Source organism: Hyaena hyaena, unplaced genomic scaffold (assembly GCF_003009895.1).
Source record: "Hyaena hyaena isolate Hyena2069 unplaced genomic scaffold, ASM300989v1 scaffold_14, whole genome shotgun sequence".
NCBI classification, from domain to species: domain Eukaryota; kingdom Metazoa; phylum Chordata; class Mammalia; order Carnivora; family Hyaenidae; genus Hyaena; species Hyaena hyaena.
In genome coordinates this window covers 5,172,796-5,244,884 of record NW_024080646.1, presented here as the reverse complement: position 1 = coordinate 5,244,884, position 72,089 = coordinate 5,172,796, and the positions used below count along the sequence as shown (strand labels likewise).

At 38.2% G+C, this 72,089-nt stretch overlaps 1 protein-coding gene and 1 non-coding gene across 2 annotated transcripts; one reads left to right on the top strand and one right to left on the bottom strand.

The window, feature by feature from the left end:
• Positions 1 to 16,562: 16,562 nt before the first annotated feature.
• ABHD3 (abhydrolase domain containing 3, phospholipase) lies at positions 16,563 to 58,250 on the bottom strand. Its single transcript, XM_039218482.1, has 9 exons — positions 57,961 to 58,250; positions 57,250 to 57,413; positions 56,060 to 56,242; positions 43,803 to 43,848; positions 27,754 to 27,866; positions 23,092 to 23,265; positions 21,538 to 21,586; positions 21,293 to 21,458; positions 16,563 to 17,384 (listed from the first exon to the last, which is right to left on the bottom strand). The coding sequence occupies exons 1-9, from the start codon at positions 58,120 to 58,122 to the stop codon at positions 17,206 to 17,208; spliced, it is 1,236 nt and encodes a 411-aa protein (XP_039074413.1). The 5' UTR covers positions 58,123 to 58,250; the 3' UTR covers positions 16,563 to 17,205.
• On the top strand, positions 35,148 to 35,301 carry LOC120221224. Its single transcript, XR_005525762.1, has one exon. It is a non-coding gene; the product is annotated as a small nucleolar RNA SNORA62/SNORA6 family (small nucleolar RNA).
• Positions 58,251 to 72,089: the final 13,839 nt, after the last annotated feature.

Here is a 72,089-nt window from a genome sequence, read left to right as displayed (position 1 = left end):
GTGAGAGAGAGCATGAGCAGGGGAGGGGCAGAGGGAAAGGGAGAGTGGGAATTTCAAGCAGACTCCATGCCCAGTGCAGAACTCCACACAGCGCTCAATCTCACAACCATGAGATCATGACCTGAGCTGAAATCAAGAGTCAGACTCCTAACTGAATGAGCCACCCAGGCACCCCAGGAATTTTTTTCAACACTATCATACTGCTTTCAGGAAAATAATATGCTATTCCAATGGATTGATTGCAGTAACTAATTGATGGATCCTTTTTGTTGCGTATTCGACCATGATGGAGACTTTTTAGGAACTGTGGAATCATAAGACCCTTCTCCAAAATACCTCACCTTCCTAACATGGCTGGTGAATACGATAGTGGTCCAGCCGGCTCTCACTTTTGAGTGAGCTATTTTTTTTTCTGATTTTCCTCTATTCTTTTTTTTTCTTTTTTTTACACAAATAGTTTATGGTCGGGTTGGTTTCCATATAGCACCCAGTGCTCATCCCCACAAGTGCCCCCCTCCATGCCCATCCCTCCCTCCCCCCCACATCCATCAGTCCTCAGTTTTTGTCAGCATTCAAGAGTCTCTCATGGTTTGCCTCTCTCCCTTTCCTCCACCATTTCCCCCCTTCTTCTCCCCCTTTTTCCTCCGTTAAGTTCCTCCTAATCCTCCTATACGTGCAAACATATGATATCTGTCCTTCTCTGCCTGACTTATTTCTGAATGAGCTATTTTGAATTCTGAACAGTTGCTTCTAAGCTTTTTCCTCTTGGAGTTGGTTGCAGGTTAGCTATTCTGACTTTCTTTGGAGGACTTTGGGATGGAGGCAGGAACATTAAAACCACAACAGTTCACCTCCCACTGCTTTCGACCCCACTCCCAAAGAGTCAAGTAAGCTGAAAACATGGGGAAATATCTCCAATTAGGGATGTATACAAGAGGTAGGCATTGCTTTTGTCTATGTCGGATTCTCTTACAAGAGCATGTCTTAATTATAGTAAAGGAGAAACGGAGTGGAAAGTCTATGGAACTAGGGCTGCCTGGGTGGCTCAGTCGGTTAAACATCCTACTCATTAAGGCTCAAGTTATGATCTTGCAGTTTGTAGGTTCGAGCCCCCATCGGGCTCAGAATTCAAAATCGTGCTGACAGTGCAGAGCCTGCTTGGGGTTGTTCCCTCTCCCTCTTTCTTTCTGCCCTTCCCCCACTCTCACTCGCATACTCTTTCTCTCAAAATAAATAAACTTAAAAAAAAGAAAGTCTATAGAACTAAATATGAATAGAAATTACAAATTATTTAACATCAACTTCAAAATGGTTTCAGCTTAAGGTTTAGGGATGGGGAGGGACCTTTCTAAAAGCCAGGTTTTCCAACTCCATTTGCCAAATTCCTTGTAAGTGGCTCCAAATTCATAATTGCAAAATATTCTAACACATCAGTCGAAACCCAATTCCCTTCACTCCCGTAGTTTGTCTTTTGTTCAAGCAAATGCATGGGTTCCAAATAATCTTCAATTTGGGCAAAAAATATAATTTACAATGTAATTAACCTAAAAATCATATTAATGGGTTTATGAGTCAGGGAACCATTTTGTCCCGCCCTCACTTCCTGGTGATTGTTTTCCTCTAGGAACAGTGTTGATGTAAACCATGATTACAGATAACCAACGGATCAGTGAACTATGGCTACTTTAAACATAGCTATAATATTAACTCATGGCCGTCAGCTAGTTTTTGTCTTCTTTCTGCTGACATGGCTTGAAATTGGAGGTAGGAGAAGATACACAGTAATTTTGAAATGCTGTTTAAAATTTGCCCTGGTTATGTTTTATGACTGGTATCAACCACGTCCACCTTTCAATTTAAGTTGCTAATTTTTTTAAATTCTATTTTTAGTAGTAGAATAAGAGGAAGGACAAATGGGAACTAATGAGAAACTACAACAAATGAATTTCTGTCTCCAGAGAGATTCACTAAATCTTGTGCTCAGGGTTCTCCAAAGGTATGCATCCTTCCCCATTACTCCAAGGAACTAGAATTTCATTTATATTGCCCTCCTTCTTTGTACCAAAGCTGCAGAAAGTCACCCAGAGGTCACTGAGACATGAGGTTGATACTGAAACATCCCCTCTCCAAAACTCAAGTTGGATGAATAATTAACTTATGTGAGTTGGAAGAATACAATTGTTATGGGAGAAAAATGATTTAAATGGATTTATCTTTAATTTGCTTTCTCCCTCTTTTCTGTAACTTAGTTCACACATTCCTTTTGGAATCCCTTTGCTTCCATCTGTACCCCTCAGAAAATAGTATCTTTAGTATCTTTCCTCTGAGGTCTCATTTAATTATTACCTTCTCTGTGAAGCCCCTCCCCCCCACTTTGTGGGGGTGAGAGGGTTGGGGAGGGACAGAGAGAGAGAATCCCAAGCAGACTCCATGCTATCAGTGAGCCCAAAGTGGGGCTCGACCCCAGGAACATGAGATCCTGACTTGAGCTGAAATCAAGAGTCAGAGGCTTAACTGACTAGGCCACCCAGGCACCACTGTAAAGCCCATTTTGATTCTTGCTCTCATCATAATTATATTTCCTCCCTTTTATATACCCAAAGCACTTTGTACATCTGCTATAATAATTATCAAAACTTGCCTTGAGGAGAACCTGGGTGGCTCAGTCAGTTAAGTGTCCAACTTTGGCTCAGGTCACGACCTCATGGTTCATGAGTTTGAACCCTGCATTGGGCTCTTCGTGGACAGTACAAAGCCTGCTTGGCATTCTCTCTCTCTCCCTGCCCCTCCCCCACTTGTGCTCTCTTTCTCTCTCTCTCTCTCTCAAAAAAGAAAATCTTAAAGAAGAAAACTACCCTGATTTCACAATTTATAAATTAATGCATATATATGTGTCCAACTTCACTATTATCATGGTTCTTAGTATCCCTCACAGCCTGATGCTATATTCTGCACACACATGAAACTTGGTAAATGCATATAAAGTAGAATGATTCCTAGTTGTGTCTTTTTGGATAGTATGAGACTGGACATGTCAATAAAAAGCTTTGGAAGCCTGGAAGATTTAGAGAACTGGGAATTTCAGAAAGGGAAGAGAAAGGAAGACCCCTGGTTGGTTACAGGGAAGCACAAAAGGTTTGCGAAGAGAAGAAAAAAATAAGCTCTATTACTTGCTCTGCATTTGGTTCTTCTCTTTTTCTTTAAAATGTAAAGGGTGTCTGCTTCTTTCTTCAGCTGAATCCTGCATCTTTGCTCTAGATCATCTTCTCTTCTACAACTTAGATGTTCTCTTCTACAACTTCAGGGACTTAAAATTCATCAGTCATCCCGAACCTGCTTCTTTGACATCTTCTTCCTTTCTAATAAACCACCTCATTTGAGTACACAAGAGTGTTTCTAATTTAAGGCTGCATTTTATCCCATTGTGAAAATGAATCTTAATCTAACCTTTCTCCTAATGGTGTTTATAGTTTCCAATCTTTTGCTATTACAAACAATCTTTTATTAAATATCTTTATCCCTTTAAATTTTGTTAGTTTACATATGCCAGTATTTCTAGAGGATAAATTCTTAGAGGTGTTTTTCTGAATCAGAATGTGGGAGGATTTCCACCAGTTTACACATTTCTCAGCAGTGTATGAGAATGTCTGGTTCCTTCCACTGTTGCCAATGCATGGTATTAATTGAACTTTTCAAAATATTTGCCAATCTGATAGATCAAAAATATTTCATAGTTTTAGTTACCATTTACAAGTGTGGTTAAACATCGTTACTGTAAGAGCTATTTGTATTATTGTATATGCATATGCATATGTATATGTGTATGTATATGTGTATATATATATGTGGGGAGGGTGAACTGTTTATCCATGGCTTTTGACCACTTTCTTCACTGTGCTTTTGGTTACTTAAATTTTAATACACATCAAGGTCTCTTTCTAGTCTTCTGTTTTAGTGATCTGAAAAACTTTGCACCAATAACTATTTAAACTATAACCTAATTCATCTTTCAATTCTGATGGTACATCTTTCTTTGAAAAATATTTTTGACTGTTCTGTTTCTTTTTGTAGATAACTTTTAGAATTGCTTTATTTACTTCTAAAGAAATTCTACTTTGATTTTAACTGGGATTTCATTAAAACTATAAATTAATTTGGAAACAATGTACAACATTCATTTTTTTGTTATGCTGAGACATGTTTCTTGGTTTATTCAAGTCTTTTTTTTTCCAAAAAAGGCAACAAATGTTTTATTTCTTTAATGAAAATTACTGTATTCACCACAAGCTAAAGAATATGTACATACATATACAAATATATATACATATATGTATGTACATATACATGTATATGTATATATGTATATATTTATATGTACATGTATATATATTTATATGTACATGTATATATATGTACATGTATATATATGTATATATACATATATATATATATATGTATATATATATTTGAACTACGGAAGTCAAGTCTTTTTTCTATTTCCTTAGGAAGTTTTACAATTTTCTTCACAAAATCATTACACTTAATAATTATTTTCTCAGTGTACCTGAAGACTTATACAGTAGATCCTTGAACAAGGGGGGTCAGGGGTTAAGGGGCCCAACCCCCAAGCAGTAAAATATATGAATATAGCTTCTGACTCTTAAAAACTTAACTACTAATGGGATACTGTTGAGTAGAAGCCTTATCAATAACAATGTTGATTAATAGGTATTTTGTATGTTATATGTATTGTTTACTGTATTCTTACAATAAAATAAGCTAGAGAAAAGAAAATGTTTTTAAGAAAATAATAAGGAAGGGGCACCTGGGTGGCTCAGTCAATTAAGCATCCAACTTTGGCTCAGGTCATGATCTCATAGCTCATGAGTTCGAGCCCCGCATCAGGCTCTGTGCTGACATCTCAGAGACCCGAGAGCCTGCTTTGGATTCTGTGTCCCTGTCTCTCTCGGCAACCCCCGCCACCTGCTCATGCTCTGTCTCCTTCAAAAATAAATAAACATAAAAACAATTTTTTAAAAGAAAATAATTAAGAAGAGAAAATATATTTACATACTGTTCTGTAAAAACATCTGCATATAAGTGGACCAACACAGTTCAAACCTGTGTTGTTCAAAGATCAACTATAAATAATTTCTTTTTAAAAAATTTTTAATGTTTTATTTATTTCTGAGAGAGAGACAGTATGAGTAGGGGAAGGTCAGAGAGAGAGAGGGAGATACAGAATCTGAAGCAGGCTCCAGGCTCTGAGCTAGCTGTCACCACAGAGCCCGATTCGGGGCTCGAACCCATGAACCATGAGATCATGACCTGAGCCAAAGTCGGATGCTTAATTGACTGAGCCCCTATATTTACAGGCACCCCTATAAATAATTTCTTAAAACATAAGATAATTTTATTTTCCTCTTAATTTAATTCCTGATTGAAACCAAAAATGAAATAGAAGACAAGGACAAGGTGCAAAGTAAGATCAGGCCCTTGGCAATATTTTTTTTCTCAGCCCACCATTGTTAAGTGTCAGGAATTTATAATTTTCTGTAAATATACATACAGAAAAGTACACAAACCATATGTAAGCTGTATGTAATCAAGAGATCATTAACAGCAACCCAGCAATCTGTGCTTCCTCCCAGTCACTATTCTCTCTCAAAGGGTAACAATTGCTATCCTAATTTCCATTAGTATAGGTTATGGTTGCCTGTGTTTTTTTTTTTTTAAGTTTATTTATTTTGAGACAGAGAGAGAGAAAGAGAGACAGAAAGAGAGAACATGAGTGAAGCAGAGGCAGAGGGAGAGAGAGAATCTCAAGCAGGATCTGTGCCATCAGCTTGAACTGCCATCCCACAAACTGTGAGTTTATGACCTGAGCCAAAATCCAAATTTGGACACTCAACTGACTGAGTCATCCAGGCGCCCCTGTTTGCCTGTTTTTGAGAGTGGTGTACCACTTTTGTTTTTAACACTTTGGGCATTTCTACTTTTATCTGATAATAAGGGAATGTATCTCTGGAGGGCCTCTGCTCCTAGGAAGTGTCACTTCTGTAGGCAAAAATGCCCAGTATTGGTGTCAGGAGAAATCAGGGAAAATTGAAATGAGCTTGAATCTAGCTTTCCTGCTGTTGCTGAATATATCAGACATTTGAACTATTAGCTCAATTTTCTTATCTTTTTATGCAGAGTGACTTTTCCTATCATTTCATTACAAGATACCATCTATCTTTCCAGCAGCTTGAAAATAAGAAATGAAATAAAAAGAAGAGTATAAAAAACTGCCTTAAATGAACTATTCCCGTGCTTTTCTCTGCCTCTTAGTTGCTGATATTTCTTCTTCTTTTTTTAATGTTTATTTTTGAGAGAGAGAGAAAGAGAGCACACACGTGCATGCACACACATGAATGAGGGAGGGGCAGAGGGAAAGGGAGACACAGAATCCCAAGCAAGCTCCAGTCTCTGAGCTGTCAGCGGAGCCCGACGTGGGTCTTAAACTCCCAGACTGCGAGATCATGATCTGAGCCGAAGTGGGATACTCAACCGATTGAGCCATCCAGGAGCCCCAGTTACTGATATTTCTTAATATTTTCACATATTCTTTGATACATTTTTGAGATAATGGCAAAATTCACACATTTACATTGTTTGAATATCTTCATCTGATTTGTTTATTTTTGTTATTTTTATTCTTTAAGTTTATTTATATATTTTGAGAGAGAAGGAGCACAAGTGGGGGAGGAACGAAGAGAGAGAGAATCCCAAGTAGGCTTCCCATCGTCAGTGCAGAGCCCAATACAGGATTTGAACTCATGAACTATGACTATACACACAAACACACACACACACACAAAGTGTATACTTAATATAAATTTTTAAAATCTACCAAAATGTAGAAAGGAGGTTGGAATGTACATGGTGACAAATTTAACTGTATTACAAATGAGTCACATAACCACACTGAAAGGAGTTAAGTAACTGAAAAACTGCGGGGTTGTTTTGTTTTGTTTTTTAATTTTAGTTAACATACAGTGCAATATTGGTTTCAGGAGTAGAATTTGAAAAATGTACTCTAGTTAGAAAATTTGTTTGCCATGGGGTACAGTTTAGGAATTCTGAAACAACTTTATTTATAATCTACTTTATTTGTATTCAACAAATAAGTAAATATGTTACAAATATTCAGAGACATGTTTCTCACTGGGAGAAAAGAGCTACAGATAAGGAAAGAGTGGGAAGCTAGAATTAATTCTGTGTTGCTAAATTGGAGTCATAGGTATCAATATGGACTCTTGTTTATTTACAGATGATAGATGCACTTAGAAGTATATGTGTCTGTATTATATATGAATTTTTTCCTAACTCCATTGATAGGGACTACAAGCAGTGGGGCCCCAGTAGCAATGAGCGTATCATTTGGTTTTAGCTTTTTTTTTTTTTTTAATGTTTGCTTTTGAGAGAGAGAGAGAGACAGAGTACAAGCAGAGGAGGGGCAGAGAGAGGGAGACACAGAATCCGAAGCAGGCTCCCAGCTCTGAGCACAGAGACTGACACTGAGCTCGAACTCGAGAACCTTGAGATCATGACCTGAGACGAAGTCGGCCGCTTAACCAATGGAGCCACCCAGCCACTCCTAAGTTTTAGCTTTTAAATGCTATTCTTCAAGGAACGAGAGCTCCCTGGAGAACTAACTGATTTTAGGGCTGGAGCAGTGAAAATACAAGAGGAGCCTGGAGTATCATATGCTACCAAAGTGCTTAAAAACAAACAAAAACAGCATATCAATGACACATAGAAATCAACCAAAAAAACCCACACTGAAACAACTAAAATAATGATAGTACTGAATTCTAACCCAAAGAATTATAACACCATCAATTCTTGGTGACTATAAATAAAGCTACTGTAAACATATAAATAGACAAAGCAGTTTTAGGTTTTGGCATGGACATGTTTTCATTTCTTTTAGGAAAATTGCCTAGCAGTGGTAAACAAATATGCATGAATCTATACTGATATCTGTAAGTGAATTAAGAAATGGGATTGTAGGAGAGAGAAGTGATAGCTCTTCTTTTCCAGAGAATTCCAATTTTAAACAATAGAAGGAAAATGGGGAATAGAAAATCATCATCAGAACACCACAGTGGGGGCACCTGGGTGGCTCAGGCAGTTGAGCGTCCAACTTCAGCTCAGGTCATGATCTCAAGGTTCACAAGTTCAAGTCCCATGTCTGGCTTTCTGCTATCAGCACAGAGCCCACTTCAGATCCTCTGTCCCTCTCTCTGTCCCTCCCCTGCTTGCACTCTCTCAAAAATAAATAATTTACATTAAAAAAAAGAACTCCACAGTAATTGCTTCAGGCAAGATCCACCAAAGAGTGGGTAGAGAAATTAAAACAGAAACATAATATTTGTATAGTCCCAGTACCTTAGCCAAGGAATCCAAGTTAATGTGACCATACAGATCAATATGTACTTTTTTTTTACCCCGAACCCAATGTGTTGGTGGGACTCAAACTCCTGACCTTGAAATCAAGAGTCACGCCTCACCAATCTGTTTTTGATAGAGAAAGCTACGTTAGTACTAACATGTCATTAGGTTTCACTTGGTTTATAATAATAAACATCTTTTCATAGCCGCTTCTTACATTTCTATAGCACTTTATTAGCTCACAAAGCACTTTCACATACATATTACCTCTTTAATACTCGTACTAACTCTGAACATTGACATTACCTTCTGAATTTATAGATGAAGAAACTAAAGCCTAAAAAGTATAAATGATTTTCTTCAGGTCAAATGGTGGATTAGTAGCAGAGCCAAGAATCCAGCACAAATGCTGAAGTCCAAATATCTTTTCCAAGAAATGATTTTAAAATCAGTAGGAACTGGGGTACCTGGGTGGTTCAGCCCGTGAAGTATCTGACTCTTGATTTTGGCTCAGATCTTGATCTCACAGTTATTGGGATGGAGCCTCTCAGCAAGCTTCACACTGAAAGCATGGAGCCTGCTTGAGATTCTTTCTCCCTGTCTTCCTGCCTATCTCCCACTAGAGAGTGCAAGTGTGCGCAGAAGCGCTCTCTCTCTCTCAAAATAAGTAAATAAACATTTAAAAAAATACTAGGGGGGCTCCCGGGGTGGCTCAGTCGGTTAAGCGTCCAACTTCGGCTCAGGTCATGATCTCACCGTTCCTGGGTTCGAGCCTAATGGCAGGCTCTGTGCTGACAGCTAGCTCAGAGCCTGGAGCCTATCTTCAGATTCTGTGACTCCCTCTCTCTCTGACCCTCCCCTGCTTGTGCTCTCTCTGACTCTCAAAAATAAATAAAAGACATAAAAAAAATTAATAAAAAATAAAATAAAATAAAATAAATACTAGAAACCATAATTAATGATTATAAATGGCTTAAAGCAAATAGAGTTTAACAGGCATTTAAAATGTTTATATATATTCAAGAATACATATCATGAAAGAATATATATAGTTAAAATAATAGATATATTATATCTACATCATGTTTCTTTTTTTTTTTTTTAAGTTTATTTATTTACTTCGAGAAAGAAAGAGAGAGCATAAGTAGGGGAGGGGCAGAGAGGAGAGACTTAATCCCAAGCAGGCTCCATGCCATCAGTGCAAAGCCCAAGGTGGGGCTCAAACTTACAAACTGTGAGTTCATGACCTGACTAGAGATCAAGGGTTGGATGCCTAACCCACTGAGCCATCCAGGCACCCTTCAACCTCATGTTTCTCAGTGTCCCCTTAACTCTGATAAGATAACCTAGAGGTTTCAAAGGCCATAATGATTTACTACTGTATAGCATTAGGAAAAATAAACTGTAGTCAGAGTCTAGAAGTTAAGAACTTTGCATTCATTTTGATTTGGAAAAAATAGAGAAAATATTCTAAAATGCTTATGTCTGCTAACAGGTAAAGTAAAGCAGACAATGTGGATATTTAAAATTTACAGGTACCAGGGACCCCTGACTGGCTGTCAGAAGAGCATGTGACTCTTGATCTCAGGGTCATGAGTTCAAGCCCCACGTTGGGTGCAGAGATTACTTAAAAATAAGTAAATAATGGGGTGCCTGGGTGGCTCAGTTGGTTGAGCATTCAACTCTTGGTTTTGGCTCAGGTCATGATCTCACGGTTTATGGGGTTGGGTTCTGTGCTGCTGGTGCAGGGCCTGCATAGGATTCTCTCTCTCCCTCTCTCTCTCTCCTTTTCTGCCCTAACCCCACTCATGCTCTTTTGCTTTCTTAAAATGGATAAATTTTTTAAAAATGCATAGGGGCACCTGGGTGGCTCAGTTGTTTGGTGTCTAACCTCGGCTCACAGTCATGATCTCAGGGTTCATGAGTTCAAGTCCTGCATCAGGCTCTCTGCTATCAGCAGAAAGCCTGATCTAGATCCTACATACCTTTCTCTTTCTGCTCCTCCCCTGCTCATTCTCTCTGACTCTCTCGCTCTCGGTCTCTCTCTCAAAAATAAACGTTAAAAAATGAAATAAACTTGGGGTGCCTGGGTGGCTTAGTCGGTTAAGCGTACGACTTTCGCTTAGGTCATGATCTCGCGGTTCGTGGGTTCGAGCCCCGCGTCGGGCTCTGTGCTGACTGCCAGCTCAGAGCCTGGAGCCTGTTTCAGAGTCTGTCACTCCCTCTCTCTCTGACCCTCCCCTGCTCACGCTGTCTCTCTCTCTCTCTCCTAGAAATAAATAAAACATTAAAAAAAAAAATTAAAAAAAAAGCACAAAATATCTTTATAAAAAAAAAAAAAAAAAATGAAATAAACTTAAAACAAAGACCTGGCTATAAAATTTGCAGGTACCAATTAATAGGTTGACAGTTTAAAACAGAATAATGTTCTTCTGTGATCATTCTTATCTGTAAACACACTGCTAGCCTATCTATTAATATCCAGCTGGTATTGACTCCTTAGTAATGATGAACAATAAACCTGAAGTATGAATAAGGTAGATATGATTATTGTACTGTTTATATAAAATTTGGGCACAAGTATCTAATTCATTGTAGGGAAGAAGATAGCCCTTTCTAGAAAGCACAAATGAACAATTATAAATTAATACTGAGTCATGGTCTTAACTGAAAGTGAAATGTTTGTTACTTGATCCAAGTAATTACCTTTATTTAAAAGAGATACCTGAAGGGATCCTTGGGTGGCTCAGTTGGTTAAGCCAGTCAGTCCGACTTCAGCTCAGGTCATCAGCTTGCGGTTGGAGGGTTCGAGCCCCGAGCCCCACATCAGGCTCTGTGCTGACAGCTCAGAGCCTGGAGCCTGCTTCAGATTCTGTGTCTCCCTCTCTGACCCTCCTCTGCTCATGCTGTCTCTCTCTCTCTTTCTCTCTCTCTCTCTCAGAAATAAATAAAACATTAAAAAAAAAACAGAGAGGTAATTATTCTTGTCAAATTCTTGCCTTTCACTATTTTCAAAATAATTCCCACATTTAGGTGGTTGAAAGATTGAGCCAGAAAAAGTATCTCATAGTTACAGTATTGAAAGTAGAGGTAAATAGCACAGTTGAATAATTCACAGCTTTAAAATGCATATAATAAAAGGAGAAAGCATCATTTTTATCATCATAAAGCCCATGAATATATAAACATCAGCCTCTTTGTTTAGAGATAAAATTTTAAAGCAAAACAATAAAATCAATGATATACAACAATTTTTACTGCATTGGGTATCATTGCTGGTGTCAATTTTGTACTGTAGGAGAAGGAACGCCAGTTTCTATTCTGTCTTAGCTTGTTTTCAGAAAAGGTTAGGTCCAAAATAGTGTCTTTTAAGTGAGACCTGGAGTTAAAATGTCCTATTTCCTAAGTATTCTTTATCACCTGACCTTGCAAATTGTCCTCATTGATTCCAAATTAAATTCTAAAAAGTTGTGTGCTTACCTTGTGATCAGCACTTTGTTAGGTTCAGAGCAACTGTGAGATTTTAAAAATTACCATTTTGACTGTAATGGCAGTAGGGGAAACAAGCTGCTTTAACAGACGTTCTGGTGTGGAAAGTGGTTGCAATAATCTCTCCTCTCCCTACTTTTGATTTGTATGTAAAATCTCCCATTCCATCAGAGTCAAGGCCTGGTTCAAGTATTAAGTATTATTAATAATAAACCTAATAGGGCACCTGGGTGGCTCAGCTGGTTAAGTGTCCGACTTCAGCTCAGGTCATGATATCACAGTTTGTGGGCTTGAACCTCGCATCGGGCTCTGTGCTGACAGCTCAGAGCCTGGAGCCTGCTTTGGATTCTGTGTGTGTCTCTCTCTGTCCTTCTCCTGCTAGTGCTCCATCTCTCTCCCTCAAAAATGAATAAACATAATAAAAAAAAACTAATAATGGGGTACCTGGGTGGCTCAGTCTGTTCAGCATCTGACTCTTAATTTCGGTGCGGGTCATGATTTCATGGTTTGTGAGTTCAAGCCCCGTGTAGGACTCTGTGCTGACATCAGGGAACCTGCTTGGGATTCTCTCTTTCCCTCTCTCTGCCCTTCCCCTGCTCATTGTCTACCCCCCCTTTAAAAGTAAATAAATTAAAAAAAAATTAACCTAATATGAGGCAGACACTGTGCTGCCCCAGGGAATAAAATGGAAAGCAGACAAGATATGTTTCCTGTCTTTACTGTATTTACAGACTGCTGGGGAAAGCCGATAAGTAAAGAAGCTGTTAAAACTAAGTGTGACAACATACATATACACTAGTGACTTCCTTCTTTAACTTCTAGTAACTCCTAGAATTCCAGTTGTTTCCAAACTATAGGTAATAACCCATTAGTGGCTCTTAAAAGTGCATTTTTAGAGTAATTTTTTAAAAGTAATAAAAAAAACATGCACAAAAGTAGAGATAATACACTTATCCCCCATATTTAAGAATTAATAAGATTTTCATTTTCTTACTTTTATTTTTAAAAAGAAAATGGGAGGGGTGCCTGGCTGGTTCAGTTTGTAATACATGTGACTTATGATCTCAGGGTCAAGAGTTCAAGCCCCATGTTGGGCGTGAAGCCCACTTAAAAAAAAAAAGAAAAAAAAGAAAATGAGATAGTTAAAAGAATAAAATAGACCAGACTAGAATTGGATGGGCCACAATAAGTGAGTGTATTAAAGTATGAATATTGCACATAGTAAGAGAAACTATTGTTCCATAAAACTTGTGTTTCATAAAACGTCAGTAAAAATTCTTACTGAATTTAAGATATAAAAAAACAGGAGCACCTGGGTGGCTCAGTTGGTTAAGCATCCAAATCTTGATTTTGGCTCAGGTCATGATCTCATAGTTTGTGGATTCGAGCCCCACATTGGGTTCTGTGCTGACAGCACAGAGCCTGCTTGGGATTCCCTCTCTCCTTCTCTCTCTTCTCTCTCTTCTCTCTTCTCTCACAATACAAAATCACATTGTATTGTGAATACAATGCTGTGTAAGAAGGCTCTGGATAAATGTGTGGTGATGACAATAAACAACAGAAATATGAAGAGCTAGCTAGAAGAAAATTATATATGTATCAAGTTAACTGGTTTCCCCCCCACACACAAAGTTAACTTTTAAAAACAGGGAGCTGGCTTATAAGGTAGTATTTTCATGCTTATACAACTATTATCAATTATCTTGACTAAGAACTCACTGTTTCAGGCAATATACTAAGGGCTTGGGGTGCAGAAATAAATAAAACACAGCACTTCTTTCTCAGAGCTGAGGAGAATATTCTATCCTCCAGGTAAAAGAATCAACACTTGAGGGGCATCTGGGTGGCTCAGTCGGTTAAGCATCCGACTTCTGCTCAGGTCATGATCTCACGATTCGTGGGTTCAAGCCCCACGGCGGGCTCTGTGCTGACAGCTAGCTCAGAGCCTGGAGTCTGTTTCGAATTCTGTGTCTCCCTCTCTCTCTCTGACCCTCCCCTGCTCACGCTGTCTCTCTCTCTCAAAAATAAATAAAACATTAACAAAATTAAAAAATGAAAAGAATCAACACTTGAAAATGCTCATCTCATTGTAACTAACACACACATACAACCATGGGTCTGTATAGCTGTGTTAAATTTTTGTTTTATACTAATGAAATCATACCATACATATGAATCAACAAATTGTTTTTCATCAAATAATGTATCAGAAACATCTTTATAAGTAAGTACATATAGTGCTATCTCCTTCTTTTCAATGGTTATGTAAATGTGAATGTCATAATTTACCTATTTCCCACGAAATACGTTGTTATCCTAAATGTGTAAAGCTTCGATGAACCTGTATCTTTACATATCCTTGCTGACTTTTCTATAGAATATTCTTCAAATCGGGATTTCTAGATATTTGCTCTTATCTTTTAAGGCTGTCAAAATTTTTTGACTTCCAAGAAGTTGCTCATTTATATACTTATCAACTATTTGAATAACTATTTCTGCATACTATTAACAACACTGTATATTATTAATCCTGTACATTATTAAACTTATAATCTCATGGTCACAAATCTCTTTGTGTTTAACCTTTGCATTTCCTAAACTATTAGTGACATTGTCCTTTTTTTTTTTTAAATAAATTTACTGGCTATTATTTTGTGAGTGTCCTTTGTACATCTTTTGTCCATTTTTCTATCACGTTTCGGTACCAGTTTTTAAGTTCTTTAGCTTTTTTGGATACTAACCTAGTGTGTATTGCAAATACTTTTCTCTGTCATTTGTATTCCAATTTTGTTCATGGCGGTTTATGTAGAACTGAAGTTTTCTTTTTTTTAATAATTTTTTAAAATATTTCATTTATTTCTGATAGAGAGACAGCATGAGCAGGGGAGGGTCAGAGAGAGAGGGAGACACAGAATCTAAAACAGGTTACAGACTCTCAGCTAGCCATCGGCACAGAGCCCAATGCGGGGCTTGAACCCACAAACCGTGAGATCATGACCTGAGCTGAAGTCGGACGCTCAACTGACTGAGCCACCTGAGTTTTCTTTTTTTAATGTTTATTTTGAGGTGAGAGAGTGGGGGAGGGGCAAAGAGAGACAGAGAGAATCCCAAGCAGGTTCCATGCTGTAAGCACAGAGCCTAATATGGGGTTTGATCCCACAACCCTGGGATTATGACCTGAGCTAAAATCAAGAGTCAAATGCTCAACTGACTGAGCTACCCAGGTTCCCCATAGAACTGAAGTTTTCATGTTTCATGTAATCATATCTGTCACTTTCTATGTGGGTTCTCAATTTTATATTTTGCTTCAGAAGGACCTCTCTACTCTAAAATTATAAAAATAGGGGTGTCTAAGTGGCTCAGTTAAGCCACTGACTCCTGATTTTGGCTCAGGTCATGATTTCATGGTTTGTGAAATTAAGCCACTTTGCAGTCAGCACAGAGCCTGCTTGGGATCCTCTCTCCCCCTCTCTCTGCTCCTCCCCCACTCACATGTGCTTTCTCTCTCTCTCAAAATAAATAAATTCAAAATAAATAAAATAATAATAGTAACTTCTCATGTTTTCATCTAGTACTTTTATGGAATTAAAAAATGTTTAACTCTTTAATCTAGCTGGAATTAATTTTTGTAGGTTGAGGAAGGTAAGGAGCTACCTCCCCAATTCTAGCACTGGCCAATGGGTAGACAATTTTCCTGATATAATTTGTTTAAAATGTAGAAGAAAACTCTGAAAGGCTGGATCAGCTCCACATGAACCATATACACTGAAAGTAATTATTACTATTGAATCATAATATATATTGTACAGACAAAGCTCTGGTATTATCAGTGCTATCACCCTAGACACAGTTATAAGGGAGTCTACAAGTACATTATCAGGAACTCTCCAAAAAGTGGCGTTTCTAGGAAACAACTTTGTGTTAATATGGTTTTTTGTACATGGTTCATTTAATGTGATACCTGGGCAAAAATGTACATATTTTATAAATAGATGGAAAAGATATCGAATGGAATGGAGGCTATTACTCTTGGCTGGCTAGCCCAACAACCATTTTCAATCCCCTCTCTGTTCCTTGCCTACCTATGCTGCACATGGAAAAGTTGATATCCTTGACTTTCCATCTTCCTTCTCAACCAGGATGACCACGTGACACAGTTCCAGACAATGGATATAAGCACAAGTCTTATATCAGGTATGTCTGGCCCCACTCCTTCCCTCTTTCCCTTCTTGGAACACAAACATGATGTCTGAGCTGCAGCAGACATCCTGTGTTCAGGACGTAACTAGCTACCCTGCTAAAGACAGAGTGGGGACAGAAAAAGCCCGAGTCTTTGATGACACTGGTAACACTTACACCAGCCCTCGTCTACCTGAAGACATTTTACTATGCTAGATAATTAAATATCATAATTCCCAAGTCACTGTTAGGCAAGTTTCCTGAAAATGAAAGCATTTTTAGTTGGTACAAAATGGTGTGAACCCCATAATCTGGAAACAGTTAAACAAAACAGTTTTAATATTTCTTATTAATGCATTCATGAAATTATCATAAATCAATTTCTAGGGATTACTTTTTTATAAAGACTCACAAAGAAACAATTTAAAATGATAGAATTTATTTTAATATATTGATATATATGTATGCACATATACTATTTTAAAAATAAGCATGTAAGCTATAATTGTTATAAAACATAAATCAGCCTTAATTTAATATTATCAGAGTAAAAGAGCATGTACAGAAGTCAGTCTAACATTTTTGCATTTGTCTTTCAGAGTTAAAATACACAAAAGATTTAGCGCACTGTATTTTATCTTATTTCAGTTTTCACATTATCATCATTGGGCATAAATACCCTTAGGAATGTGCCAACTTATAACTTACATTCAAATAACCCAAATCTCTTAACAGTTATTAAAGTACCATTAAATCACCTAAAATGAGTAATCTAAAAAAATACTGGCCTAAATTAAAACCCTGAGGAATTAAAATCATTTTACACAATAGTTTTGGTTAAGTGCAATTCCATGTTTGACTACTTTAAGGTCATACTTGGTAAGGCATAGTAAAAATAAAATCTACATAAGTTACAGTCTAAATCTATATGTCATTTCTTGCTACAAAGTTGTTTTGTTTCCCCAAAAAAGTAGTTTTTGCATGTCATTCTGGACCTCTTCACCACCTGCTGGCTTATCTGCTTTATATACAGTAGTTAAGATTTATGCACTAAGCTGAGCTGCCTTTACATGGTGGTTCAGACAAAATGCACCTAAAGAACTACATGCTAGAGAGTTCATGTCCATGCTCCACCATGGCCTGAACAAACTGCTTGAAGACTCGATCCATGTAAGTGGACTGCCGTGGCCAGATTCCCTCCAGAAAACCAATATGGCCTCCATAAGAAGTAAGGACCAAAGCAACATTAGGGTTTTGCTTGGCAGTTTCAATTGGAATAGCTTGAAGAAAAAAAGATAAGGGAAGGGGGGAGGTAAGAGAAGGAAAGGAGAAAGAAAAATATATAATTATTACTGGCTCCTGTTAGGAAAAGTGCATGCTTTTATCATTCCCTATCATTATAAACTGAAACACCATTACATAAATAAATATTTGTAATTAGTATAGCTAATGGAACAAGTCTGACTAATTTATATCAACCATCTACATTCTTTTCCTTTTTTAATTTTTTAAATGTTTTTTAATTTTTTAAATGTTTATTTATTCTTGAGGTGGGGGGAGGGACCAAGAGACAGGGAGACACAAAATCTGAAGCAGGCTCCAGGCTTCAAGCTGTCAGCAGAGAGCCTGACACAGGGCTTGAACCCATGAACTGCGAGATCATGACCTGAGCCGAAGTCGGAGTCTTAACCAAATGAGCCACCCAGGCACCCCACAACCATCTATATTCTTTATAACAGGTCATGTTTACAGTTATTAACTGAACCATAATTTTTGGAAGAATCAATCCAAGTGTTTAATCATAACATAAAAGTATGAAAAGGCCCAGTCTTGTTTTGAGAAATTAAAGTAAGGTAATGCAAGGAATGGTGAAGACTTACATCATGCTGTAAGATTCCCACTTAGGTATTATACCAGGAAAAAAAAGAAAGCAACAACTAATCTCATCACCTTGTGAGAGTTATAAATTCATTATGTATGACTTTGGTTAATTTTACATGAAGTTAGGTTCCTGAGGGGCCAATTCAATTGTTGGCAATATTAAGGACTCAAACTTCTACAATGATTTATATAGTAAAAACATATATAGATAGCAAAAAAGAGTAGAATAAAATATTCCCAAGTGGTAACAGTGTTTATCTTTGGGTGGTTAAACATTGGTGACTTTTCTTTTTTTTTCCTTGTCAGAGTTTCTATTCATAGCAAGGAGAAAGAAAATTTTTACTTTGAAACTATAGTTGCAATATTTGAATAATTCACTAATAATGACAATCTTTTCAAATATTCTACAAAATCTATCCTGAGTAAAAATTTCACTCTAAAGGATGTGAATTAAAGCTGTTTTATTTTTATTTTTTCCTCCCACACTTGGGAGTTCAGTGAAAATGTTTTAAGATCTATAATGAATCACAACCTGGCATAAGAAGGTTTAATTTCAGATACTGCTAAACCTTACCTCCTTAATTGAAGTAATGTGGTTGCTGCAGTATTTAGACCTTCATATCTTGGGTGGAGTCTTAAGTGTAAATGAGCTAATTAAAGGTAAGATTTCCCTCCCCCCACACCCTTTTAATGAAGGAAAGGAAGCTGACACACTCTAGGAGAACTAAGACCCTTCCAAGGGTCTTTCTGCTGTGCCTAAACTGCCTATTCAGATGACTGTTTGACCCTTCACAACACTCCTTGAAGAATAAACTTAGAGATCCTAAATCAAGGCCTGGCAAGGCAAGCCTTTGCCCAAAGAGGTTCAGAACTCACATCCTTAGCCAGACCCAAAGACGAGTACTTCCTATCTTCGGATAAGATGTGTGAACCTAAGGGGAAGGGCAGGTGAAATGACATACTATTTTTCCTTTTCCTTTTTCACCTCGCATTAAAGTCTTCAAATTAGAATGCTTCATTTGCCTCTGATGGAATTATTATGAGCCCCAATTTCACACTCTGGATACACTCAGGAATTTCTAACACTGATAGTTATAGTCATATCAGAAGAACAAAAGGCCATGCCATGTCTAAGTCATGTGGAAGATGCTAGCTGCCTCCGCTCTCAGAATGCAGACAATTGTCTACTATTTCAGTGTGGCAAGACTATCTTAAGGGCTTGGGAAAGAATAGGAAATTATGAGTTTAAATTTCAAATCAAATTTCAATCAAATTCAATCAAATTTCAATCCCAGGTTAAAATGCTGGGAAGTTTGTGTTGGTAAAAGCAGGGTCTGTGAAATATTAAAAAGAAGGAGAAATACTAGACTTTCTTAATCCAATGAACATAGGCTAAATAACCACCATGTGATCCAACTAATACTATAGTTCACAGTTTCATTTCTTGGTATGTGGTGAAAGGCCAAAAAGTTCCAGCCATCTAAAATTACTTGTGATTAATCATCAATCACATATAAAGTGACATCCCTCGCAGAGATGGTAAGTGATTTTTATTTTTATACACTTTTGGGGATGTTCTGAAATTTTGACAATACATATGTGCTCTGTTTATAGACAGATTAATTTTTTTAATGAAGTTAAGTGAGAAAAAATGTACAAAAAGCTTTGTAAAATTTCTTTTTTTTTAATTTTTAATGTTTTTTATTTATTTTTGAGAGAGAGATAGAGACAGCATGAACAGGGGAAGATCACAGAGAGAAGGATTTACAGAATCCGAAGACAGGCTCCAGGCTCTGAGCTAGCTGTCAGCACAGAGCCTGACGCGGGGCTCAAACCCACAAACTGTGAGATTATGACCTGAGCCGAAGTCAGACGCTTAACTGACTGAGCCACCTAGGCGCCCCAAGCTTTGTGAAATTTCATTAAAAAAATTAGAGGCTGAGTCTACTGATCCTTATGATGACTTCTTATCATCTTGTATTGCTTCAATGTATGAGCGCATGCATACATATCTTTGCTACCAAATTCCATATTTCTTAAAGAGGGCAAGAAAGTTAATTTGGGCTTTTTTTTTAATACAGTGTCTGCGGGGAAAACAAAGACATCTGTTTCCTTTCAGATGGGACCGAATGTGCTACACTCATTGAGATATTCAAGGACATCATGTTTATAAAGTCTCAAGTTCTCTTCCAGTTTATTTATTTATTTTTTTAAAATGTTTTATTTATTTCTAGGAGAGAGACAGAGAGACAGCGTGAGCAGGGGAGGGTCAGAGAGAGAGGGAGTCACAGACTGAAAGAGGCTCCAGGCTCTGAGCTGGCAGTCAGCACAGAGCCTGACACGGGGCTTGAACCCACGAACCGCGAGATCATGACCTAAGCGAAAGTCGGACGCTTAACCGACTAAGCCACCCAGGCGTCCCCTCTTCCAGTTTAAAAGGGAGGGGAAATGTCAAAGTCTTCTGCTTAAGAATCTCAGGAAGAAAAGACAAATGATCACAATGGACTTGTAAGGCAAAGATACTATAACATAATCTGTCCAAAGAACAGTGTATTTGATAAGAAGGAAAGCTTATAAAAAATGAGAAGAAGCAAAAATTTCAGTCATAATTGATTCTAAACCTCTCACAATGAACTATATAAGCATCTATGAAACTGTTCAAGGTGATCTCAGAAATTTAGATACTAAATTATGAGTACCTAGCGATTTTTTTGTACTGCAGTGGAAAACATTTTATATTATGATATTTTATTTCTCATTACTGTATTTTCTTAAAGAGAACAGTATTTTAGGGGCGCCTGGGTGGCTCAGTCGGTTGAGTATCTGACTTCGGCTCAGGTCATGATCTCACAGTTTGTGGGCTCCAGTCCGACATCGGGCTTTGTGTTGACAGCTAGCTCAGAGCCTGGAGCCTGCTTCGGATTCTGTGTCTCCCTCTCTCTCTGACCCTCCCCTGCTCACACTGTGTCCCTCTCTCTCAGAAAGAAATAAAACATTAAAAGAATTAAAAAAAAAAAAAAAAGAGAACAGTATTTTAAAACAGTTAATTCAGGGGCACCTGGGTGGCTCAGTCGGTTGAGCATCAAGTTTTGGCTCAGGTCACGATCTTATGGTTCATGGGTTTGAGCCCTGCATCAGGCTTGCTCCTGTCAGTACTGAGCCCCCTTGGGATCCTCTGTCCTCATCTCTCTCTGCCCTTCCCCCACTGGCACGCGTGTACTCTCTCTCTCCCTCACAAAAATAATTAAACATTTAAAAAGAACCCAGTTAATTCATGTCAAAATGTACACAAATAAGTTAATTTTACCATGACTTGGTGAGAAAACATCATCCACAGAATTCAGACACAACACTGGAATTCCTACAGATTTTAGTCTACGATTAGGGCTGGCGTCAGTATAATAATCATCAATTGTTCGGTATCCAAACATGACTGAAGTGAATCGCTTATCAAACTCTCTGATGGATTTAGCCTGAAAAGTAAAAACAGATTATTTCTACTCCTGGAATCCAAAGAGGAAATAAAAATATTACATAAAGTTTCTCTCCTACCTTCATGACATGGTCCATGTCGATTTGTTTTACAAACATATGCCGGTGCCTGCAACAAAATAATTTCAAAGGTAAAAAATTAAGGTTAAAAAAAATTAAGGATACTGCTATCTCAATCAGACCTAAAATACATAATAATAAATAACAAAATAGTCTAACACAGGGCACAAAGTTGATACTCAATACCTATTCACTTAATCAGGCTTAGCAGAAGTACATTGATATTAATCCTGAAGACATTTTTTAAGAGTACTTTTTTCTTACTGAAGGATATTGAACTAGTTTTGTAATAATAAATATAAGTGTTGTTCCATAACAAGTTGTACCTACACACTGCTGCTATTAAATCAATTTGGCTGAAAAGGTCTTACTTAGGCCAGAAACTCTCAAGTGGATAAACCATTTGAAAACATTATTTTTAAGCTGCTATACTGAAAATTAAGTTATATTTTGTATACTTATTTTTTAACTGGTGGTCATTTTTCTTTCTTTTTAAAAATATTTTTATTTATTTATTTAATTAATTAATTTTAAGTAAGCTCTACACCTACTGTGGGGCTTGAACTCATGACCCGGAGACTAAGAGTTGCATGCTCTACTGACTGAGCCAGTCAGGCAACCCTAAATGGTGGTCATTTTTCTTATGTAACTGATACTTTAATTCAAAACATTCACTTTTCTTACTACAGTGCCCCATTTCAGTGATGGCTAATTAGTGATCTAATTTTTTAAAATATTTTAATCAATATTTTATACTCAACATCTGTAACTTAATAAGGAGGTTAAGTTTAATCCAATGTTTCATGTCAACTTTTGGGATAACTATGGTTTTCAACAAGTTAGCTGTACTTTTTATTTAGTGTTTTTTATTACACTGATCAATTCACCTAAAAGTAGATGGTAATAGTCATCAAAATAGAAACAGAGACACCTCTGTTCTTTGTTATCACACCAATTTAAATGTTAGAAGATATACAAACAATTCCAGAAAAACTAATGGAATCAAAGGATTCTGATAATCATAGGATTCTGAAATGTGTTGGCTGAAAATATCCAAGTACATTTTCCTAAGCTTCTAAGACAGATCATGTTTGCAAGCATATGTTTAAGAAACTACATTATTCAGCACTAAACACACTTAATACATTGCTTACTACCTAGGAAAGAATTAGGTACTGATAAGATTAGCAACAGGTAGAAAATCCAGGGAAACAGCATATAATGTTATTCAACACATTTAATGTTAATACTTTTAGTCCTTTAGAATAATTCAGAACAGTGATCTTCAATGTGGGGACACATACCCTAGGGGTTGTACAAGACAGTGCACTTGGATACAGAAAGAAAACAGTACAGTTTTTAATCTATATTTTTAACTTATACTTAAAATCTTTACTTTTGTATATATTTATAACAAAGAATATTTGGGTTAGTAAATGATATAATGTAAACATAAATATACAAGTATTAGCAGTGTTATACTTCACAACTTTTTTCTGTTGGCACATGTAACCCAAAAAGTTTGAAGATGTCAGATTTTAAAAGATGACTCACTTATTGACTGAAGACTGGAGGCAGGTTGTCAAATAGTAATTAAAAAGCAGCCAGTTGAGTGGTTTCTCCAATGACTCAGAACAAGCAAAAGTATTCCAACCAACTGAAAAAGTTGCAGCTGCCCTCAGTGGAGTTTTTGGCCCAATTTTGCCCAGGTAATTCAAAAGCAGCATACTAAAATGGGGGGAAACAGGAAACTTAGTGATGAATTTGTTGTATCTCTCATGACATCCAATTTCTTTTTTTTTAAAGCTTATTTTATTTATTTTGAGAGACATAGAGCAAGCGGGGGAGGGGCAGAGGAAGAGGGAGACAACCCCAAGCAGGCTCACACTATCAGTGCAGACCCCGAATGGGGGCTTGAACTCACAAACCGTGAGATGGTGACCTGACCTGAGCTGAATCAGACACTTAATCGACTGAGCTACCCACGTACTCCCAGGAGACTGTTCCTAATGTCCAGGCCACAGAGATTTTCAAAATGATATTGAGGGTTTATTAAAAATATGCAAATCTTTGGACCCCAGTCTCTAGGTGAATGTTTAGTTTTAGTATGTGAGGGTGTTTCAGGCAAACTTTTCTATAATCAGGCACACAGTAAATATTTTAGGCCTTGCTGGCCATATAGTCTCTGTCACAAATACCCAACTCTATGATTGTAGTGCAAAAGCAGCTGTAGACAATGTAAGTGAATGGATATGACTGTGTTATAACAAAACGTTCTGTATGGATGAAATTTAAATTTAATATAATTTTCACATGACATGAACTATTCTTCGTTTTTTTTTCAATCATCTAAAAATATAATAATCATTCTTAGCTCTTGGACTGTACAAAAACAGATTGCCAGATCTGGCCTGCGGGCCGTGGTTTACCAACCCTTGGCATATATGAGAGAGCAAGAATGAGTGGTTTTTCAGATGTGGCTACACATTGGAATCACCTGTGGAGCTCTCAAAACTATCACAGACGTCTGGGTTTAACCCTGGACATTGTGAGTAATGGGTGTGTGTGGGATCCTGGTTGTCTCTGAGCCCTTGCCCTCTAAAGTAAGTCTCCGAAAGGCTTGCTAGTGTACAGTTAGACTTTCTGAATTGTGGCAGAGCTTTTAGCCCCCAAATCACTTATTTTTTCTTCCTACTCTTTTCCTAGTTTTTTGTTCTTATTACACATTTTCCACTTTTCCTTTGATCTCATCAATTTCCCCAATCTTAATCTAGTTCTATTTTGGTACAAGGAACAAGAATGGGGTTTAATCTAACACTAATGTCAGAAATCTAAGTTTACCACTGTCAACTAAGAAAAGGGATGATAGCCTAAATTCTGCTTCTCATTATATTTCTCCATTATTTCTCCAATGCCGAGGTTCTAAAATAGGAGAAATGGGTAAAAATTGTCTCATTCTCTTTCCCAAACCAATGGGCTTGCGGAGTGAATGTGATGAGGTTTTAGATCAAAAGTGGAGACTTTGTTTTGTTTTTGTAAATGACTCTTAATAATGACTGTACTCCTAAAATAATAATAATAATAGTAATGATGATGATGATGATGATGACTGTACTCCTGGTATAAGGTTCTGTGGTTCACTAAAGTCATTTAAAGAATAATGTTTACTCTCCTGTGAAGGGTTCATTCTAGGGTCCTAGTTTTAGTGACCATATTTGTCTTGAAGTCACAGAGTACCAGCATGTCAGTCAGATAATGGGTAAACTGGAAGGACTGGAAGAGAAGCTCTCGGGAGTAGGAAGGATCAGTAGTATCCATGACCAAGCGGGGGGTGGGGGGAGGGTCTCCTTGGCTATTATTCAGGAGTAAAATAATACCAAGATGTTACTCCAAAAAAGTTTGTTTTACTTTGACAGAAAAAGGACTCCATTTTTTTTTTCACCAAAAGAAAAGAGACAGAGAGAGAGAAAAGAGAGACAGAGAATCCATGAATTAAGAGATTAAGAGGCATATCAACCCCAATGTATGGACCTTATCTGAGGTCATCTGACTCAAACTGTAAAATCATCAACCAAAAATTGAAGAAATATGACACTGACAAAATATTTGATTTGATGATTTTTAGAAACTTGGTTTTGTTCAGGTATTATAATGGTAGTGTGTGTGTCTGCTTTAAAGAGAAATTACCTTTTAGAGATACCTACTGAAATATTTATAAATGGTATCTGAGATTCATTTAAGATAATCAGAGTTGGGGAGGAATGGAGGGTAAGACTGATTAACAAGATTATCCATGAGTTGGTAATTATTGAAGCTCTATGAAGAAGGATGATTATTATTGAAACCAGCTTATTAGTATATATGGGAGATCATTATACTCCTCAGTTTTATGTATACTTAGAATTTTCTATACATTCTTTAAAGCTTGTTTACCATCTCATTGGGAGACTGAAACTCGACTGGGTCTAGAATGACATGGATTCCTTGGCTAGACTCAGTTCTGGCTTAAATCTCCTACTCAGTCCCAGGCATCACAGGTATGGGGATTAACCCAGTCTACAGGGGTACAAGGGCACTGGACATTAGGATCTTCGAGAGACTACACTTTTGTCTGTTGCATTTCCAAAAGAAAAAAACAATGTGTCAAGCAGTAAAACATCCCCAAGTGGTAAGCCCATTTGGGAACGTGTCACAGTGCTAGGCAACTAGAAAGGGTGCTTCCTTCAAACAATTTACAAGACATTAATATTCAATCAGCTGCAAAAGCTAACGGTCAAGTTCTGCCTTCAGGCACTGAGGCTTCAAAGGACATGAATAGGCATTTCCCAGGAGCTTCTGAATAGAGAATCTGGGCCTGTTTATGTAAGGTCAGGCCTTTAAAAAGTCAAGAATTTATATGATTAAGGGAAAAAGTTCAGCTGGCACCCTGTCCTCTATGGTTCACATTACGGAGCAAAGGAAAGAGAAGTACACTGAGCACAATTCAGAGATTCTGCCTGGGTTTTCTGCACTGATTCACATTTCTTCCTTTAGTAGGTCAAGTCAGACCTTCCATGCTAATGTAAGAAATGTATTCTTTTCTTCTTAGTTTTATGTTTATCAGAATCTAAAAAGCTGTGGTTAAAGACTATTTTTCAGAATCTATCATTTGTAAAGCCTATTCATCTTCAGGTAAATATACTAAGATGTTCTGAAAATCAAATGGCAGATAAATCAATGACAAAATTAAGAAAAAATATCACTTTCTATCTCATGTGTTTGTTGATTTATTTTTTAAAAATTTAAATGTTTTTATTTATTTCTGAGAGAGAAACACACATACACACAGCATGAGCCTGGTAAGGTCAGAGAGAGAGACACACACAGAATCCGAAGCAGGCTCCAGGCTCTGAGCTAGCTGTCAGCACAGAACTGGATGCAGGGCTCGAACCCACGGACACGGAGATCATGACCTCAGTCGGACACTTAACCGACTGAGCCATCCAGGCGCCCCATGTTTGTTGATTTAAAAAAGCAGTTTTGGACAAGGGCTTAGGGAATCTAAGCATGGTAAAATACCAGTAATTAAAATTTTGGGTTTTACTAAGTTCATTATCACAAAGAATTATTAGTGGAAATGAGTAAACATGCCATAAATGTTCCAAATAATCCCTACTGTAACTGTAAGAAGCATAAATTATAATATTCATATGCTTAAAATAACAGCTGGAGTAGGGTTAACAATAAAATTTCATAGTTTTTTGGAGAGCATTCCAGGGTAGGTCCATCTGCCCAGCAACAAAACAAAACAAACAAAAACACTACCACCTGGAGAAAAACAGTTTGAAGGTCTCTTCAGCTGGAGAGAGCAAGCAGTGATTATTTTTATGATTGGAATGATGAAAGTCAGACTACAAGGTCAGTTTCCTGTGTGGTGCCAGAGGACGCACTTACAGGGACAGCTAGGAGTACATTAGGGAATCCAAAGGTCAACATGGCAGCTGTCAAGTGATGGGAATCAACATCATAGGATTCCAACAAGCCTTCAGGCTCACAAAATCCTAGTGTCCCAAGAAGATACTTGTATCCTTTTCACCACAGAGGCCGGTTGCCAAGGAAAAATTAAAAGTCACCTGAATTGGGGTGCCTGGGTGGCTTAGTCGGTTAAGCGTCCGACTTTCGCTTAGGTCATGATCTCGCGGTTCGTGGGTTCGAGCCCCGCGTCGGGCTCTGTGCTGACTGCCAGCTCAGAGCCTGGAGCCTATTTCAGAGTCTGTGTCTCCCTCTCTCTGTGACCCTCCCCTGCTCGCTCTGTCGCTCTCTCTCTCTCCTAGAAATAAATAAAAATATTAAAAAAAAAAAAATAAAAGTCACCTGAATTAATTCCTTCATTCATTCAACCATACATGGTGAAATAAGACAAAAATAATCACATTTATTTTAAAATGTCTCTGTAGCTTATAATGTTCTGAAAGAAGTAGTCAGTAAGACCACTTCTCTCTCAGACATTTTATCTTATTAAAAAGTTTTTCTTAAGTTTATTTATTTTGAGAGAGAGAGTGAGTGAGCTTAAGTGGGGGAGGAAGAGAGAGCAAGGGAGAGAGAGAGAATCCCAAGCACAGCTCTCAGCACAGAGCCTGGCATGGGGCTTGAACTCATGACCTGAGCTAAAACCAGGAGTTGCGCCTACCCAAATGAGCCTCCCCCGTCAGACATTTTAGAAAGGAAAAATCTTACCCTCCCATTGAAACCCCTGCAGCCAGGAAAGGAGCAGAAGGGTACAGACTGTGCACATGGTGAATAACTGTCTCCAAGTCTTCAGTGTTAGCACAACAGTAAGTCCTTGGTGTCTGTAAGCAGAGCAGGTAAAGCACAAAAATTTAAAATTATGAGGTTAATGATTTGCATAATGCAGAAATGTAAAAAGAGCAAGAAGACATAAACATGAGAAAATAACCTTGGTTTGCCCATACTATGAATAATAATAATTTATCATATTCATATCTTGCAGTTCACACATATTTCATATAAAGTCAACACTATCCAAGTTGGCACTGACCAGAAGACTTTGGTCATGCAAGGAAGGCTTGACAAAAATAGGGCAAGACTAATACAAATACCTTAAATAGAATACACAGTACCAAACTTAAATGTGTCTCCAACTTAATAAGAACAGGGTCAATTTAGAAAGAGAAAGTGAAAAATTACACTTTTATTTTGGAAAAAAAATTGTGCCTAACAAAGCCAAAGTAATTCATTAATTAAAAAAACAAGGAAGCAAACAAAAGAGACTTTTCAATAATGCCACATAAATCTTAAATTGTGGCTGCTTTCTAACTGGGGAACTATGTTTTTTTAAAAAAAATTTCAATGTTTATTTATTTTTGAGAGTGAGACAGAGAGACAGAGCACTAGCGGGGAAGGGGCAGAGAGAGAGGGAGACACAGAATCTGAAGCAGACTCCAGGCTCTGAGCTGTCCGCACAGAGCCAAGCGGGGCTTGAACTCATAAACTGTGACTTCATGACCTGAGCCAAAGTAGGACGCTTAACCAACTGAGCCACCCAGGTGCCCCAGGAACTGTTTTCTTTATCCTGAGTGTTGTCTACCAGTTAGAGAGCGTGATTTTCTGGCACTGCCTTCACTCTAGATAAAGCCATATCCAATTTGATTTATTAACTAAATATGTTGTTTTAAACATTTTTTTTAAATGTTTATTTATTTTTGAGAGACAGCAGGGGAAGGACAGAGAGAGAGGGAGACACAGAATCCAAAGTAGCTCCAGGCTCTGACTGCCAGCACAGAGTCTGAAGTGGGACTCGAACCCATGAACTGTGAGATCACGACCCGAGCTGAAGTTGGATGCTTAACTGACTGAGTCATCCAGGCATCCCATTAAATATGTTGTTTTACAATAAAATATCCATATAGCACCAGCTGCACTACACTGCAATGAACACTTAAAATGTTAAAATATGTAAAGCTGATCATGCCTCAATACATAATGCATTAAAACAAATGGTTTTCATGTGAACTTCATCAACAAGGGCTCTGTTTCCAGCAGGAAAGCTTCACAAATGCTTTGTCTGAGCTGTGGGAGGAGAGGGCAGTCGTCTGGGTAGAATAAATGTGAGTGTGTATATGAATATGTGTGAGTGTGTATATGTGAGATAAAATAACTAGGAATTGAAAAACATGGAGAGAAATCTGGTAACATTGCTTTAATAAAAACAGTTACCTATACCATCCTGACTTTACTATTCCAATAAACCACGATCACAATAGGAAGGTTATGTTCGCCCACCATTCAATCACTAATAAGAAGCCTGAGAAAGCCACAATTTTTAATGATTCCTCCAAGTAATCTCAACCCTTAAACACTACATATTGTCTACTATCATCTTTTTGAGGTGTGCAAATATGAAACTCTCCAAATAAGAGAGAGAGTTAGTTAACCTAACAAGATTTACAATGGTGAACAATTATTTGTGTCTACAAAACCCTGAGGAAGGGGCAACTGGGTGGCTCAGTCAATTAGGCATCTGATTGAGGCTCAGGTCATGATCTCATGGTTTGTGGGTTTGAGCCCTGCTTGGGGCTTTGTGCTGACAGCTCAGAGTCTGCCTGGGATTATGTGTGTGTGTGTGTCTCTCTCTGCCCCTCCCCCACCTGAGCTCTCTCTTTCCCTCTCAAAAATAAACATTTAAAAAATTATTTAAAAAACAACAAAACAAAACAAAATCCTGAGGAAGATCCTTTATTATATCCATTTTATATAGGAAACTGAGTTTAGAGAGGTTAAATGACTCCTGGCACACCTTACCAACTAATATGAGACTAAGCTGAGTTACTTTATTAAAAAAATTTTTTTAACGTTTATTTATTTTTGAGAGAGAGAGAGACAGTGTGTGAGCAGGGGAGTGGCAGAGAGAGAGGGAGACGCAGAATCTGAAGCAGGCTCCAGGCTCTGAGCTGTCAGCACAGAGCCCAACACGGGGCTCAAACTCACAAACGAGATCATGACCTGAAGTCATGCGCTTAACAGACTGAGCCACCCAGTGCTCCTAAGCTGAGCTACTCTAAAAAAATACTTTGATTTAAATGCATTTGAGGGACAAATCAAAACCACACTAAGATACCACCTCACGCCAGTCAGAGTGGCTAAAATGAGCAAATCAGAGAACTCTAGATGCTGGTAAGGATGTGGAGAAACGGGCACCCTCCTACACTGTTGGTGGGAATGTAAACTGGTACAGCCCCTCTGGAAAACAGTGTGGAGGTTCCTCAGGAAATTAACAATAGAACTCCCCTACGACCCAGCAATAGCACTGCTAGGAATTTACCCAAGGGATACAGAAATGCTGATGCACAGGAGCACATGTACCCCAATGTTCATAGCAGCACTCTCAACAATAGCTAAAACATGGAAAGAGCCTAAGTGTCCATCCACAGATGAATGGATCAAGAAGATGTGGTTTATCTATACCATGGACTACTACATGGCAATGAGAAAGAATGAAATCTGGCCATGTGTAGCAACATGGATGGACCTTGAGGGTGTTATGCTGAGCGAAATAAGTCAGGCAGAGAAGGACAAATATCATATGTTTGCACATATAGGAGGATTAGGAGGAACTTAGCTGAGGAACAAGGGGGAGAAGAAGGGGGGAAATGGTGGGGGAAAGGGAGAGAGGCAAACCATGAGAGACTCTTGAATGCTGACAAAAACTGAGGACTGATGGATGTGGGGGTGAGGGGGGATGGGCATGGAGGAGGGCACCTGTGGGGATGAGCACTGGATGTTATGTGGAAACTAATTTGACAATAAACTATTTGTAAAAATAAATAAATAAATAAAATAAAAAAATAAAAGTAAAAAAATTTTTAAAAAATGTATCACTCTGGTAGGGGAAGCTGCCTATGTGAGATTATGGGTTTATGGGCTTATGGGAAATCTTTGTCAACTCCTACCAATTTTGCTGTGTATCTAAAACTGTTCTATAAGATAAAGCCCATTTTTAGAAAAAAATAAATAAATAAATGCATTTGAGGGGCACAAATTCAATGTAAAATCTAAATGGAATAATATCTACTACCATGCTCCTTCATAGTGACTGCACAATTTGTCACAAGAATTTAGGTGAAGAATCCTTCCTGGGTGTTTTTATTACATATGAGTCTATTCACACTGCATAGCTTTAAAATTCTGAATTATTTATGAGTCATGAACATGTATTCTTGTTACGTAGGCCTGAAGTACGTGTGCACATGTACAAACACATGCACATGCATGAGTACACATGAACATACACAAATAATTAGGGTATGAGAAAAACGGCCTGTGGAGAATAAGATCAGAGAATCTAAGTGCCAGGAAGGACCTTTTTTTATACATGAGAAAATTGAGGCTCAGCAAGGTTAAGTAATTTGCCAAAGGTCACAAAGTATCAGAGCCTGAATCACATGTTTGTAATAAGTAAACTAATTCCTGTAAAGCAACAGGATTCCATGAGGAATTTAATTAATAGATCGGCATCTGGTACCCTCAGATATAGGAACTGATTTTTCCACAAATGGTTTTCCCCAGATGGATTAAATTAAGATCAAAACTGTTAATACTGGCATGGACCAAAGCTGCCAGAACTCTGAAACTCAGCAAATCTAGGGCCTTTCCAGAATGATCTGCCTCCTGCCAGCTACTCCCTGGGCTTCTCTAATGGCGCTATCCCGTTCTCTTCCTGCTGCTGGCGTTCCATTTCCTGCCTGGTTCCTGTCATTGTTCCCACAACCCCAATGTGAGTACTCATTCCCAAAAGTCTTCTCTTAGGCCTTCATCTGCCTTGCTGATCAATACCTAGTTCCTGAAGGTCTTATCTACCTCCATGGCTTCATCAAAACACCTCTAGGCAATGACCAAACCAACTCTCCACCCTCTTACCTTATCTTGAGCTCTGGATCCAAATTTCCAAGTGCTAATAGTCAGCTTCACTATCGTATTCTGTCAGTACTTCAAAATTAAAATGCCCAAAAGTACACTCTTCTCTTATGAAAACGATAATGCTTCTTCTAACTTCCCATTTTTAAATTTTTAAAATATTTTTTATTTTTTTATTTTTTTAAACATTTTTAAAAATATTTTTTATTTATTTCTAGGAGAGAGAGAGACAGCGTGAGCGGGGGAGGGTCAGAGAGAGAGAGACACACAGACTGAAACAGGCTCCAGGCTCTGAGCTGGCAGTCAGCACAGAGCCCGACGCGGGGCTCGAACCCACGAACCGTGAGATCATGACCTAAGCGAAAGTCGGACGCTTAACCGACTAAGCCACCCAGGCACCCCTTAAAATATTTTTTAAAGGGAAGAAAGACTGTATTTTTTTTTAATTTTAAATAAACATTTATTTAGTTTTTGAGAGACAGAGTGTGAGCAGGGGAGGGACAAGAAAGAGGGAGTCACAGAGTCTGAAACTGGCTCCAGGCTTTAAGCTGTCAACACAGAGCCTGAAGTGGGGCTCGAACTCATGGTCCACGAGATCATGACCTGAACCGAAGTTGGCCGCTTGACCTACCAAGCCACCCAGGTGTCCTTTAATAGTTTTTTTTTTTTTTAAGAGAGAAAATATGTGTGTGTATGAGTAGAGGAGAGGAAAGGGGGACAGGGTGAGCAACAGAGAGAGAGTGAGACAGAATGTTAAGCAAGCTTCATGATCGATGTAGAGCCAAATGCAGGACTTGATCCTATAACTGTGAGATCATGACCTGAGCCGAAATCACGAGTTGGACACTTAACCAACTGAATCACCCAGGTGCCCCCTAACTTCCCATTTTTAAAATGACACCTATATTTTCCTAGTTAAAACTGTAAGTGACAATGCCTTCTCCCTCTCCCTTAATCTTACAGCCAATAAACTGCCAAGTCCTCTAGCTTCTTCCTCCTCAGTGTCTTTTGCAGGAAATACCAGAAACCCCTTCTTTCCACTGTAGTAAAGGCCTGGTATGTTAGATTCTCTTAGAAGAGCCCCTGAGACAGGATGTGAGTGTAAGCACACTCACCAGGAAGCACCAGTAGGGGAGAGCTGAAGTGAGTCAGGGAAGGTAGGAAGTCAATAAAGCATATGTGACTAAGCAGTTTGCAGCTGTGGGTGACAGGGACCCAGTCCTCTGAGGCACTTTGGCAGACTGTGTGAATATGCCTCAAAGTTATCCAAATGAGTGGTGAGATAGCTGGGTTCCACCAGTTCCCTTCAGCCACTGGCTGAAGGCTGCTAACTCCCTGGCACTCCTGGTTGGTCTACATACAGTCCAGCAGGCTCCAGCGGCTAGAGAGGCCTCTAGTCAAAGAGATGTGAGTGCCTGCAGGTAGAAGCCATCAGGTAAGTATGCATGGGAATGGCTAAATGCCAAAGGATGAGGATGTGACAAAGGTATGGCACCAGCTGTCTTGGCTACCAGCCCTTTCCACCTCTCACTGGAACTGCCACAGTAACCTCTTCACTAGTTAACCCCAGTCCTTCCTTATAACCATCCATGATCATATCTCCTACTCACTGACAGATTAATCTTCCTAAAGAACATTTCCAGCTCTAATCATGACAATATTTTTGCTTAAAATTCTTCATTAGCTTTCTACTGCTCAGTGACCAAAGGACAAATTCTTCTGCCATGTGTTCAGGGCCTTCCACAACAAATCGAGCCACTTTTCCAGCTCTGTATTTTACTATTTCTTCTTAGGTACAGATTCAGGTCAGTGAGATACCACTATTGCTTTGTTGCTGGCCTCATATTATCTTTGTCACCTGTGTGAACTTCATCTGCCAAGTGCCTTTCACTGTCAAGGCATGAAATCATGCCTTGATTAAATGTCAGATAAAAGGCAAGACTTGGCTCCTGATCTCCATGACCTCATAGTCTTTCTCAATTCTACCCCGAATTGTCCCAGCCAGTCTGCTCATGGCCCATACTGTCTATTACTATCTTACTAACCTCTGTCTCTGACAGTCAATAAAGTGCCTGTCCAAAAATAACTGAAATATACAGCACTGAAAAGTGAGAAGACCTGATGAGTAACTTCTGATGTGCAAAACTATGTGGTTGTATCACGTGACCTTTTGCTACTTGATGGCTCCAAATGGAAACATCATATCCTTTCTTTTGTCACAGGACTTGAGTCTCACTAAAGAAAGGATTCATCCAGGATACATAGCAAAGACACTATGGGGGGGGGGGGCAATACATTGAATCAGTAGGGCTGGCAGACATGTCCTTCAGGTCTAAAAATATAACTAGTGGTTTTTTAGACAAAACGTTAGTTAATTCTCAGTTGCTAGGGCTACTAATGCAACCAGCAACTAATCCTATTGCAGTAATTCCTGTCTTTTTCCATGCTTCCAGAACAGAGGTAGAGTAAGCCATATCTAATAAGAAAAGGGATTAAGGGAGACCGCACAGGATTCAGCTGGATGGTGAAAATTCCTTTCACATGGATGTGAAAGGTTTTCTGGAAAAAAAAAGAATCTAAAGGATAGATAACCTTCCAGCAGATGTTCAGGCATAAATATTTTATAAATTATAATAATTTGAAATAATTACAAACCAAGATTGTTCAAATTGTTCAACTGCACCTATGATCAGAGAGAAACAATAGTAATTTGTTTAATGGCTTTTTAGAGGTTAGTTTTAACAAAGTCATTAAAGAGAATAATGAAGTAAAATGAATTCTTAATTATTCACACATAATAGATGGGAAAAAATAAAGCATATATTTTATATTTATCCATGGACTATGTATAATCTATCCTTAATCACCTTCCAAAAAGAAGACAAACTGAGTTCTTCCTAACCTGAAAGAGAATTTTCCTGTCCTGATTTAGAAGTCATTTGTTTTAAAATGCAAATTTCATTTAAAAACAGATTGTTGTTTTTTTTCTGGTCTAGAAACAAATTAAAATTCACGCTGTTAATCAGGTAGCCTGACTCTCCCCAGCTATTCTGGGAGGAGATTAATTTGCTAATCTGCGGTAGAAGCCATAACCCAGAACCGTTTTCTCTTTGCTGGAGCTGCTACACATCCAATACTGAACCAGCCCAGCTAAGATTTTAGTTTTCCATCCAGTAAAATGAAAACTGAGAAAGATATCTGAATGTCTTTAAAAAAAAAACATTTCAGTTTTGGCTGGCCAATGAACTCACAAGTGTAGGGAGTGTGCTACATGAAGGGCAAGACTTTTGCTAAAATGACAAGGCTCTCTGGCCCAATGAGTGGAGTGTGATAGTAATTCTTGCTACATGTAGGAAAAAAACCAATCATTTCAATTCCACTTTTATTTTATTGTAACGTCTGATAATCATCAGGAGTTTAGAATCCCTCATTTCACAGCCTTCCTCTCTCAAGTATTTCCTCTCCTGTACCAAAATATTGGGCAAAATGTTCCTTAAAGGAACTCTGTGACTCTTGTATGCATGTAGGTCCCCAGAAGAAATAATCTTTTCATAAGAGGACTAATCATGCTTTTTTTTTTTTTTTTTTTTTTTTTAACGAGGCTCTGCACCCAGCGCAGAGCCCAATGTGGGGCTTGAACTCACAACCCTAAGATCAAGACCTGAGCTGATATCAAGAGTCAGACTGACTGAGCCACCCAGGCGCCCCTAATCGTGCTTCTTAACTGATCTCTGCAGCATGTTTTTTTTGTTGCTGATGTTTTGTTTTCATTCCATCCACTCTGGGACGAGTACCTAGTCATTTGCTCAAGTTGTTGTTAGGAAAATTGATATTTTTGGAAGATGCGTTTGCTAAATAAGGAGTCAGAGAAAACAACAGTATGCATACATAAATCAAACCAGCACTTTAACAAATAATCATTTTACCTAGTCATTGATAGACATATAAAATGACCAAGTGTCTAAGTGTACCTGGGGCTTGGATCCTTTCTTGAAATAATTAGCCACAAAATAAAGGGCCCTAGGAAGTCTCCTGGCCACCTCTGAGGTCAAGATGGCCTATGTGCCACATTACCACTAATGTGCTACATGGCTACATGCATGTGCAGTCACGCTCCACAGTTACACCAATAAATGACCACAGTTTCATTAGTGGCTTAGAGCAGATCAGCCAGGTAGACAGGAGTTACCTTTGGTCCAGACTCCTCAGAAGCAAATCTCATACCTGCCCTGGGTGGGTTTGGGGCCAGAGGGTTCTAAGGGAGGCTGCCACCTTCCAGCAGTTTGCAGCTCTGCCTGTACTTTAGACTCACTGGGAAGTGTTAAGACAAATCACAGACACTTGGACTCCACCCCAGACCAAATGAATCACAATCTCGGGGTAGGGGGAGGGGTGGGGAGGATGGGGTCCAGGGATCAGTAGTTTCTTAAAGCTTCCCAGAGGATTCTAATGTGCAGCCAGGGCTGAGAACCAACTGCAAAGAGCAGGAGAATAAAGAAAAAGGGTGAGAGCAGAAAAATAAAGAAATAGGGTGAGAGCTGAGCCAAGAGAGGAGGAGGCTGCAGTGACAAGAATGATAAAATGATCTAGAGCAACTTGGGAAGAAGGAAATCTAGTGCTACGGCAATCTTTGCAGTACACAGGGAAGTGCTATTAAACATTGCATATCTTATGGATCACCGGGCACATATTAAGCATTCAATAAATGGTGGGTATTAAATTACTGTTATTATTCCTAGAAATCCTTTAATTATTTAGTTAACATTCTTTTCTTAAAAAATTCTTTTGAAAGAGAGAGAGAGAGCAGGCATGCTAGCAGGGGAGAGGGGCAGAGGGTGAGAGAGAGAATCTCAGCACAGAGCCCAACTCAGGGTTGGATCCCACAACCCTGGGATCATGACCTGAGTCAAACTCCAAGTTTTGGATGGTCAACTGACTGAGCCACCTAGTTAAACATTATTTTTCTTCATTTAAAAATTGTTTAACTACAGAGAAGTGTACAATCCTTTGTGTACCCATCACCTACAACAGTCAGTATTGCTGAACAGGACCTATCAATGTGAGGCAAACATTCTAAAGGATTCAACGCATTCATACCCACATCTGGCTGAGTTCAGCCTTCCTGAGTTGTTCTGACTGGGGTGGAGGATGAAGGGAGAGGTTATTTTTGGAGCATTTAGGAAAGACTTGAATGGGACACAATGGAGTTTACCAGGAAGGTACTGAGTACAGGAAAGGCAGAGTCTGAAGGTATGAGTCTGACAACCCAACTATGTCCTAACCAGCCCTGTTCTATATGTTCCTCCTCCATCAGACCATAGGAAGGTCCTCAATCCCTTCTGAATGCCTCCTTCAGAAAACAAGGCTCAGAAAGAGAGAGAGCCCTACATCTGTCCCATCCCATTAGTCCCCATGAAAAGGAAAGGTGGTAAAGCCCAGTAATAAACAAGAGCAGATTTCTTTAGATCTGAGTCCTAATAAAACACCCACTATTTGATGTTAAGGTAGGAACCCTCTCGTTGAAAACTCCTCTTATCTCTAACCCCAGATTTTCAGGCTGATTTGACTTAAAGTCAGTGCTGAAAGGTAAAGACATTCCAACAAACAGCCTGAGTTCCTGCCCTGAGACCACTAATCAGTTTTATGACCTCAGGTCCGTCACCCCACTTTTCCAGAGGCGTGCTCATCTAAAAAATGAGCTTTTCAGGATTAGAGGATCTCTGAAGCAAAGCTGCTCAAAGTGCCAGGCCAGGATGAGATAAGTGCTGACGTCAGAATGTAAAATAAACACACTGCTTCTCTCACCAAGAAGAGTATTGGTAGGAGAGAGAAAAAAAAATCAGCTCACTTCGACAGTATGCTTGGAACTGAAGGTAGTTTACATTCTATTGCAGTCCCTAGTCTTATCAGGGGCTGGTATCAGAGCATTTGAGAAATGGAATTGATCCACAAAACTACACTTTGAGCAGAACCTGTTTTAAAGTATCTTCCAGCTTCTGCTCCCTGCTCCTGGCTCTTCTTTACCTGCAGGGCTAGCTCTAACTTGAACTGGAAAGTGCCTGAAGGCTTTTCTTTTTCAAGCTTTATGGGACATGAGTCACATGTGATACAGTTCACCTACTTAAAATGTATAGGCTGCTTGACTGATTGGCTAGAAGACTGGAAGGGCGTCCAAGTCTTGATCTCAGGGTAGGTGTAGGGATTACTTAAACTTTAAATAAATAAATAGTACTATTCATGGGTTTTAGTATATTCAGATTTGTTCAAACACTGCCACAATTTCAGGACGTGTTTATCACCCCAAAAAGAAACCCTCTACCATTAGCAGTCACCCACCGTCCCCCAGCCCTAGGCAACCACTAATATACTGTCTTTCTGTCTCTATTGATTTGTCTGTTGTTAATATTTTATATAAATGGGATATACAATGTGTGATCTTGTGTGACTGGCTCCTTTCACTTAGCGTAATGTTCTCATGGTATGTCCATGTTATAGCAGTATCGGTACTTCATTCTTTTTTCAATGCTGACCAATATCTAGTGACATGGATACCACATTTTCCTTACCCATTTGTCCACTGATGGATATCTGGGCTCTTTCTACCATTCATTTTGGTTAATATGAATAATGTTGCTATAAATATTCATGTACATATTACTGTGTGAACATGAACATATATTTTCATTTCTCTTGATTATATACACAGGAGTGGAGTTGCTGCATCATATGGTAATTCTATGTTTAACTTTTGAGAAAGTGCCAGACTATTTTCCAAGGTGGCTGTTTTCCTATTGTGCCTAGAGACACAGAAGTCTCTATGACCCTATATCCAAAAAATGGGGCCACTATATAGTTTTCAACAAATTCAATCTTGGCTTTGTAAATTGTTACTCCTTTTTTTAATTTTAATTAAAAAATTTTTTTATTAAAAAATTTTTATTTTTGATACAGAGAGGGAGAGTATGAGCATGGGAGGGCAGAAGGAGAGGGAGACACAGAATCTGAAGCAGGCTCCAGGCTCTGACTTGTCAGCACAGTCTGACGCAGGGCTTGAACTCACAAGCAATGAGATCTTGACCTGAGCCACAGTCAGACGTTACTTAACTGACTGAGCCACCCAGGTGTCCCAGTAAATTGTCATTCCTAACCTAGGATGGAAACCTGATACTTCATAATTACAAATACTAGGGAGTTTGTGGATAACTTGGATTCCTGGATTCTTATCCTTGAAAACCCATCTGCAGAGAGCAAGAAAAGGTACTATCTACCTCAGGGGCTCCAAGAACCCTGCAGGAATATTTGAGTCTCAATCTACTGAGACTAGGACTCTTGTCTTCTATAGCAAACGACCCTAGGGAGGACAATGTGCATGCTTTTTATTTCCTAGTGAGCAAGGCTTTTGCCTTTTCTACAACCCTACAATGTGTAATTGGAAATGAGGACAATATGGTAGTGGAAAATTTCTTTCTTATTCACCTCTGCAGGAGTCATAGTAATCCCTATGAATTCTAAGTATATCACCAACATACTTCGTAAAACTTTTCCTTTCACATTTCTTCCACTCCTAGCAGAACTGCTTACTCTAAATTCCATTTCACCTTTGCTAACTCTTTTGGGTTAATTTCAGTTAAAGACAGTGCCTTCCTGTTTGGTCTTTGCTGATTCATCCTTTGTTCTTTTTTATGCCCATAGGAAGTTCTTACTTACTCTGGGTCTGAGCTACATTAAATCCTTTCTGGAATAAGGTGAGGTATAAGTGTACACAGAGTTCCTTTAGCTTGAAACAGAAATTATTCACAGATCTAAGGCAGAAGTAAGGATTATCAAGGGATCTAAATAGCAAAGCTAGCTCTAATAATCAAAATTGGCATCTTGTTTTTGTGATCAATTAGGGTACAAAAAGCATATATTAAATTATAATTATTTACTCCCTTAAATTTCTTTTTTAAAGCAGTTGTTTCAAAGCATATAATTGTAGGCAAACCATGAGAGACTCTTGAATGCCGAGAACAAACTGAGGGCTGATGGGGGTGGGGGGAGGGGAAGGGGGGTGATGGGCATGGAAGAGGGCACTTGTGGGGATGAGCACTGGGTGTTATATGGAAACCAACTTGACAATAAACTATTAAAAAATAAAATAAATAAGGCATATAACTGTAGCTATAGTTTGGTCATTTTACATCTTTATTCTTTTTTTAAGTTTTTTATTTAACTTTGAGAGAGAGAGAGAGAAAGTGGGGAAGGGAAGGGGAGAGGGGGAGAGCGGGAGAGAGAGAGAGAGAGAGAGCGCACGCGCGTGCACACGCTGGGGGAGGGGCCTGGGGCTCAAATTCACATAGCCCGATTAACATGACCTGTGCTGAAATCTAGAGTCGGTTAACTGACTGAGCCACCCAGGCACCCCTTTATTCTTTTTAAAATTAGATTACATTAGCCTTTGTGATACAAATATTTGCTGGGGGTACTAGTTGATCAGAATTCAACCTAATAATCTGTATAAGACTCCAGAGACCAAGCTACTCTTACCCTCTCACTTAGAACTCTAAATTCTTTGAAATAAAATAAAAGTTTGATAAAATAAAATTTGAAAAATGTTCCTCTATATCCTATCCTTTTGTAAGAATTCAAGGTGTTTTTGAAGATTTTTCAAAAAAACAATTAATGTTATGGCTAAAAGTTACCGGGTTGTTGCATTCTTTCAAAGTAAATTTCCAAGTAACTTTAAATGCTAAGGGTAGAAGTTTTTCCAAGCTTCTTGCACTTCTTTTTCTCTCCTTCTTCCTATTTGTTGTGTTCTAAGATTCTATCCATACACCTCCTCCTTTTGCTGTTCAAACTATCCTGAAGCAATTTTAACCACTATGAGTTCCAGCTTCCTTTCGTGTACTGGCAATCCCTTTCTTTCTGTAGCCTGTACATCTCTCCTGAGGCCCTGTCTAGTATACTGTTTTACTAGAAATTTCCACCTGGGTGATCTCAAAGCACCCTGAACATCCACAACTGAATTATTTTATTATTACACCAAAAATCTCATAAATTACCCTAAAAGTTTCCCATGTTGGCTAACATAAGAGTCTTTTACCAGTCAGCCAAGCTAGAAATGTCAACCTTGACTCTCTTTCTTTGCTTTCTGCAATTAATGAATATTATTGTTTCTGCCCCAAGAATTCCCCTCATTTTAATTCTCTCCTCTTCCTCCCTCCTATCTCTGTTTTTTAAAAAAAAAAAATTAAGTTTATTTTTGAGAGAGAGAGAGAGAGAGAGAGAGAGAGAGAGACAGAGCACAAGCAAGGGAGGGACAGAGAGAGAGGGAGACACAAAATCCCAAGCAGGCTCCAGGGTCTGAGCTGTCACCACAGAGACCAAAGTGGGACTCGAACTCACAAACTGTGAGATGATGACCTGACCTGAAGCCAGACACTAAACTGACTGAGCTACGTAGGGGCCCCTCATAACTCTGTTTTTAAACTCTAGGTAAATCTATGGTAACTGCTTTCCAACTGACCTCCTAGCCTCCAGACTGCTTCCCTTCCATCTCTTTTCTACACATTGCTGCTATGGTTCCCTCTCTCTGAAACATGGACATGATCAGATTATTTTATATGTCAATCATACCTCAATAAAGCTGGAAAAAAATGTTAAATGTCAATGGTTCAATACTAGTTTCCTTGGGATTCTACATTTGACTTTTCAAAATCTGGCCCTATCCCTCTAGAAGAATTCCTGTCACTTCTTAAATGAGAGGGAGTATGGCATAACATTCAAGAATATAAACACATAGCCAGACTACATGGGTCTGAATCCTGGTTCTGAATTTCTTTTCTTGGCTAGGGCAAGTTCTTAACCTATTTGTGCCTCACTGTCTTCATCTGGCAAATGGCAGTGATGATGACTATGCTTACCATAGTAATCACTGCATTATTACTATTGCTGAATATTAAGTACAAAAGGATATAATTGATATATTCTAAGGACTCAATAAACATTTGATAAAATCATCATGATCATTATCCCTCACCAGTAAATACTTGCTGTTCCATGCTCTTAAATACTTTGCTCTTTACACTGAAAAAGCCTCTATATTCCCTCTTGGTTTAGTACTACAGCCTTCAAAATCCAACTCAAACTTACCTCTGCTATGATGTTCTCTCGCTTCCCCCAAGCACTTAGTTATGTCTTCTGTTTATGTTCTACAATCTTTATACATCTTGTAACAATTACACTTAGCACTGTATTACATATATTTTCAAGTATCTGAACTCTCTCCTACAACGTAAGTGAAAGCTCCTAAGGGTTAAGGTTGCATCTAAAAACGAGTATATTCCTCACCCTATTGCCTTGTCTACTATCTAATTTAATAGGCATACAACACAGCTTTGCTGAATGAACAGATCTTTGTTCCTCACTTTATGGGACCTAAAGGACTTTACTTTGTAGCACATTATCCTCTTAAGAGCTTCAGACCATATCTTCCCCATTTCTGTCTCCTGAAAACACCCAGAGGGATAGATACATAGCAGACAAGAGCTGCTCAAAAATGATTTTGTTGGTCCAGGGCCACAGTGACAAATTCAAATTCTTCCCTTTAGAACATCTGCCATTTGCCTACAAGACTTCTAAACGTCTGGACTGAGTAAGGAAATGTGAATCTTCACATCAAACTATGTATTATGAGGTGCTGGAGTAAGAACATAAATATTTTATAACTTTAGCTTTTGAAATCATGTTGATCTTGATTCTCTCCGGGGCCCAAGTCCCTATAAAGCAAAGTACAAGACACCTTTTTTCCCTAAGTTCTCATAAAATACTGACATTAGTGACATGATTAAAAATATTTACTTCTGGCATGACTTAATTATTTATAGTCTTAATATCATTCTCTATTAATGACTCAAAAAAAAAAGTTTCTTTCAGTTTTGGTAGAATTGTCTTTGACCTGTGCAAGTGGTAAGGGATTAAAGTTGAAAGCCTTCAAAAACATTTCAGTGAATATGAGTTCTCCCTCCAACTCACAGGTTTCACATAAGATTGAATGATGATTTCTTAAGAGGTGGAAAAAACTCTAACAAAAATTTTAGGGGCTGGAGGGGAAAAGGGCCAATTAAAAAAATATTTAAATACTATTTCCTCTATGTGAACTTTGACTGGCAAATGGGCATATAACATACCGTCAATCCATTTCATGACAAATGTAAATTTCTAAGTGAAAAAAAGCATCATTTTATTGGTTAATTTGTTAATTTTTAACAGTTAATATTTATTTACTTATTATTTCTTTATTTTTAAAAAATGTTTATTTATTTTTGAGAGAGAGACAGAGCATGAGCAGAGGAGTTGCAGACAGAGAGAGAGGGAGACAGAATATGAAGCAAGCTCCAGGCTCTGAGCTGGCAGCACAGAGCCTGGTGCGGGGCTCGAACCCACGGGCTGTGAGATCATGACCTCAGCTGAAGTTGGACACTTAACTGACTGAGCCACCCAGGTGTTCCTAACAGTTAATTTTTAAAAAAATGTGTTTTCCATTAAAAATAATATAAATACCTATTGATTTTAAAATAAAGTATCAAACTTATAAAATAGAACTTTAACTTCTATAAAAATAGAAATATATTACATATATTTTACTTATAAGATCTGGATATACATAGACCAAGGGTATTCCCCTGGTTGTATAATTATGAGTCTTGTAAATTTCTTTTTTTTTCCTTTTTGCTTATCTGTATTTTTCCACAATGAACTTGTAAACACAGTTATTTTAAATTAAAAAAAAAGAATTTATGTGCCTTTCATTATGAAACTAGAAATCATTCTTCTAAATATTAAGCTGTTGTCATTAATTTAAATTTACTTACCAAGAGATTCTCCCCTGCCACTCCTCTGTTGTTAAAAACCACACATCTAAAAACCAGAAAAGTAATGTTTATTAATTTTATACACGATTCTTGCTCACAATGTAATACATATTAAATAATCTCAGTGGCACTGTCGTAGGGTACTAAAAGATTTTTAAAAATCTGTTCCAAAGACATGACAATGTTTGACAATTTTATCTAAATGCACTAAAATATATTCCACTTCTCTAAATTCAACATGTGAGTTCAAATCAGAAAGTTGTACATTGAAGTGATGTTAAATTTTCCTACCAAAAGCAGAATTTTTACAACTTCTCTCTGTGGCTGTGTATAGGCTTTCAATACATGCTATTAAAACAATTCTAGATGCAAGTCAAATTTAAATGTTTTCCCTCAACCTAAAAAAAAAGTCCTCTACCTATTCTCTTTGTAACATTAATAACGTATCTATTCCTATTCTAAGAAATAGCTATTTAAAAGAAAAAAAAGAAAGGAAAGAATAGCTATTTTTCCCTCAAGTCTCGGCAAACACAGAGACTGGAATTTTACCTGAGGTGAAAACATGACTACAGGTAGAGCTGTAAGGAACTTGCACCTGAGCTGGTAGAAGGGGCCTCCACTATGCTACTGCTTGGTGACTTAGAGGAGCAAAGGCAAACTGTGTTTCCTATAACCTTGTTTGCCTCTCCTGGATCAATGGTCATATGTAAAGGGCTTAGAGCACTGTTGGCTCATTGTAAGTACACAAGGAAAGTTAGCCATTAGTAGCAATAGTAGTTGCAGTGCCATGGTAGCTTTAAAAAGCCATTCTGGATTTAAAACACTTAATTCTCATTTAACTTTCAGTCAACCATAACACCAGATATGTATTTTTTGCCAGCCTCAAACTAAATCCTGACTCGGGTCTGCAAAGATTCTCTCTGAGTGAATGAATCTATATTCATGTTGATTAAAATTCATTTTGGTTTTGTCTGTTTACTTATCCAATCAGTCAAGGCCATTTAAGGTTCTAATTCCCTTCTTTCAGGGTATTGCTGATCACTGTATGTGTTAGGCCCAACTGAAAAAAAGGAAGTGTTTAAAATCTCAGAAATCTGACTTATCTCAAGTAATAATATTACATTTTATGGACTAGTCAAAGAAAGATCTTTAATATACTTTAAAAATATGCAGAAAAGTTGGAGTAGGATCATTGAGGCCTTCATCTTTTCTTGCTAGAAAGAATGGCAATGCAGATTAAACATAAGCAAAATTTAAGTTAGCTACATGCACTTACTTGCATAAGCACCTAGGTTACACAAGAATCAGGGCTACAGTTAATTGTGACCTTGAACCTTGAAGCTCCTAGTCATCCAGAAAAGAACAACTTTTAGAGAACAAACACTAACTAAGAATAAAAATGGCTTCTGGGGCAAGATGTCATCATGTGACTGCCACTGAGAGAAGGGAACAGAACTGGTAAGGGCAAAGAAAATGATGATCTGCAAGATCATGAAAAAGCAGCGTGTACATCTGGGATTTGCTTCCAAAGTCAGACTGGGATATTTGTACTTTCCTTCAGGCAAATTTCAAAAGTGGATCACAGATCTGATATCTCTTGCTAGAGAAGGAAATGTACTGACCTCTCCACAGGCCTTTGTTCCTGACAATGTTCAATAAGTAGCAGTCATCACTGTATATCCTTCTAAGCCTTGGAAATTGGGCAGAAAGATAAGGAAGAATGAGGGAGCAAAGCAGCTACAGAGGAAGGCAGAATGATGGCTGCCATTCTGTCCATTTATCCCACTCCAGTTGGTTAGAAGTACCACTTTCTTTCATTTAACCTCTTTTTCTGCCCTGACCGTCATCAGAGAACACTTTACACATGAAGCTAAAAGAGCTGGTTGGGGCTGTACAATAAACTATTTGTAAAAAAGAAAAAAAAAAAAAAGAGCTGGTTGTGAAACAACTACTATTCCTAAGGCATTTGATAAGCTTCTGTTATCTTTGTAATGGCTCTTTCCAAATAACTTTTACAAATGCTCCCAAACAATTTTAAAGGTTATGCAAATGAAGAAAATTGTTGTGCAAAACTTCTCTTTCCTACCTATTTTAGCTATTTAAATGTTCTTCTCAAAACAGGGAAAATATAACGAAATACCAAATAGAGAATAATACATTCGGTATTAACTTTCTATAACAATAGAACACATTAATTAGAAAAGCAGATAAGTCTTCTTTAAAGAAGGTTAAATAAAGGGTAGAGAGCTACCTATAGCACAGGATTTCCCAACCTTCAGTGCTATGGACATTTTGGACCAAATAATAGGAGATGTTAACTAAAGCCCCCTTGACTGAAAACCACTGTTACAGTAAGATGGACCAGATAGCCTTGAATCTGCTCAAGCTCAATGATCTGCCAGAATAAAGGGATTTTATCAGATCACCTTAAATATTTTTCAGTTCTAGGATTCTATAAGTCTCTGAGTATAAGAACAGAAATAATAACCAGAGAGTGGAGTAGGAGGAACATTCATAGATTACTCTGATTTCAGATAATAATAACAACAGATAAACTTATTATTTACTATGTGCCAGACACTTTACAAAAATATTAATATTGGAATGATTCATTCATTCAAAACTTTATTAAATAGACTATTTACTGAACTCAAGACTGAGTTAGAACTTGTAGGAGAAAAGTGAAATACAAAGAGAGTATACTCTAGTTAGGTTGAAAAGAAATATATCATGTTTTCAGTTGAGTGTCTACAATAAGCATGATAACAGAGGCAGTATACAATTCAATATCCAATTAATAGTGTAGATAATAAAGCTTTGTGAGGTCAAATTGGACAAAATTGATTAGGAAAGAATTCATGGAAAAGATCTATAAATAGTATGATGAAACTTAGAAAATGATACAGATTTCAGAAGAAGGAAAGTGTGGGATATAATATGGGTTGGAGGGGGCAGTGTGAGCAAAGATACAAGGTAGAAATGTATAAAATTTTCTAAGGAATGAGAAAATAGATCAGCTTAGCAGTAACATGGCTATGTAGAGTATAATGATAGAAAGTAAGGATGGAAAGAATAGGTTAAGACCAAAATAGGCATAGAGTTCTGAATGCCAGGTTAAGAAAAGATGACTAGGACGTTCTGCTTCCAAAGATGTCAGAGTAGATCCTATTAGGCCAATCCTTCCAAAGAATAATATCTATAAAGTCTTGATAAATTATGAAGGCAATGGATAACGATCAATGTAGGCAGAAACTGAATGAGAGTTGACACTTGGAGGAAAAAAATGGCATTGGGTGAGCCTCTTCTTTTTTTTTTTTTTTTTACAGCTTTTTGCCTGAGGCGATGCATCTGTTGGTATTATTCAATGATGGAAAAAAGTCAGATAGAAATGCTATTTCATGGGCTAGAGAAACCAGAAAACAGATTTTGGTGCAACTATAGCAGTTAGAAAATGAGGGGAAAGTCTCAGAAAAGAGAGAGATAGAGAGGGAGAGTCCTAAATTCTGGGTAAAAACTGGGTCCAAAGCTCTGGCTAAGCCTTCATCTATACATATCTGAGGTTCCAAGTAATCAAATTAAGGATAGAAAACTGAACAGAGATTTCAGCTGCTTCTACCATAGAGGAGACGGAGTTTGAAGTATGAATTTAGGCAACTTGTCTGCCTGATAAAACAAACAAGCAAAAATTAGTGCTATTTGAAAAAATATAACAGAATCCAGAGTCTCTACAATGGATTATTCAAGCTGTCTAGAACACAAGACAAAATTACTAGATTAGGAAATAAGCAGGAAAACATGTCCAATACTCAAGAGATAAGATAATCAATGTAACTGACCCTGAGATGGTCCACATGTTAGAATTAACAGATGCAATTTAAAGCAGCTATATAACTATGCTCAAGGACATAAAAGGAAAATAAGCTTGTAATATAGAAAAAATAGGAAATCTCAGCAGAGGAATAAAACCTATTAAAAATGAAAATTCTAGGTCAGAAAAATATATGAAATAAAAAATTCACTTGATTTGCAAATTATAGTTCTAATATAAAGATGAAAAAGAAATAAAGATTAAGAAAATGAATAGAACCTCAGTGATTTGTGGTACATTATCAAAAGATCTAACACACATGTATGTAACTGTGGCCCCAGAAAGAGCTGAGAGAGAGAATGGGGCAGAAAAATATTTGAAGAAATAACGGCCAAACTTTTTGCAAGTTTGATAAAAAGACAAATAGAGTCTCAAAAAAAAGAAAGAGAAATGCTAGGAAAATAAAGAAACAACAACAAAACAGAAAGCAAAGACTATAATGGTAAACCAATATGCACCATATCAATAATTACATTAAATGTAAATGGACTAAAAATCCAAATAAAATCAAGAAATTGTCAGATTGGACAAAAAAGGCAAGACCCAACTATATGCTATTTATAAGCAACGTACTTTAAAGATAAAGATACAGATACTTTGAAAGTTGAAGTATAAAAAAAAATGTACATGTTAAGTTTAAGAAGACTAGCATGGCTACAGTAATATCAGATAGACATTACAACCAGAGATAAAGAAAGACATTTCATAATGGTAAAAGAGTTATTTCATAGGAAGACTGACAATCATAAATATATCTATGATTAATAACACAGCTTCCAAATACATGAAGCAAAAATGACAATTAAATGGAGAAACAGAAAATCTATAATCATAATTGATTTCAACATCCTTCTATCAATGAGACAAAAAAAGTTAGGAAAGATATAAAGAATCTGAATAACACTATCAACTATCTTAACCTAATTTACATTTATACAACACTATACCCAATAGCATAATACATATTATTTTTTAAAATGATAACACATAAACATTTTTGACCTCACTGATGTCATAAAGATATTAAATCAGATTAATGTGTAACTCATGTACCTTTTTCTAGAATGTAAAGCATCAGAAATCAAACACAATTAACAGGAATATATTATTGACTGTATTACATACCCAACTCCTGATTATCACATAGTAATGGAGAACATTGAAACTTAATCCATAATTCAAGAACCCCCTTCTCTTGTTTCAACTCTTTCCCTACAAGATCTATTTCCTGAGTAGGAAATATGACTTGTTTGCCTGTCATGTGTTGAATTTCTCTGATGAAACAGGGTCCTATGATATTATAGATCTATATTATCTTGATAGGCAATAATCATGGGATTTGAGGAGCTAGGTTTCCCAAGCCAAGAGCTTGAGACATCTGAGTAAAGGAGAGTTTTGAAGAAGGAGCAATATTTCAAAGATCCTAAAAAAAAAAAAATTATACATTTATCTGTAACAAGGCTCTACAGTTGAAGCTTAACCTTGTCACACACTAACTGTAAAACTTTGGTGAAATTATAAACACTGTAATTTTGTTCTTGGTTGGTAAAATGAGTATGATAATACATCTGTTGGAATTAGGTACATGTTAAATAAGATAACTTAAGTATAGCACCTGGTATAGGGCCTATCAGTGGCAGGCACTCAACAAAGCTAAATTTAATTAACAGTAAATCAAAATGGCAATTCTGGTTATCTCTTGCTGATCATAAGCTCTGAGTGGCCCTATGAATTAAAAAAAAGTTCATAATTAGTGCAATTCACTTTTTAGGTATAATATTTCAAAACCAGTAGCCACAAGAGGAAAAAGTCAAAGATATCCTTCATGTGAGGAAGCTGAAAATCTTTATTTTTTTAAATGTTTTATGTATTTCTGAGAGAGAGAGAAAGAGAGAGAGACAACATGAGCAGGGGAGGGTCAGAGAGAGAGGGAGACAAAGAATCAGAAGCAGGCTCCAGGCTCTGAGCTAGCTGTTAGCACAAAGCCCAACACGGGGCTTCAACCCACGAACTGTGAGATCATGACCTGGGCTGAAGTCGGATGCTTAACGGACTGAGCCACCCACGTGCCCTGGAAGCTGAAAATCTTATACAACTAGCATTAAGTTCTCTTCTGGGATCTCTCATTACAGTTTATTGGAATCTTCTCCACCACCTTCCCGGGCCCCAACTATCCCATTTTCCCTAACATTGACTCAGTTGCTTTCTGATGTTCTCAGATATTATCTTATTCACTTGAATTCTAGCTGGGTCTCTTTGGTATTTCTGTAGATTGTGTCAACTAAAGAACTATTTAATAAAAGTGCTCTACATTAATAGTAGGAACTAACAGGAATTATTTCAGTGTCACAGATCACTGCTGACAGCTTTATGACCCAAACTGGAGTCAGAAATATATACGTGTTCCAGGATATAGATTCCAGTGGCTACTCCACCTTAGCTAGGCATTACCTTCTCCCTGCACCACTCACTGTCTGGCCAGGCACACTGGGCCCTCCTGGGATGGTTTCTTGCCTGGTAATAGGGCCCAGGTGGTAAGTACCTCATTTCTATCCGAGCAGACTAAAAGAGTGTGACTCTTCTTTACGCCAAAGTCATTAATTCACTCCTTTAAAGAAAAAAGCTAATATTTTTAAAAATACTTCTTTAAAAAAAAGCTAATACTTTTTAAAGTGTTCACTGGGGGGACAACATTCTTCATATATACACATGTAATCCTGGCAATCCTATGAGGTATAGTTATCTTTATAGATGAGAAAACTTGAGGTGCAGAGTGACTGAACAATTTGTCTTTAGATACACGGAAAGAGTTTAAAAGAGCTGGGACTTGAATCCAAGTTGTCCTGACTCAATAATCCACTTAACCAGCTCACTCTGTAGCCCTAGGGTATCTAAGCTCGAAACATTAAAGTCTCTTTTTCCAAAGACAAGTGCTGAGTGCTCTGAACAGAGTATCCTTTGAGTGCATGTCAGCTCTGATTTAAAAAAAAAAAAAAAAAAAAAAAAAACCAACTTTATTGCTGAAACTTTGTGAATCACTGTATAACAGAACATCTAACAGAAACATCTAACAATTAGTTCCCTAGGGAATGAGACTACTTGTCAGTATCCACCCTAACTTTTTCCAGAAATACCATTAAATAGGCTAGCTTTCCATTATGCATGATTTCATCTAGCCAGTCTCATGAATAATCAGTTAACTGAACTCATTCTCAAAACTTTAAAAGCCAAATTGTTTTAACAACAAAAACTTATAAAAGTACTTTTGGATAAAAACATTCTGGTGTTAATTTAAAATAACTTCTTACCTAAGGTACTGCTTTTAGACTGGGGAGTAGTCAGAACTTGCCCTTTTGTTTCATGCCTCATTTTCCTTAGTTCAGCCTCCCCTTCCTTCCTCCCTCGGGAAGAGTCAGTGGGTGACCTCCCAGTGCCCTTCTGATACTGCAGGAAAAGCTAAGTGTCATCTAAAGCTTAGTAGCTACTGGTGATAGTTGACCTAAATCAAAATGCACAGATCCAAAATCTAAACTGGAAAGCAAAAGAACATGTAAAAGCTAGTTACATTTTAACTGCTTTTAAATCATCTCCCACTTCAAGTTTCTCCAAAAATATAAATGATGGACAATGGCATCCTTGCTACCATTAGGTGCATTCTCCCTTGAAAGATCTTAATCCTGTTAAACTACATTAAAAAGTCAGTGGTTTCTGTAAGTGGTTTTAAAAATGCAGCAAGAAAAACAATAAGGAAATAATAGTAAAACATGCATTAAGAAAGAAATTTCTCAAGACAAGCAGCCACAATCTTGAAACATCCCTCCATTAATCCTTCTGCTCTTTTCCAAATCCTCTCCTGTTTCCCTCCTTCCCCTGTCAAACTTAAAAGAGATGTGATCCACCCCACTCTTGTCTCCTGAGGTCATCTTCACCCTCAGTAGTTGGGCTTCCTTCCTCATTGCTCTGCTGAATCTTCTCCAGTATTGCTTGATCTGTCTTCATTCTCCTTGCCCTTTCGTTTGCCTCTGGCACTTCTGACCTATTCCTTCCCTCCATAAAATGTCTTACTTGGTGTCTGATATTCCAGAATCCTGGCACTTGCAACTCTGACCATGAAGTACTAGAGGATGCCAGCTATCTCCCAGTATCCATCCTCCTCTTCTTCCTCAGTCACAGAATGTCCCAGTTTCACTTGAGTATAGGACTGCTCAAAATACAAATTTCACTTTCAAGCCTCTCTTGTGGCTGAGGAAGAGCAGGCTCATATGATACAAGCAAGAGCGGTGTGCACAATTGCTGGAAAGCATCCTTAAAGGAAGATGGTGCACTCTCTAGTCTTTTTTCTCCTTCTTGGGTGTTGGGATATAGATGTGATAGCTGGAGCTAGAGCAGCCATCGGCTATGAAGCAACACTTCCCGCTACAGGCTGTAGAGCCGTGGTCTACCTTCTTAGAGAAATCAACTTCTCATGAGAGAGAAATAAACTTGTATCTTCTTAAAGTCGCTGTTATTTTGAGTTTTCTGTTACTTGTAGCCAATCCTGCTTCTCTTTAATGCATTTCTTCCCAAATACTTCATACATGCTCTTTGTCGCTTCAACTAGACTGTACGCTCTTTGGGAATATAGGTTCTGATAAAAATACTTAATGACTGACCTAGATTTCAATGGACTTATTATTATATAATTCTGGATGGGCCACTCTTTTTAATACTAGTTGGGGGTAGAACAAAATACTTTTATTGAAGGCTCTCAATAAAAGAGGTCGAGGTAAAAGATGATTTGGATGTTCTCAGAGTTATTACTGCTTTACTCCCTCTTTTTAATAGTCATGCTAAAATTTAATTCAGACAATGGGAATAAGACTTAAGAAAACATATTATTAAGGAACATAAAATAATATCTACTAGGCTGTGTTACCAAATAGAAGTTTTTTTAAAAAACAAATCTTGAATGAATGAATAGGATTTCTAACTACTTTATCAATCATAGGGGTGTAACTTTTTCTCCAGTCCTCTGATTTCTATGAGGGAAGTTTCTCTCTAAACACACTCTTGGCCTTGCTTACTTTACTCATTCTCCAGGAAATGGAGGGCTTATCTGATTGATAAAATTTGGAAGAATGACTAGGGCTATCTGGCTCAGAAATTCTCTTCTCCTCCTTAGGGACAAGTTTATCCAAGGAATACATACTGTGTTTGGCCAATGAAGGTGAACAGGCAGGGAGGCTATGTATTTCCCTTTGAATTCAATTTGACTTCTTAGTAAAGCCTTTGCTCAAAATGATCTTAAATGAACTTTAGCTCAGTTCCTATCCCATCCATTCTTAATTCTGAATTGGTGAATCTTAACAGTAAAGTTCTGTGTGTCTCTCAGTTTTAAGATACAGGAAAAACAAAATTTTTTAACAACAATAGTAAACCCTTCAGTTACACTTATTCATATACCAGGAGTTAAGTTCTCCCTAAAGTTTAAGGCATACCTCATCAGTGAAGCAGCAACAGTTCCCTGGTTACCTGACACGAGTCTCCCTATACATTAAACCTTCCAGAAGATAGTAACTGGGGCCTGAAGGCAAATACATCCCCAAGGTGTTGGAGTTTTCATACTGCCTTTGAAACTCTATCGTATAAGAGACATAATGACACAATCCAAGCATTCCTATAAGGAAACTAGGTGTTTATATTTCCCAAGAGGTTGGTTTGCTTATACTTGCTCTTTAAATTATCAAGTGTTCTACTCTGATTAGGGAAACTTCAAAAAAATTTTTTTAATGTTTTTTATTTATTTCTGAGAGAGAGACAGACAGACAGACAGAGTGAGCAGGGGAGGGTCAGAGAGAGAGGGAGATACAGAATGTGAAGCAGGCTCCAGGCTCTGAGCTAGCTGTTAGCACAGAGCCTGATGCGGGGCTTGAAACCATGAACTGTGAAATCATGACCTGAGCTGAAGTCGGACGCTTAACTGACTGAGCCACCCAGGTGTCCCTAGGGAAACATTATTAAAGACCACTTTGTTCAGGTCACTAAACCAAGTACTTTACATATTCTATTTCATGTAAACTCTCTGTAGTAAGTGAGAAGCTGTAATTGAGGAAGTTAAAAATTAATTGCCAAGGTCTCTCAGTAATTGGAAGTTCTACCATTTGAACCTAGGACCAGCTCCAAAGACCCCACACACACCCCTATATTACACAGCCTCAAAGGACTCAAAGCAAGCCTCATGCCAAAGTTCCAGATCTTTTCTTTGACTTCAGTGGTCTTTGGAACTACCCTGCTATCTGTGGTAGGATGCAAAAATATTTTGTAGGCCTTCCTATCAAGAGATGGAGTTTATTTCTCTACCCTTTGACTCTGGGCTGACCACATGACTTGCTTTGACTGGAATGTGGCAGAAGCAACATCCTGAGAGTTCTTAGCTTGAGTGTCAACAAGCCTTGCAGCTTTTGCTTTTGCACTCTTGGAACACTCTGCCACTAAATAAACAAACTCAGAGTGAGCCTGATGGTGAATGAGAGGACACATGGAGCTGAGAGGAGTCATCCCTGCTCAGGGCCTCCATGCAGGGAGTTGTCCTGGCTGCTGACCTCAAATGCACAAATGATCCAGCCAAGACCAGGAGAACCACCAAGCTTTGCTCAGCCCAAATTCTCGAGCCACAAAATTGTGAGCAGAATGGTGGTTGCTTTTAGCTAAACAATGGTGTTGTTTTTAGTTACTAAATTTGGAGATAGTTTGTTATACAGCAAAAGCTAACTGATACACCCTCCTCAACTTAGATTCATCCATCCCTCATAACTAAAAACAAATGGGAATAGGCCCAAAGGCCACTGAAAAGTTTACTGACCACTGCTTATTCATGGACTCTGCTACTTTCAAGTCCAGTCTATCTAATTCACTGTTAGAGTGTCCTATACCCAAATAAGCTGGGTCTTCAAGCAGCTGTCATTGACTTGGTCTACCTTTCCCTTCTCCTAGGCTCCTGTGGCAAAGACAACTTCTCACAACTCTGTATGTAGCATAAAATCTTCCTTTTATCATACATTCACAAAATTTCTAAATAGTAGAGAGATTTTAGCCCTTAGGGGAGCTAGAGCTTTGAAGCTTTGAAGTACAGCATAATGATAGTCATAGTCATAAAATTTAGCAACTTTTACAAGGGGTGGGAAAAGGATTTGTGGACTGGCAACTCCAGGGCTTATGAGATTTAAATTGAGTTTCAACTACATTGGTTTTAAAGCACTTCCTAAGTCTTGAGAGACAGCTCAGGCCAAGTACAGAATCAACAACTTAAATGTGTACGAAAGGCTTTATGATCTATACTTTTTAAGCATGACTAAGTTTTATCAAAAAATTGGAATCAAGCCTCACACCTAACTGGATGGTGCTAAACATGGAATAATGATGAATTCCTGCTATTAGCGCAAGTTTCATTGGAACAATAATTCTGGAACACCTATCAAAACATCTGAGAGACTGTCATTTCATGGGCAAAACAGGCTTTATCTGTAAAAGCTCAGAGTTAACTTGTGAAAATTGAATTAGTTCTTATGGCATTTCCCCATTTATATAAAAATGTTTTTATTAATATAAACTCCACATCAATTTTTCACACAGAGTGTTCCAAGTTTAACAAAAGATACAACTCTACTTTAAATGCAACTCAGAGTGTTCCATTACAATAATTACTATCAGCTAAAAAAGGCAGACACAAAAAAGCAGTACTTTTCACAATGATTCTGCTTTAAGATTTTAGAACTGAACCTGAAACTTAAAGTTGCTAAGTCAGTTGCAAACAATTAAATTGTACTTGGTGGCTGAGTTGAATAATGGCTACTCAAATGCTGTGGCATCATCAATTGGACATTAGTCATGTACACCTACAAACTCAGATGGACAGAAGATGCACAGATCACCTTTGGAAAAATAAGGATCACCTACAAGCTGATTCTGAATATTTTTTACATTTGGGATCTGAGCCAATGAGATAAGATTAGTGCATTCAGGGCTCAAATACAGAATGAGACATGATGGTCACCATGTGCTCTCTCAGTGGTTTGTAATGGCTATTTTCCATAGCACTCCCTTCAATGGGCCTCTTGCTCCTCAGACCTGGGTCTTATGTCAATTCCTAGGTGATACTCATTTCATTCATTCATTCAGCCAAAATCTGCTGAGTGCCTACTATGCTCAGTGCTATTTCCTGTGAGGTGATTGTTATGCATCTTCCTGGAAAAAAAAAAAAGCAAAAGAGGAAGCAGAGAAAAATAATAATCTAGGGAATAGCTTAATCCATGCAAGAAATAACAAGTATTTCTGAAACTAACATGTAGGTAGGTTTGTGCTTCATACAGAGCAAATTAAGTGAAAAATGGAATAAATCTTTTACTGGTACCTGTATCCCAGTTCTTCACTAAGATGGATCATATGAAGGATATATGATTCCTTGCTTGTTCCAGTGAGGCCAGGCAACAATAAGATAGTAGGTCTGGTGGTGGCATCCATATAAAACTTACTGTTACAATTATCAAACCAGTCCAGTGAAATCTGTCCTCCATCTGCAGTTTTAATAAGTTCACTGACAGAAATAAAGGACATACTCATTAAATGTTTCAAGTCATGTCTTAATATCAGTGTCTTAATTTTATAAATATATGACATGATTTGGTCATTTGAAAAGAAGTTTTCTTTCCAGCATTCACTAACACACACACTTACATCACTTTCTTTTATTGCAAGAATGATATGACATTAGTACCATGAAGTATTTCCAGCAATATCACAAAAGGGTAGCATATAAAAATGAACTTCTAAGTACTTCAAATATTTATTTTAATCATCTCCTCATTACTCTAAAATGCCCAGCATTCAACCCCTATTTGATTGAGGTCACCCAAATAATTCAATAGGGAATTGAATAAGTAAAATGCTGATCTGATCACTGCTCTGGTCTTTTGACTTAACAAGGCAGTCTCCCCACAGAGTATTCTTAAATATTTTAAAGTATTTCTCACATAGTATGTATGAACTTAAGGGTTTTTCTCAAACAAATAGTGCAAGTTCCAGGCAACAAAAGGAACTCCAGAAGGACTAGATGACTCAGGGAAATTAATATTAGGTACCATCTAAATCTCTGGGTAACTGATAAATTCTGGACCGTATCTTTAACATCTCAAGGACATTATCATCAAGAACCCATTTGCTTATTAATATGAAGTCCTTTTACAAGACTGGCATCCTTCTAGACCCCATCCTCACTCCCAGCATCAATGAATTGGTGCATATCATCAAAGGATCTAGGTCCTTAGGGAGAGATGCATGCCAAACTGGAAAAGAGTAACCCCCAAACACTTCTCTAGAAACAAACCATTTACATCAAGGCACACACGAAAACAATGGTGAAAGGCAATACCTGAATATTTTCCTGCAGCTGTGTGTGTGGGGAGGGGGGGGGGGCACACCTTCCTTTTTCATTCCTCCTTTCTTTTCTATTTGTTTACTAACCAGAGGTTAGCCAAGAACTGGGAGTATAAAGGAAAAACCCTGTGGTTTTGCAGAAATGACTGAAAATGGAAATATACTTACTTCCTGTACTGCACCGGGGGTTTGGAAGTGATGAAAGGTCTCAGGAGTGTCTGTCCTCGACTCTCCCAGCACCAGACCGTGGGGTAGTACGTTTCTGTCACCACAGGACAGTGGTCCTGAAGGAAGCGGTTGAAACTCTCACCCCCGGTCACTAACTGGGGCTTCTGTGGGGAAAGCCGGTATTATAGTGAGGGGTCCAGAACAAAGTTTCTGCCAACCGTAAACCAGAAACGAGCAGACTCGTCCCTCGCCCGCGCGTTCCCTCTGATCACATCTCCTTCTAGAAGCCTGACACCAATAATTCGCAGTCACAACGTACTTAAAGGGAGACTTCCCAAACCCTTCAAGGAGAAGGCGAGAGCTGAGATAAGGGAGTCCTTCTCAGAAGTGCTACGGCATTGCCAGCCCTGCGAATGGTGACAGGGCAGCGCCGCCGCGCCTAGGTCAGCTGGGTCCTGGCTGCAGTCGGAGGACCCCGGCCGGACGCACAGACACGCGGACACGGGCTCGCCCGCTTTCCCGCGCGCGTTCAAAGGGTGTCCATCAGATGCCGGGGAAAGGGCGACAACTCGGGAGCAGCACGGTAGCCTCCAGGACGACCCCAGCCACCTGCCCCTGCAGCGGCAGCTCCAGCTTCACCGGCTGCTGTCGCCCCCAGCTAAAGCCGCCCGCGGCCCTGAGCCCCGGCGCCCATGCCAACCCCCGGCTCACCTTGGCAATGCTGCTCAGGTAATAGCAGGCGTAAGCAATACTGAAGCCCAAGATCAGGGATAAACCCACTCCCGAGCCGAAGAACCCAACCCGGACTTGGTGCTCCAAGTAATGGGAGAGATCCCGGGACAGCATCCGCAGGTCCATAGCTAAGTGTTGCATGGCTCCGCGGCGGGCGGCCAGTCAGCCGGGAGCCGGCGAAAGCGGGCGTGGCGCTGCCACCGACCCTCGGCCAAAGCGCCTCTTACCCTGTAGAGAGCCGCTTCCGCGAGCGGGCGCGGCCAGGCGGCCCCGGGAGGCGTAACATAGCTGCCAGACGCCGCCGGCTCCGCCTCGGCTTCCGCCCCCACCGCCAGCCACTCAGGAACCTTCCGGAGGTGCGGTACCAAGCGCGGCCCCCGTGCGGTGGCGGACCCGGTTTCCCGGTCTTGCCGAGGCAGCCTGGGTGACCCCCCTCCCCAACTCCTACCCCGCCCCAAGGGTATGGAGGGAGCGAGCGCCGACTTTGGAGAAGGGAATGGGCCTGGAAGTGAGCATTCGGGTCCGGGGCCGGGCACTAGCCCCCGTGACCTTGAACTATTACGCAAGGCGGTGGGTGTCAGTGAATCCTTACTGTAAACTAGCAGTTTAGAGTGCCCAGGAAGTGTGCCTTAGATTAAAAAATTGAGGGAGTTAATGCCAAAGATACGCTAGAAGAATGAGCTCTGTAGTGAAAAAAAAATAATAACCTTACATTTCTGAGAAAATTGTGTTTCACCTGAAGACTGTCAAAAGAGAAAAAATATTCTGTAAACGTTCAATAATGAGGACATTCATACTTTAAATCTCTCTAAATCCTTTTAGTTCCTAAGTATGCTTTGAATGAGAAGTGGTTACCAAAAATAAGAAGATCAAGAAAAGGAACTGGAATTCAAAAATTTTAAAACCTATTTGTGGTTCATTGGTGCTTTGAGCTTCTAGACTTACAGAAAATCTGTTACCTAACGTAAGGACAGGAAACCACTTATAAATGAAGTAGGTTTTCCTAGTCTTATTTATGACAACAAGACGAAAGCTGTAAGATACAGGCATATAAAAGTGCTAGAAGATTTAACAGTCTGTTGTTATGAACTCCTACTTAGAAGTACCAAAAGTGGCAAGACTTAAACAGGCAAAAAGGAAAAGGTAAGGTCTTTACAGACTATGAAAAATTTCACAGGGTTGTTCATTAATTATAGAAATTAGTGATAGAGAAATGGGATGGGTCAGAAGTAAGCAATTTATTTGGCCTTGATTTGGTCACTGTAACTTGATGGTTGTCAATAACCAGAATAATTTACTTGCTTTCACTGAGCCTGTTTTCTTTTTGTTTGTTTTTTTATTTTTTATCTGTAGAATAAGAATTTCTACTTTATAGAATCATTGGGATGAATGAGTGAAGTAATGTATGTGCTGGTCTTGCCCTGAGTATAATTCTCTTCCACTCACTGGCTCTTGCATCTGAGCACAGCCAGAAAACACATAACACATGCCGGTTGCCATACTTGACAAGTTACATGCAACATTCTTTACAATTCCTGCACCCACCTTCTTCTGCCCTGCCTACCAATAAACACATATATATTTCATTTCGCTTAAGTTTAAGGTGAAAATACTGTAAAATGTTTCATTAGCATAATGGTGTGTAGAAAGCATGCTGACCTGAGAGTAAACAACTCTGAACTCATCTACCAAAATTAGGCAAACCATTTAGCCTTTTGGACCCTCAATTCCTAGTCCGTAAAATAAGATGGTTGAGACTGAAGATATCAAACTTTCTTTCCTGTTAGAAGAACATTCACAGACTTCCTTAAAATGAGAATATTCCAATTTAGGGGCGCCTGGGTGGCTCCGTTGCTTGAGCGCCCAACTTCAGCTCACGGTCATGATTTCACAGTTTGCAGGTAAAGCCTGGAGCCTGCTTTGGTTTCTGAGTCTCCCTATCTCTCTCTGCCCGTCCCTCACCTGTGTGTGCATGCACGCTTTCTCTCTGTCTCAAAAAAAAAAAAAAAAAAAAGAATATTCCAATTTAGATGAGGAAATGACAGTTTATATCCCACCATGACCCCCCAGTGACTTCTTCCACCTGGTGTCCATGCCTGTGTATAATTCCTTCTCTAGAGTACAGATAGGACCAGGGACTTATTACTAACCATTAGAATATAGTAAAAGTGATGAGATGGCACCACTTCTGTGATTATATTATCTTATGTGTCACTAGCTTAGTAGACTGGAGCTAAAGGCTCTCCTGCCACCTTGAGGAAGCAGACAGCTATATGAAGCGCTCATGGAGAGTACCACATAGCAGGGAATTAGCAGCACCTTCCAGGATTTGTGTGTGTGTTGGGGGGTGGGCAGGAGGCTCTAATTGACAACCAGCAAAAAGATGGGGCCTTCACTCCTACAACTGCAAGGAAATGAATTCTAACAAACACCCTAAATAAGCTTAGAAGCAGATTCTTCCTCAGTCAAGCCTTCAGATGAAAACACACCCTGTCCAACATCTTCATGAAGCCTGTGAGACCTGGAGCGGAGCCCCAGTTAGGCTGTACTCGGACCCCTGACACATAAAAACTGCTAGATAGTAAAAGTGTTGTTTTAAGTGCTAAATTTGTGATAATTTGCTATGCAGTCTTGGGAAACTAATAGAGAATATAAAAAGGTCCTACAAAAGCATTCAAATATTGATAAATATCAGTGGCTCATTTTTGCCTACCAATGTACAGTTGACCCTTGAACAACATGGTGGTTAGAGGTACCAACCCCTGCACAGGTAAAAATCTGTGTATAACTTTTGACTCTTTGAAGACTTAACTAATAGCCTATTGTTGATGAAAGCCTTACAGATAGCATAAACAATTGATTAACACATGTTTTGTATGTTATATGTATTATATACTATATTCTTGTGATAAAGTAAAAGAGGAAAGAATGTGTTATTAAGAAAATCATAAGGAAGAGAAACACATTTACAGTACCATATCGGTTTTTAAATTATTATTTTAGAGAGAGTGTGTGCAAGTGGGGGAGAGGGGCAAAGGGAGAGAGAGGGAGAAAATCTCAATTTTCAGGTTCAATTCCATGACCCTGGGACCATGACCTAAGCCAAAATCAAGAGTTAGAAGCTCAACTGTCTGAGCCACCCAGGCACCCCAGTACCATATCATATTTATAAAAAAAAATCTTTGTATAAGTGACATGTTGTTCAAGAGTCAACTGCATTTGTTGTATGGATGTTTTAAATAAGTTAAAGATTTCAGCTCTTTCAATCAATATTCAATAGTACGAAACCTGTTAAGAGATTTTTAATATTTTTATCTACACTTCTTTGATTACTTGTCACAATGAACATTTATTACTTTTTAAACAGTAAAAATGTCATTTAGAAACATACAAAATTAATTGTAAAGGAATAAATCGTGTGAAAAGATATATAGCTAAAAGTAGGAAAGGCCAAAACATTCTAAGACGTAATGGAAAACAAGTTTTAAATAGGAAGACATGTTCACAAATTTTGTGTGTAACAGGCCCAGGATTTTTAAAACTGAGGAACAGCATTTAGAAATCAAGATACAGGCACTGGGTGTGGTCTTTGCTATTGGAGTATCATTATATGTAGGCCCTGTTAGCTGACTGAGGTAGGTAATATGTCTATGTATACTAATCCATGTGTGTGTATATCTGTATCTGTATCTAGAGTTGTTTTTGTATCTACTCATCTGTGTTTACATTAAGATAAAGACAAATTAAGAAAAAAGATGAACTCTTTTACGTGGACTCCCTGAGGGTTTTTAGGAGGAATTAAACTTCATAGTTTAATTTAAAATTTTCTTTAATTTTTGGATAAAGCAAAATTCTATCAGTAATAGGGAAATACCCTATGCCCTTATCCTTCTTTGCAAATTAGCAACAGAAAGCAGGCAGAGGACAGAATGGTTTATACTTATAGAGAATGCCAGAACTGAAAGTCATAAGACATACACTTAATGAAACATAAATTTTATATTACATTCAATTAAAATAAATATATAGTTCTATTTGGATTGTTATACAAATTGTGGATGTCACTAAATGGTTTATTAGTAAACCACTGTGACCGCAACTGCTCAGTTCTAATATTTATTCTTACACTAACTGTAGCCCTATCTTTAGCACTAATTATCCCTAACCCTACATAGCTCAACCTTAGCACTAGCAATCTGATTTCCAACTGATTGATTTGGTGGGGGGGAGGAGACTACAATATACCCAAGGAACTGAGGCCAGAGACTTCAGGATAAGAAAAGGAATTTAGATAAGAAAGGGCTCTAGTAGCTGGCAGAAAGTCATGTTGCAAAGGAGAAATGTACATGTGGAGGTCCTGGTGGATGCCTGGAAACAAGTTGCGTTTTAAGAAGGCTTCAGAAGTAGTCAAGGGGGGAGATGATTTTGTGGTCCTGAGACCCCACTTCCAATCTGTACTGTTTACATTTATCACTGGAGTCTTGAACAAAAATCTGCCTATACCTTCCCTCAAGGTTAACTTGTGTTTATTAGATTCAGGGTATGGCAGCCAAGTAGTAGCCATAATAGGGAGATAAATTAACCTGCTTCCTCCAAGGTAACTGGAGTCATTTGGGAACGTCTTACTGTGGAGAGGATTAATTTACAGACTAACACCACTGGAGGAACATAAAATTGATGCTTCCTCTTCCTCTTTCCCCAGGGAGAAGCCAAATACTTATTTTGTGTAATATAGAAAGAAAGAAAGAAAGAGAGAGAGAGAGAGAGAGAAAGAAAGAAAGAAAGAAAGAAAGAAAGAAAGAAAGAAAGAAAGAAAGAAAGAAAGAAAAAATAAACTATCATATGGATTCCAACTAAAATGTATGAGATCAAAATTATATTAATAATATTTAAATAGAATTTGTCCTCATGTGAAGAGGCAGCTTTCTCATCATATGTAGTTGAAAAGAGAAGTATTTTTGGCCACTTGACATCTGTGAAAACACCCTCCCCTGTTCATTCCCAAATACTCATTTACAAGTAAATGTACCCAAAGTAGACAAGTGGTCATGTGAAAGTGCTGTGAGAATGTGCTAAAATCAGTTCTCAAGGCAACTCATTTAAGTAACAACAACAACAACAACAACAACAACAGGAAACGAGAGTAGTTTGTTGTATACCTCCAAACTTACCTGAATACACACTGGTGCAACTGATGGGCTACAGGGCTACAGTCCTTGAAGAGGTGTGTGTGGGGGCAGAGGGCATGGGAATGAGATCCAAACACAGGTGAGGGCAATGCCCTTTTCTACCTCATCAAAGGTCACAGCCTATGGTAGGCAGAGTTCTGAGATGTCTTCCTCTCAAGATTCCTCCCCTTGATGTACATACCCTTATATAATTCCCTACCCTTGAGTGTGGGTGGACATATCAATATGATGGGATATCATTTCTGGATTATGTTACATTATATAGCAAAGGTGAAGTGATTTTGAAGATGTAAAGCCCCTAATTAGTCGACTTTGAGTTAATACAAAGAGAGATTTTTTTGGGTAGGCCTAATCTAATTTATGAGCCTTTTGAAAGAGATTCCAAGGGTCAGACATGGAGGAAGTCAGAGACTCTTCCTTCTGCTGGCCTTTAAGAAGCAAGCATCTAGGGTGTCTAGATGGCTCAGTTGGTTAAGCATTTGATTCTTGATTTTGGCTCAGGTGATGATCTCACACTCCTGAGATAGACCCCTGTGTCAGCCTCTGCACTGAGTGTGGAGCCTGCTTAAGATTCTCTCTCTCCTTCAAGAAATGTCTCAAATACACAACCTAACCTTACATCTAAAGGAGTTAGGAAAAAACAGCAAATAAAGCCCCAAACCAGCAGAGAAAGGGAATAAAGATTAGAACAGAAATCAATGATATTGAAATAAAAAAAATAGAACAGATGAATAAAACTAGGAGCTTGTCCTCTGAAAGAATTAACAACATTGATAAACCCCTAGTCAGATTTGTCAAAAAGAAAAAGGAAAGGACCCAAATAAATAAAATCATGAATGAAAGAGGAGAGATCACAACCAACACTGCAGAAATACAAACAATAATAAGAGAATATTATGAGCAATTATATGCCAACAAATTGGGCAATCTGGAAGAAATGGACAAATTCCTAGAAACATAAAGTACGAAACTAAAACAGGAAGAAATAGAAAATTTGAACAGACCTATAACAAGCAAAGAAATTGAATCAGTAATCAAAAATCTCCCAACAAATGAGTCCAGGGCCAGATGGCTTCCCAGGGAATTCTATAATACATTTAAGAAGAGCTAATACTTATTCTTTTGAAGCTGTTACAAAAAAATAGAAATGAAAGGGAAACTTCCAAACTCATTCTACAAGGCCAGCATTATCTTGATTCCAAAAGCAAAGACCTCACTAAAAAGGAGAATTACAGACCATTTTCCCTGATGAACATGGATGCAAAAATTCTCCACAAGATATTAGGAAATCAAGTCCAACATGCATTAAAAGAATTATTTGCCACCATCAAGTGGGATTTATTCCTGGACTGCAGGGGTGGTTCAATATCTGAAAATCAATGTGATATACCATGTTAATAAAAGAAAGGATAAGAACCACATGATCCTCTCAATAGATGCAGAAAAGATATTTGACAAAATACAGTATCCTTTCTTGATAAAAGCCCTCAAGCAAGTAGTGATAGAAGGAACATCCCTCAACATCATAAATGCCATATACAAAAACCCACAGCTAGTATCATCCTTAATGGGGAAAAACAGTTTTCCCCCTATGGCCAGGAGCATGACAGGGATGTCCATTCTCACCACTGTTGTTCAATATAATACTGAAAGTTCTAGTCTCAGCAATCAGACAACAAAAAGAAATAAAAGGCATTCAAATTAGAAAGGAAGAAGTCAAACTTTCACTCTTCATGGACAACATGATACTCTATGTGGAAAACCTGAAAGACTCCACCAAAAAAACTGCTAGAACTGATACATGCTTTCAGCAAAGTCACAGGATTTAAAATCAATGTACAGAAATCAGTTGCATTTCTATATATCAATAATGAAGCAGCAGAAAGAAAAATCAAGGAATCGATCCCATTTACAAAACCTAAATATGACACAGGAAACCATCAAAATCCTAGAGGAGAAAACAGGCAAAAACCTCTTTGACCTTGGACACAACTTCTTAATAGACATGTCTCCAGAGGAAAGGGGAACACAAACAAAAATGAACTATTGGGACCTCAGCAAGAGAAAAAGCTTCTGCACAGCGAAGGAAACAATCAACAAAACTAAAAGGTAACCAATGGAATGGGAGATGTTAGCAAAGACATGTTGGATAAAGGATTAGTATCCCAAATCTATAAAGAACTTATCAAACTTAACACCCCCCAAAATAAATAACCCAGTGAAGAAATGGGCAGAAGACACAATAGACACTTTTCCAAAGAAGACATTCAGATGGCCAACAGACACATGAAAAGATGCTCAACATCACTCATCATCAGGGAAACACAAATCAAAACCACAATGAGATACCACCTCACACCTGTCAGAATGGCTAACATTAACAACTCAAGCTATAAGAGATGTTGGCAAGGATGCAGAGAAGGAAGTTCTCTTTTGCACTACTGATGGGAATGCAAACTGGTGTAGTCATTCTGGAAAATAGTGTGGAGGTTCCTCAAACATTAAAAATAGAACTACCCCATGACCCAGCAATTGCACTACTAGGTGTTTATCCAAAGGATATAAAAATGCACCCAATGTTTATAGCAACACTATTGACAAAAGCCAAAGTGTGGAAAGAGCCCAAATGTCCATCGATAGATGAATGGATAAAGAAGATGTGGTATATGTATATACAACGGAGTATTACTCAGTGATCAAAACGAATGAAATCTTGCCATTTGCAACAATGTGGATGGAACTAGAGTGTGTTATGTTAAGCATAATGATTCAAAGAATGGCAACTATTATTTCACTCATGGAATTCAAGAAGCAAAACAGATGAACATAGGAAAAGGGAAAGAAAATATAAAATATGATAAAACAGAGAGGCAAACCATAAGGGACTTGTAAATACAGAGGACAAACTGAGGGTTCCTGGAGGGAAGGTAACGGGGAGTGGGGGGAATGGGCTAAATGGGTGATGGACATTAAGCAGGGAGTTATATGTAAGTGATGAGTCACTAAATTCTACTCCTGAAACCGATCATGCACTATATGTTAACTAACTCGAATTTTTAAAAAATTCTTGGGGCGCCTGGGTGGCTCAGTCAGGTAAGCATCTGACTTCGGCTCAGGTCATGATCTCACAGTTCGTGGGTTCGAGCCCCACATCGGGTTCTGTGCTGACAGCTAGCTCAAAGCCTGGGGCCTGTCTTTGGATTCTGTCTCCCTCTTTCTCTGACCCTCCCCTGTTCACACTGTCTCTCTCTCTCAAAAATAAAAATAAAACATTAAAAAAATTAAAAATTAAAAAAATAAAAAAATTCTCTCATTCTCCCTCTGCCCCTCCCTCACATGCACATGCTCTCTCTCTCTCTCTCTCTCTCTCTTTCTCTCTGTCTCTCAGCAGCAATCCTCCATGAATTTTATAGCTGCAAGAGAATGAATTCTCCAAATAACCATATGGACTTGGCAGAGGACTCTGAGCTTCAGATAAGACTAAAGCCATGGCTATTAAGTGTGTTAGCTTTGGATTTTTCATAAAAAAAACCTTTATTATGTTGAGGAAAATTCCCTTTTGCTTCTAATTTGTTCAGGGATTTTATCATGAAAAGGTGTTAGATATTTTCAAATACTTTTTCTGCATTAAGTGAGATTATCATGTGTTTTTTCCCCCCTTTATTCTGGTAATGTAGTATAGTACATTAATTGATTTTCATATGTTGAAGCACCCTTGCATTCTGAAATATATCCCACTTGGTCATGATGTATAATCCTCTTACTGTGCTGCTGGGTTAGGTTTGCTTGTATTTTTTTGAGGATTTTTCTCATCTATATTCATAAGGTATGCTGTCTCTAGTTTCCCTTTGTGTTGTTTTTGTCTGGCTTTGGTATCAGGGTAATGTTCATGACATAGAATGAGTTAGGAAGTGCTTCCTTCACTTTTATATTTTGGAGGAGTTTTAGAAGCATTGGTATTAATTCTTTAAATGTTTGGTAGAATTCACTAGTGCAGGCTTATGGTCCTATGCTTTGTTAGGGGGAAGGTTTTTGATTATTGATTCAATCTCTTGTTAAAGGTCTGTTCAATTTTTGTGTTTGTCTTTGAGTCAATTTTGATAGTATGTGTTCTTCTAGAAGTTTGTCTTTTTCATTAGATTACCTAATTTTTTGGTTTACAGTTGTTCACAGTATTTTTTTTAAGTTTATTTGAGAGAGAACTAGTGGGGAGAGGCAGAAAGATGGGGGTGGGGGGGGACAGAGGCTCTGAAGCAGACTCTATACTGATAGCAGAGAGCCTGATGTGGGGCTTAAACTTACAAGCCATGAGATCATGAGCCGAAGTCGGACGTTCAACCAACTGAGCCACACGAGTGCTCCTTGACAATATTTTTTATAACAATCTTTAAAAATTTTTTTAATGTTTATTTTTGAGAGAGAGAGACAGACAGACAGAGAATGAGTGGGGGAGGGGCAGAGAGGGAGGGAGACACATAATCCAAAGGAGGCTCCAAGCTCCAAGCTGTCAGCACAAAGCCTAATGTGGGGCTTGAACCCATGAACTGCGGGATCATGACCTGAGCTGAAGTTGGACGCTTAACCAACTGAGCCACCCAGGTGCCCCTGTAATCTTTATTTTTGCAAGGTCTATAGTAATCATCCCACTTTCAATCTTATTTTAGTTACTTGCAACTTCTCTGGTTTTTTTTTTTTTAGTCAGTCTAGGTAAAAATTTGCCCATGTTGTTGATGTTTTCAAGGAATCAACTTTTGCTTTCATTGATTTTATTGTTTTTCTATTCTCTATTGCATTTATCTCTGCTCTAATTTACATTGTGGCCTTCTTTCTGCTTGCTTTGGGTTTAACTTGCTTTTTTTTTTTTTCTAGTTCCTTAAGGTATAAGTTAAGGTTATTGATTTGGGATTCTTCTTCTTTTTCTTTTTCTTCTTCTTCTTCTTCTTCTTTTTCTTCTTCTTCCTCTTCTCCTCCTCCTCCCCCTCCTCCTCCTCCTTTTCCTCCTTCCCCTCCTCCTCCTCTTTCTTCTTTCACTTCTTTTAGAAAGAGAGAGAGTGCAAGTTGGGGGAGAGGGACAGAGGGAGAGAGAGAGAATCTTAACTAGGCTCCACGCTCAGCACAAAGCCCAATGCAGGGCTTGATCATAACCTGAGCAGAAATCAAGAGTTGGACACTCAACCAAATGAGCCACTCAGGCTCAGGCTCTTATTTATTTATTTTAAAAATTTATTTAAAAAATAATTAATTTTTAAATGATATCCAAGTTAGTTAGCATATACTGCAACAATGATTCCAGGAGTAGATTCCTTAATACTCCTTACCCATTTAGCCCATCTCTATCCCACAACACCTCCAGCAACCCTCTGTTCTCTATATTTAAGAGTCTTTTATGTTTTGTCTTCCTTCCTGTTTTTATATTATTTTTGCTTCCCTTCCCTCATGTTCATCTGTTTTGTATCTTAAATTCCTCATATGAGTGAAGTCATATGATATTTGTCTTTCTCTGACTGACTAATTTCACTTAGCATAATACCCCCAGTTCCATCCACATAGTTGCAAATGGCAAGATTTCATTCTTATTGATTGCCAAGTAATACTCCATTGTATATATATGTACCACATCTTCTTTATCCATTCATCTATCGATGGACATTTGGGCTCTTTCCATACTTTGGCTATTGTCAATAGTGTTGCTATAAACATTGGGTGCATTTTTATATCCTTTGGATAAACACCTAGTAGTGCAATTGCTGGGTCATGGGGTAGTTCTATTTTTAATGTTTGAGGAACCTCCACACTATTTTCCAGAATGACTACACCAGTTTGCATTCCCATCAGTAGTGCAAAAGAGAACTTCCTTCTCTGCATCCTTGCCAACATCTCTTATAGCTTGAGTTGTTAATGTTAGCCATTCTGACAGGTGTGAGGTGGTATCTCATTGTGGTTTTGATTTGTGTTTCCCTGATGATGAGTGATGTTGAGCATCTTTTCATGTGTCTGTTGGCCATCTGAATGTCTTCTTTGGAAAAGTGTCTATTGTGTCTTCTGCCCATTTCTTTACTGGGTTATTTATTTTGGGGGGTGTTAAGTTTGATAAGTTCTTTATAGATTTGGGATACTAATCCTTTATCCAACATGTCTTTGCTAACATCTCCCATTCCATTGGTTACCTTTTAGTTTTGTTGATTGTTTCCTTCGCTGTGCAGAAGCTTTTTCTCTTGCTGAGGTCCCAATAGTTCATTTTTGCTTGTGTTTTTCTTGCCTCCAGAGGTGTTGAGTAAGAAGATGCTGTGTCCAAGGTCAAAGAGGTTTTTGCCTGTTTTCTCCTCTAGGATTTTGAAAGTGGTCCAGGTTCATTCTTCTGCATGTCACTGTCCAGTTTTACCAGCGCTATTTGCTGAAGAGACTGTCTTTATTCCATTGGATATTCTTTCCTGCTTTGTCAAAGATTAGTTGGCCATACATTTGTGGGTCCATTTCTGGGTTCTCTATTCTGTTCCATTGATCTGAGCGCCTGTTTTTGTGCCAGTACCATACTGTTTTGATGATTACAGCTTTGTAATACATTGTAAAGTCTGGGATTGTGATGCCTCCAGCTTTGGTTTTCTTTTTCAAGATTGCTTTGGCTATTCGGGGTCTTTTCTGGTTCCATACAAATTTTAGGATTGTTTGTTGTAGTTCAGTGAAGAATGCTGGTGTTATTTTAATAGGGATTGCTCTTCTTTTTTAATATAAGCATTTTCAGCTACAAACTTGCCTCTGAGCACTACTTTCCCTGTATTGCATGAGATTGGGTATATTGTGTTTTCATTTTCGTTCATTTTAAAGTATCTTCTTATCTCTCTTTTAATTTCTTCTTTGACCCAGAAGTTAAGAGTGTGTTGTTTTGTTTCCACATGTTTGTGAATTTTCCAAGTTTCCTTCTGTGATTGATTTCTAGCTTCATTTCATTGTAGCCAGATAACATACTTTGTGTGATTTCAATCTTTTAAAATTCATTGAGCCTTGCTTGGTGGACTGATATATGGTCTATTCTGGAGAAATTTCCATGTGCAGTTGAGAAGAATGTATGTTGTTGTTGTTGGGTGTGGTGTTCCACATATGTCTATTAGGTCTAGTTGGCTTATAGTGTTGTTTGAATCTTCTATTTCTTTATTCATCTGTGTGGTCATTCTCTCCATTACTGAAATGGCATATTGAAATCTTCAACTATTATTGTAGAACTGTCTATTTATCTCTCAATTCTGCCAGTTTTTGCCTCATATATTTTGGGACTTTTTGTTAAGTAGATATATGTTTTATAACTTGTCACATCTTGGTGGATTGATATTCTTATCAATATATTCTTTGTTTTTGGTAATGATCTTTTAGAGTTTATTTGGTCTGCTATTAGTCTGGCTGCCCCAGCTCTCCTTTGATTATTATTTGGATATTGTAGTGGGTTGAATAGTGACTACAGACAGATTTATCTAAGTCCTAACTCTGAAACTTATTTGGAAATAGGGTCTTTGATGCAGATGTAATTAAGTTAACAGATATAATTAAGTTTTGAGATGAGATCATTTTGGTCTTAGGTTGGTCCAATGGTAGGCGTCCTTGTAAAAGAAAGAAAAGGGATATTTGAGAGACACACACAGAAGAAGGCCATGTAAAGTTGGAGGTGGGTGTTGGAGTAATGTACCAATAATCTACAGAATGCTAAGGATGCCAGCAGTAACCAGAAGCTAGGAGAGAGGCATGAGATGAGTTCTCCCTCAGTCTCCAGAAGGAATTAACCTGGTTGACACCTTTATTTTGGACTTCTGGGTCTAGAACTTCAAGAGAATAAATTTCCATTATTTTCAGCTACTTAGTTTGTGGTGATTTGTCATAGGGAACTAATACACATGGAATATATTTTTCCATCCTTTACTTTCAACCTATTTGTTTCTTTGATGCTAAAGTGACTCTCTTGCTGAGGCTCCTGGGTAGCTCAGGTGGTTAAGTGTCTGATTCTTGATTTTGGTTCAGGTCATGATCTCATGGTTTGTAAGTCTGAGCCCTGCGTCTGGCTCTGCACTGACAGCATAGAGCCTGCTTGAGATTCTCTATCTCCCCAACCCCCTCGGCTCCCCCCCATAAATACATTAAAAAAAATAAAGTGAATCTCTTGTAGACAGCATATATTTGTGTGTGTGTGTTTAAACTTATTTTTAATCCATTTGGGCAATCTGTCTTGTTTTTATTTTATTTTTATCATTTTCTTAATGTTTATCTTTGAGAGAGAGAGAGGGCACGCATGCGTGCGCACATGCACAGGCTAGAGGGGGAGGGGCAGAGAGAGAGGGAGACACAGAATCTGAAACAGGCTCCTGGCTCTGAGCTGTCAGCACAGAGTCCATCGTGGGGCTCGAACTCATGGAGCACAAGATCACGACCGGAGCTGAAGTTGGGCGCTTAATCAACTGAGCCACCCAGGCACCCCTCTGTCTTGTTTTAAAAACAGCTTTACTGAGTTGTAATTTACATGCTATGCAATTCACCTGTTTAAACTATACAATGGTTTTTAGGCTATTACACTGTAAATTTTAAAAAGTTCATAAATAAATACATATTTATTTAGTGAATATGTGTGGTATTTTGTTATACGTATCATATGTTGTAGGGGGCATATAACAAAATTTGTCAATTTAACCATTTTTAAGTATAAAATTGAGTGATATTAATCACATTCACAATGTTATACAACCATCACTGCTTTTATTTCAAAACTTTTTTTATTACCCCAAACAGAAACTCTGTAATCATTGAGCAATAACTCCTCATTGCCCTTCCATCAACTGCCATATTAATCTCTAATCTACTTGTTGTCTCTATGAGTTTGACTAGTATAGGTATCTAATATAAGTGGAACCATAATAACATTTATCCTTTTCTGTCCAG

Excerpts from the sequence above, each read along its gene's own strand:
- ABHD3 (XM_039218482.1), bottom strand. The coding sequence starts at position 58,122 with ATGCAACACTTAGCTATGGACCTGCGGATGCTGTCCCGGGATCTCTCC. Across the intron at positions 27,867-43,802 it reads TGGCAGGGGAGAATCTCTTG|ACACCAAGGACTTACTGTTG; the intron begins GTAAGTAAATTT and ends CTCTGCTTACAG. Across the intron at positions 21,459-21,537 it reads ACATGGACCATGTCATGAAG|GCTAAATCCATCAGAGAGTT; the intron begins GTAGGAGAGAAA and ends TTTACTTTTCAG.